Below are 72,089 nucleotides of genomic sequence, written 5' to 3' on the forward strand. Positions count from 1 at the left end.
GAAAAATATACATTGGAAAATCCTCCTTATAGGGTCCCAGGATCAAATCTGGCGTATAGGCGCTAGGAGTCGAGAATGGGATACTACGGATGCTGTCGGCACCGGATTCGGCGATCGGGATTCCTATAAATCCGATCTCCGGGTTTGGGGCGTGACAAGATTTTAGGTTGAGGATGGGAGATTCGGTTACCTAATCCGTGTTTTCTCGGTCTTGAGCAAAATTTGTGAAAATGATTTGAATTTTTTCTGAAAATTTTATGATTTTGAGTGATTTTGAGGGATATTCTTGATTTAAGAAGTATAAGATACGTAATGTTGGTGATTTATGACTCTTGGATTCGGTTACCTATTAAACTTCATAGTTAAGTTTGGATTATTACTCCATGATTAGAAGTTTTAAACATTGATTGAGTCATGATTTCACTTGTCACATCTAGCTGACACATTAAGGTTTCAGTTCGATATTGAAGAGTTAACTTGGTAATCACTAATCATGGAAGGAACCAACCTGAGGAATTTGTCCATCACGTCCAAAAAAAAGGAAAGAATATCCAGCTAAAAAAATAGTTGTCATCGAAAACAGCTACCTGTTAAAGTTCTTTAAAAAGGTTGACACGGCATGAAGCCATCGATGGGAAAATCAAAAGCTGGAAGAATAAAAAGGTTAAACTATAAGGCAAGTTTCAGTTTAAGTTTGGCTATCCGAAATGCTCTTTTTAGTTATGAATGTTATCATGAAAAATGAGAATTAGACCTTTAATTGTGATAAGTCGAGGTTGCACTATACACCCTTGGAACTTAATGTTTAGAATTGTTCTAATCGATGAATTAATAATACTTTGAACTTGTCACGCCCCAAACTCAGAAACCGGGCTCACAAAATTTTCGATCGCCAAATCGGGTGCCGACAGCCTCTGTAGTACCCCATTCTCAGTTCCCATCACCCATGTGCCATATTTTGATCCTGGGATCCTACAAAGAGGATTTTCCAATGTACATTTAACTCGTAATATGCATAACCACAAGTTTACCCAAATCACAAAGGCAACAGCATTATTACATATCCACTAATATAAACATTTGAATACAAAGCTGAAAGGGAAATACATATATCGAAAATCAAAGCTCCAGAAGATAGTTGCACACTCCATGCTCAACACTGCTGCAACCTAACGCCGCCTGCATGCATCTATCGTGCATAAGCTTATAGAAAGCTTAGAGGATGGTGTAAGTGTGTGCACAAGGTAAGTTTCAAGTATGCAATACAATGCCATAAAACATACGATATCAGAGTAAGCGAAAACATACTAGTAAGTCCATGAATCATGCAATATCAGCCGTATCAAGGCTATGCAATGCAAAAACATAATAAGCCAATATCGTATACTAAGGAAGCAATGTAGATCAGTTGATTATGTAATACGAAGACAGAGAGCCAAATATCAGATGCCGAGGATGCAATGCAATATGCAAATCCTGCTAAGTCCGTCTAGGCCATATAAGTGGAGAAATAAAGTAACCTAAAATGTCATATGTTGTGAATGTAATGCAATATGTGATGCGAATGAAATGACTAAGCTGAAGTGTAAGGTCGGGATGATAGTACGTAGTATCGCAGACTATGTGGTCCACCACAAGGGACTTTTATCCAAACCAGTCCCATACCTAAATTTAAATAGTTAGACTCAATGTGGTAAACTCCTAATCTTAGGTTAGTCACGCGCCCTAACCAAAATCCTGGCCATTGCCAAGGTACACGTAACAAATAGTTGCACACCACCAGCCCAAGTGGATAGTGAATAAATGAATGAATAAGTATGCAACTCGTGCTCAATAAGTCCACATATTAATACCGCACATCTCTAGGATCATCATCGGGGTCTAGTACACTCTACATGCAATTACCGCCCACTGGATGTGCAACCATGTAAGTGGAAGAGACCTCATTATTCACCTGGCCAATAGTCAGCCAATATCTACCCGGCACGTCGATAGCAGATCTATTTACGAGCTGGTCAAACTCAGCCTAGCTATGGCTCTTACCCTCGGGAGAGTAAGGCCACACCCATTCCTAATCGACCACGACGTAGTGGGAGACGCGACCTACTGGTATTCAGCACTCCAGCGCTCATGTATCCACTCGATTTAGACGTTGAGGCGTCTCCTGGCCACAGAGGTTTAGAAATTTTCACCCAGGGACATCTATGGTTCCCGATGCTAGTAACGGATTTTCGGTATCCCATCTAGCCATCCACGACATGCCTGTGGAGGCTACTACCCTGATGTCGCTGGGGCGTACAGTAATCACAACACACAATGCAAGATGCATGAGTTATACAAACCAGTTATGCATCAATCCTACGCATACCGTGCACTTATGTGAGACAATCTCTGCCTATCAGGGAGTCTCATATCAACCTGCCCATTGACATATGCAATGGTCAATCACAGCTCATAACAAACATGCAGATGATGCGTATGGGCATGTATCATGATGCTATGTTGTCACATACTCATAATCGGTATCACTAACCGGCATGGATAATCGGCCTAACAAAGGGCCTAAGGGAAGGTCACAATGAGAACATTTAACCATCATTGCCCATCAATGTAGACATTTAACTAACATTGCTCCCAAGGAGTGGCGCACATAGAGCCAAACATATAGTGGGACCATGGCCTCACATAATGGCTCCAATATACATCACCATGGGCCTCTTTGAAGGGCTTAATACACATCATGATGGGCCTCACTTATGGGCTACATATGCATCACATTGGGCTTTGCTCATGGACCTCATGTACATTACAATGGGCCGCAATACATAGTCCCCATATATGTCAAATGGGCCGCAATATATGGGCTGGAAAATACATCTCATTGGGCCTTACCAAATGGGTCAAAAATACATCACAATGGGCCTTACCAAATGAGCCAGATATACATCACAATGGGCCTCATCATATGGGCAAAAAATACATCACAATGGGCCTTACCAAATGGGCCAGAAATACATCATAATGGGCCTTACCAAATGGGCCAAAAATACATCACAATGGGCCTTACCAAATGGGCCGGAAACATATCACATTGGGCCTTACCAAATGGGCCAAAAATACATCCTAATGGGCCTTACCATATGATCCAGAAATACATCACAATGGGCCTCATCATATGGGCCGCAATTGCATTAAGGTGGGACTTAACGGATGGGCCACAAATACATCAAATCAGGTTGCATCATGTGGGCCTCAAATACATTAAATTGGGCCACATACAACACATCATCAAGGTAGGGCCCACCACAACGTTATTTTCCATCCAATCTGTTCATAAGGTCACATGGACCTGACTTAAGAGGAAAAACAAATTTCATATTGATACAAACTTCTATGACCCTAAAAAGGGTTTCAATGATAGACTTTCAATCCCTACTGTTCTTGGTAGTGTGGTCCACTTGATAACTAGATCTGTCTTATTTTTAGTCTCAGGCTGTAAGACGAGCTTGCCAATTGGATGGACGGTTTGGATGCAACACATGCATCAACAGGCCTATAGAGATGGATAGCATAGATAAAGCACATACCTCATGGTGGGGTCCACACGTGTGCCCACCAGACGAAATGGACGGACGGTTTAGATTTCACACATCCAGGGCAGAGGTCCCACCATCCAGAGCACATGGATGGTGAGGATATAGGTTACATACAGCAAGGCGAGTTCCCACGTGGGGCCCACCATCCCATATAGGTTTTGTATATATGTATATTATATTATTATGTATTATATTATATTCTTTTTCTTCTTTTTCTACCAATGTTCAGCATCCAAGCCTAGACGGATGACCAAGATGCAAAACACATATATCAAGGTGGCCCCCACCGTCCACACCATGGACGGTGTGGATATACATCACTTGTGTATCCTACACGGATGAACAGTCTAGATTTCATGCATAAGGCATGTGGGCCCCACTGTCACTGACCAGCATGGTAAAACACATACATCAAATGGTCCCTCCACCATCCAAGGTTTAGACGGTGGAGACGTAAGGAACATACATCAGATGGGTCCCATTGTGGGCAGCAAGGCGGGCCCCCGGATGGACAGCGGCGTGGATAAAATACACACATCATAGGTGGGGTCCATAGCACCGTCCATCAAGGTGGACCATCACACAAGGAAAAAAAAAAGAGAAAGAGAGAGATAGAGAGACGTGAGAAGGGGAGGGACCCCGCCACTATGGGCCTCCCTATACAATGCATACATCAAGATGGGTCTCACCATAAGTGGGCCCTCTAATCATCAAAATCACACAAAAATCACCCCACCTTTGATCATAGACTTCTCCTTCCACCGATGTATTCTAGAGCTCCAAGGGATACATTTCAACAGTTGAGATGATCTTCGGAGGGTGGAATTGGATGGTAGGAAGGTGGGCCACACTAGCTCTCTCCCATGGAGCTAGCTTGGACGGTTGCTCTTGGGAGCTTGGGAGGAAACTGAGAGAGAGATGAGAGAGAGATGTGATTTAAAGAGAGAGGGGGGGATGAGTGTGAGTGATGGATTAATGGGGAGTGAGTGATGGGTGTACTTAATAGGTGAGGGTTGTAAGAGAGAGAGTTGACTTTGGGGATGGTGTTGTACTTGACATTTGATGTGTGATGTGTGATGTGTACTTGATTGATGGGATATATTCTCTTGGGATTTGCAACGCATGGTGTTTTCCTCAAACTGAACATGGGGCCACATCTCTTAGCCTAGGTATCACCTCAACGCGCGAAACGCGGCGTCGAAACTGCAGTAACGGTGCGGTCACACTGGTACAAGTCTTGGGTCAATCCAACTCTAGAATATGGGATACGACTCAAGGTCGCGCGCAACTGCTATCTACACGTCATGGGTCACCGAAATTTGAGCGGGAGGACCGCGAAAGCCTATGGAATGGTACGGGTTAAGATACGGGTCTCACATACTTGACCATGAAGTTTACCTTGCGCTTGAGTTTAGGAGAAACTAATGCTCAACATTAATGCATCTTAGAATTCTAGTATCTAAATTATTTTTTCAAAAATCACTCAAGTTTATAGAATTTGTCCTATAATTCTTAAAATATTTTTTGCATACTTTGTTGGGGACTACCAAAATGCTCGTTGGGGATTGTGTTGAGGGTCAAATATTGCATATTAGAACTAATTATTACTTGGTTTTATGAACATGATAATGCTTAATGTTCTATTTCAATCATGTTTTTGTTGCAAGGTGAATTTAAGAGCTTGGCTTGAAAAAGGGTGTTAAAGGCATGGATTTGATGGTCAGGAATCACCAAGGCAAGGGACAGATCTTAGGGGACCGAAATTGAAGAATTCACATGCCAAAGATCCGAGAAAACCCAGTTATTGAAGGAGGCCTAAAAATCATCCTAAATGCAAGATCACAGGGTTCCCACTATCCGTTTGGCTCGAAACTTTATATCTGACCTGAGGATCATAAAGTAATAGTACACGTAAAATTTCAGCCATTGGATCTTTGTGGAAGTGGCACAATGGAAAGATCAGCCATAAAACAACCAATTTGGGGCTCACCTGTCTCTGGATATGTCTCAATTTTGGATTCTACCACTTAAATTAGATGGTAAAAGGAATGGGGCGGTGTGGATTTGTCAGAAATATTACAGTGGATCCCATAGGGAAGGGTGCATGTGCACAAAAGGTGCACACTATCACCGCACTGGACTGGAGAGTCCGGTCAAAGGTCATTTGACCTGACCCGTCTTCTCTCTTACGCAGAGGGACGGACGTGCATCCGCTATGGGGAGAAGTGGCACACCATGATCATTATTTCGGACGATCTGAACTGTCCAATGCATTCAGACGGTGGGGCCGACCATAACTATGGTGTCCTTCTACAACCATGCACATGCATACACGAAGGCCACGTTCAAATGCAAGATGGATGACGGGAATAAAGATACAGTGGGCTTTATCAAACTCGAGTAAAAGTGGCCATTCCCGACTGAAATTTCATTAGGAATCCAATGGACGAAGTGGATTTCTCCATTAACACTAATTTGGGGCCCACAGAACACCTCAGCCTAACTCAAGTGCGCAAGAACAACGTCCGGACACTACCGGCCAATGTGGGCCAATGTATGACCATGGACATAGTCGGATCTGTGATCCGGACCATCCATAAAATGTAGAGGGTGATCACGACCCTCACCATGGAGTCAGAATCAAGTTTCGGTACGTTAATTGGTCAAAAACTCAATCCAAACGCAAACCGGCTTGCGATTTCGCTGCGCACGCAAGACTCTTGCTGTGTAACTTGTATCACTGACTCCAGCCACCGACTTCCCCTTCTTATAAAAGGAAAGAGAGAGAGAGAGAGAGAGAGAGAGAGAGAGAGAACATGTAAAATAATCCAGGGATGTGCACGAGCAAGAGAAGAGAGAGAGAGAGAGAGCGTGGGACGGCTGCTAAGAGTTCTTCTCCTTCTTCCTTGTTTTTCTTTTCCTTTCCTTTGAAGTTTTTCTGAGATTTTAGTTCAATCATGTCTGTGACTGGCTAAACCTCTTAGCTAGGGCTAAGAGTTGAAGCTTATAGCATGATGGGATCTCTTCTATGGCTTTGATTCATGTTAAGTTGAACTGCCTTTCAATTTAGTTTGATTATAAGAAATAATTTTAATTTTTAATGGCTTGTTGTGACTTAAATTACAATAGATATGCGATAGCTTAGAGTATGTTCTTTTCATTATAGGGATTGTGAACTTGGGAACCCTGTTTTTCGCCATTGTCTCATGGGCATGGTTTTGCGATGGAATCAATTCTAGTTCTAATACCTCTCATCTCTTGAGAGCTAGATCTTCATAGTTGAGTTTTAATGAGATATCTTCCAATTGGATGAAGATGGGACTCTAATTCTAGTTGTGTTTATGAATCAAGCACAAATCTCCCTGATCTCTACAAGTGTATCCTTGGAAACCCTAGTTTTCCCACCTTTGAATTTTACTAGTTTTAGTTTAATTATTCATCATTATTCTCTTACATTCTCCTAATTTAGATTACATCTTCTTCTAGTTCTAGTTCTAGTTACTTACAGAATGCATACAAGGTTCAGTCCCTGTGGATTCAACCTCAGTCTTACCGAGATTATTACTACATCACAACCCTACACTTGGGGTTGTGAACACAAGGAGACGAGGCAAACAAAAGGATTTACCAATCCCATAACCAATCACAAGAAAATCATGAAGATTAGAAGGATTCCATCACCCAACCATGCCCATGGGACGATGGTGAACAATGAGATTTCCTAATTTCACAATCTTAATACATGCTAATACCGGTAAAGGTGTTTTTCTCGACGGACATCAACCATCGGCAAAAATCCAATTCAATGTTATTACCGACAAAAACCACTTCCGTCGATAAAAGTGTTTTTCACAAAGGACATGAAGCGTCAGCAAAAATTCTATACTGTTAGTACCGACGAAATATATTTTCGTTCATATGTGTTTTTCCCGATGGACATGAAGCGTTGGTAAAAATCTGGTAGGATGTTAATACCGACGAACACCATCTTCATCGGTAAAAGTGTTTTTGCTGATGGATATCAACCGTCGGCATAAATCCCATACAATGTTATTACCGACGACTAGTTTCGTCGGCAAAAGTGTTTTTTTCAATTGACATAAATCGTCGGCACAAATCTGGTACAATGTTTTTACCGACGAAATACATTTTCATTAGTAAAGGTATTTTTCCAGACGGACGTCCACCGTTGGCAAAAAATTTGATATAATGTTATTGGCGATGAACACCACGTTCATCAATAAGTGTTTTTCCCAATGAACATAAACCATCGGTGTAAATCCTGTACAATGTTATTACCGACGACTAGTTTCGTCGGCAAAAGTGTTTTTTTCAATTGACATAAATCGTCGGCACAAATCTGGTACAATGTTTTTACCGACGAAATACATTTTCATTAGTAAAGGTATTTTTCCAGACGGACGTCCACCGTTGGCAAAAAATTTGATATAATGTTATTGGCGATGAACACCACGTTCATCAATAAGTGTTTTTCCCAATGAACATAAACCATCGGTGTAAATCCTGTACAATGTTATTACCGACGACTAGTTTCATCGGTAAAAGTGTTTTTTCCGACAAACATGAATTGTCAACACAAATACGGTACAATGTTAATACCGATGAAATATATTTTCTTCGGTTAGTGTTTTTCCCGACGGACATGAACCGTCGGCAAAAATCTGGTACGATGTTATTACTGACGCAGATGTTTCGGTAATATTACTTATTACCGATGAACTAAAACCGTTGGTAAAAGGTTCCCGCTAAGGACCAACAATTCCCACCACGACCGAAAGCATGACACTTTTGCCAATGAACTAAAACCGTCGGGAAAAGGTTCTCGCCACGAACCAAAAATTCCCACTACGACCAAAACCACACTTTTACCGACGAAATGGGTTTTCATCGAGAAAAGTATTTTAACCGACGATTATGTTCGTCACTAAAAATAAATATTAAAATTTTTTACCAACGGCTGATAACCGTCGCTAATGGTTTTTACCGACAAACAAAAGCCGTCGGTAATAATCATCTATTTTTCTATATATATAGTCTTTATATCATATGAGTGGAAATTTTTTTGTTTTCTAATTAAAAAGTAATATTTAAATGATTTGTAATATTACATGAAAAGAATATTGAGAAGTTTAAAATTTTTAACAATGTTTGAGAAAAATTGAGAAAACAAAATGATGCTTTTGGTGAAAAAAAAAATCGACATTTTAAAATTATTGAGAAAAAATTTTAAATATGAGAATTTTTGAAAATTTGAAAATAAAAATTTAGAATTTGTATTATTTTTTTTTTGAAATAATTTATAATAAAAATGTTGTTTCGTTAAAATGTTTCTAAAAATATACATTTTTAAAAAGTGTTATTTTTAAATGGAAATTGAAATTTATGTTTGAAAAAAAATTACTAAATTATTAGGTACATCCACTAATCGTACCTTTCACCATTTTTGGACAATCTAATCAGTCCATATTGAAGAGTAAATAACTTCAGATGTTTAAATCAACTTTCACTAAAATTGTTGATCAATCTTGTATGCTCAATATCTTTTTCATATGTAACCTGATAGGGACGAGTAACTAGTGAAATTGAGTATTGATCAAAAAAATAGAGTGAATGGACCAGACATGTAAAATGGGGCAAATATTTTGGTCAAAATTGTGACCCAACTTTTTTGACCTCGTGAGAACCTGAGTGTTGATGTTAGTAAGTTTTGTAGGCCCCATCATAATGTGTGTCGAACATCAACACCGTGAATTTAATGTGTCCCCTTCAGGTTATGAGATTTGTAAAAAATCATTCGTATACGAAACTCAGGTGGGTCATGCCATCTAAAACCATGTGAAGACATCCTAAAAAATATAAAAGAACTTGGTGGGGCCCATGTGAGTTTTGGATACGGCTGAAACTTGGTCTGACCCCTCATTCAAGTGGGACACACATAATGAGTGGGTTGGATATCTTTATCACATTTAGGCAGGCCTAATATATAATTATGAATGTTTTAAGGAAACCTCTCTCTCCACTACATTTAGGGCTTGTTTGATTTTCTAATTCAGAGGTAAATGCAGTGTAATTGCATAATGATCATTTGCTTGTGTATTTACGGCACTCTTCCCTGTATTTGATTTGACTGCTTACTTTTTGTACACAAAAATCGAAAAGGTTGCAAAATGATTGTGGGCCCCACCGTGATGCATGTCGCTTATCCACACTGTTCATCCATTATGACAGATGAATTTATGGCATGAGCCAAAAAATGAGGCATATCCAAAGCTCTAGTGGACCACACCATAACAAAAAAGTGAATCAAATACTTGTCGTTAAAAACTTCTTAGGGCCATTGTTTCTTTTGGTGTGGGCCACTTGAGTGTTGGATCTACATAATTTTTCAGCTCGTCTCAAAATGTTGTGGTAAAACGGATGGATGGAACAGATATGTCATATATGTCACAGTGAGGTCCAAAAATTTCAACTAGCACTTTTGAACAGTTTCCAAGGCAGGAATTTCTAAAATTTTCCAAACAGGTGAAAGGGTCATAATTACCCATTCACCTGGTATTTACACTTGCAATGAGAAATCAAACAGGCTCTTAGGTGAGTTACTCATTACCCTTACTAGAGTAAACTCTGTGGGGTCCACCATTTTTTATTTATTTTATCCACTCCATTAATCTATGTTAATAGATAATTTGAGGTATAAAGAAGAAATAGAAAGCATATCAAAAGCCCAAGTGGACCACACCACAGGAAATAATGTAATTGAACATCTACCATTGAAAAATTCTTAGAGGCCATAGAAGTTTTAGATCAAGCTGATGTGTTTGTGTTTTCTCTTCATTCATATCTTTTTTTATATTTTAAACATGTTGGATGTCAAATAAAATTACTGTGGACCCATGGAAGGTATCAACAGTTGAAATCATTATTCCACACTGTTTCAAGTGGCATGGTCCACTTGACTTTTGGATTTACCAAAAATTCGGGATCAACCCATGCCGTTCATCCATTTTTTTAGATCATTTTAGAAAATTTTCCAAAAAATGAATCATATCCAAAGATTAAATGGACCACACCACAAATAAGGGGAACAGATTAGCTACTCCCCCTTACACCATCCAATGACTGGTGGTTGGTTCGCTGCGGGCCCCACCATGATGTATGTGTTTAATCCATGTCATCCATCTATTTTTAAAGATCATCTTATGGCATGAGACAAAAAATGAGGCATATCCCAATATGAAATGGACCACATTATAGGAAACAGTGTTGAATGAGCGTAAACCATTTAAAACATTTTGGGGGCCATAAAATTTTTGGATTGAGATGATTTTTGTTTTTCCCCTTCATCTAGGCCTGTATGACCTGATAAACAAACTGGATGTCAAATAAACAGTACAGTTGGCCTTACGACAATATTAATGATGGATAACCAATCACTATTGTTTTCATTTGGTGTGGTCCAGCTGAGATTTATATACCTCTAATTCCACCATAATTTATGTTTTATATCCACACTTTCCATCCACTTGGAGAGATCATTTTAAGGCAATGTCGAAAGAACAATTTCAATCCAAAGCTCCAGTGGACCCCAGCATAAAAAATAGTGAGACAGTGACGCCCACCATTAAAAACTTTTAAAGGCCACAAAAGTTTTATATGAAGATGGTATCTGTGTTTTCCCTTGTTTCATGCATTTTCTAACTTTTGAACAGGTTGGATTTCAAATAAACATTACGATGGGCCTTAAGATAGGTTCAACGGTGGGAATCACTCTTCCCTCTATTTTCTTTGGTGGCACTACCAAAAAAAGGGGCAAAGGATACAGACCATGTTAGTTTTTTACTACTATTTTAATCTATAGCTAAAATGTTGCTACACCATTAATAATTAATGATGGTGTAAGCGGCCCTATAAGACCTAAACAAATATATATGTTATATCTAATCCATCCATCTATTTTGAAATATTATTTTAGGATAGGAAATAAAAACTCAGCTAGATCAAAGCCTCAAGTGGACCACACAGTAGGAAACATGGAGATTAAATCACATTTGCTTCCAATGGTGTGGTCCACTTGGGCATTCAATCTACTTTAAGTTCGAGATCATAAATTAAAATAATTTATTAAAATTAATGATCAGAATGGATAAACCAAATACATCATGGTGGGCCCCACAGGGCTCTTGATAGGACCATTTAGGTCTATCTCACGAAAGGATGCCCAAAATTGAGCGCATGCTAAAAAACAGAGCCACGCCCAATACTTCTATCTCTCTCTCTCTCTCTCTCTCTCTCTCTCTCTCTCTCTCTCTCTCTCTGTTCCCTAATCCTTTGTCCCTTCGTTCCCCAATCCTCTCTCCCCCTCCCAATCTCTGCTCCATCTTCTCATTCTCCTCCCTCTCTCTCCAATGCATCTCCGCCCTCTCTATCTCTCTCCATTGCAGCAGTTGTGAAGCTCCTACCCGAAGAAACATAAGCCATTCAAAACCCTTCTCATATCTTTGAGGTATCTTTTAAAACTGAAGGAATCTGAGGCTCCTCTCCATAGGTTTGATATCTTCCCCTCTTTGTGTCTCTTTTTCTGTCTTTCAGATTTCATGCATGCTAACTGTTTGATGAAATGGCATGCTATCTGTTTGATGAAATGGCATGCTATCTGTTTGATGAAATGGCAAGATTTCATGCATTCTATCTATTTGATGAAATGACATGCTAACTTTTTGATGAATAGCAAAAATGCATCCACCTGCACTTATCTCTCAGGCCTTGAACAAGAGGTTGGAGATGAACAACAAAAATTCATGTAGTGATTCTATGAACAACGGAAGTAGGGATGAGTCTGCATCCACTTGCACTGATCTCTCCCTAAATTCACCATCAAACAGGATGGTTGTTAGGGGTTTTACCAAATTAAACCCATCCCAACAACATTAACCCTTTCAATTTCTCACGGGCACCAATGAAAAGGTGGTACCTTTCAGCCATGGATGTTATGAGAAGTTTGGTGATTCAAGCAATGGTTTCTATCATGGTGGTCCAGTGATGATGATGATGGGTGGTGTTGATCAATTAGGCCATTCAGATTCTAATTCTAGAGTATTAGTTTCTTCAGCTGAATCAATGATGGCCCACAACAGAAACAAGCTCTATTTGCATGGGGAGAGTGATCATGAGAGAGAGAAGATCAACATGCCTTTCATTGATTTCCTTAGTGTTGGAGCCACATAGAGAAAGAGAGGGTTGGAGTGAGAAAAGGGGAGATTTCCATTGTAGCTTTTTTATATGGTGAGAAGGAAGAAAAAGGGGTTGTTTATAGTGTATGTACAAGTAGTTTTCAAAAAGGAAAAAGAAAAGAAAGGTAGTAGAGAAAAAGAAAAGGAAAAAAAAAAAAGGAAAAGCAAAAGAAGTCAGTAGCAGATTGGAGAGAATTTTTGTTTCATCAGCAAGAAAACAGCAATGCAACATGAAAATATATATGTATTTTTGCTGCAATAATCTGAAAATCTCTTTTGTAAAAAAAATGCTAACTTTTTGATGAAATGGCATGCTATTTGTTTGATGAAATGGCATGATAAAAAGTTTGTTTGAATGGCTACAAAACTATGCCATTTGTGCATTTAAAGAGCCACCATCATTTTTTAGTTCGAAGAACTTTTTTTTTTAAGGTTGGGAATAAGCGAACCCCAAAAATAAAAATGGAGGAATCGCTATTTAGGAATGCTACTTCAAAGGTCTGCCATGCATGTGTTTAAGTTTCTTGGTTTTGCCATGTTGAGTTTTTTTTTTTTTTTCAAGAGAGATTACTTGTTTGTATGGTACCTGCTCAAAGCTGGTTTTTGTTGTCTGAAAAATGATTTGTTTCTCTTTCTATTTTGTGTCATTAGACAGCTTCAATTATTGAAAAGATTTCATTTGTGTACGTACCTTCCCCTGGTAATCTTTAAAACTCATACATCTCTTTCTTCTATTAGGAGGAGTACATGAACATGGAAACATTGGAGCATCGGTTGCAAACTTCATTAAGATCTGAAAGTTAGTCTTATCAAACCGGTACATGAACAACCTCAAGTTTATTGATGATTTTGTTCTCATCTTAATCAATTTATAGTCTCGGAACTTTACTAAGAAAATCTAAATGCAAATATGTTCTTTGAGATCTGAAAGTTATGGCTTTCATACCATGTTTATGTCGGTTTCTGGTGTGGTAGGCAACCTGCTGAGGACAGTGATGGCGACTATTACAGGGATTCAAGTAGTGATAAAAGCAGTGATTATGAGCTTGAAGGAGGGTTCAAATATATAAGGGAGCGGTCGAACCGTCATCATCCTGCAAGTGAGGTTGCGTGTAGAATGGACACAGTGTCTTGGCGAGAGAAGCATGTTGCTATCCAAGAAGGCTTTTCGATCTGGTGCAGGTTGTGAAGCGATGTCTAGATTTTGTTCAACAACAAGGCTTGAAGAATGTGAGTGCTCTTCTTTTAAGCATGGTTAATCTGGATCTTTTTACTAGATGTAACATATACTTCTCTATTACTTCTCTATGTTTTCTTTCTACTCTGGTACATTGTACTTTCATAAAAGATGCATGTTGAGATTGAACTCTAATCCAGTGTCAATGATAAAAAAAAAAAAAGATTTCTGGATTGGTAAGCATTTTTTAGCATTGGGAATAGAGAATCCTGATGTCTATTTCTCTGAAAGGGTATTTTTCTCATCATTTATGCTTCTTTAGAATTGATTCTTAATTACCATTGTATGTATTTCATTTTTAACTACCCCAGTCAATGTCCACCAATTCATTGGTCAGATAATCAAAATAATCTTTTTTTTTTCTGGTTAATGATACATCTGAGCTAGAATATTTTATTTGGATAGTTTAATTTAAATTTCTTGTATGCTAGGTATTCAATTTTTAAGAAATTTGAAAGTGCTTACATACCATCCATCACACTCTGTCAGAGTATTGAAGTTCTTCTCTTGTACAATTTTTATGTAGCTAAAAAAAGACTTAATGATGTAAGTGACAAGCAGTCCATGCAACAAAGACTTTTGGTCTATGATGGGATTCTTGAAGTAATCATTGATTTGCTTTGACTGAGGTGACCTTCTAGAAAATCTCTCTGAGCTTTGACTGAGGTGACCTTTTCTAACTCCACTAAAAATCCACCAACATCTATAACATGTACTTCTCGTTAGTGTATACATGTTCATTTCTTTGATACAAATAGTCCAATCCACCAACATCTATAACATGTTGAGTTTTTTTTTTTTTTTCAAGATAGATTACTTGTTTGTATGGTACCAGCTCAAAGCTGGTTTTTGTTGTCTGAAAAATGATTTGTTTCTCTTTCTATTTTGTGTCATTAGACAGCTTCAATTATTGAAAAGATTTCATTTGTGTACGTACCTTCCCCTGGTAATCTTTAAAACTCATACATCTCTTTCTTCTATTAGGAGGAGTACATGAACATGGAAACATTGGAGCATCGGTTGCAAACTTCATTAAGATCTGAAAGTTAGTCTTATCAAACCGGTACATGAACAACCTCAAGTTTATTGATGATTTTGTTCTCATCTTAATCAATTTATAGTCTCGGAACTTTACTAAGAAAATCTAAATGCAAATATGTTCTTTGAGATCTGAAAGTTATGGCTTTCATACCATGTTTATGTCGGTTTCTGGTGTGGTAGGCAACCTGCTGAGGACAGTGATGGCGACTATTACAGGGATTCAAGTAGTGATAAAAGCAGTGATTATGAGCTTGAAGGAGGGTTCAAATATATAAGGGAGCGGTCGAACCGTCATCATCCTGCAAGTGAGGTTGCGTGTAGAATGGACACAGTGTCTTGGCGAGAGAAGCATGTTGCTATCCAAGAAGGCTTTTCGATCTGGTGCAGGTTGTGAAGCGATGTCTAGATTTTGTTCAACAACAAGGCTTGAAGAATGTGAGTGCTCTTCTTTTAAGCATGGTTAATCTGGATCTTTTTACTAGATGTAACATATACTTCTCTATTACTTCTCTATGTTTTCTTTCTACTCTGGTACATTGTACTTTCATAAAAGATGCATGTTGAGATTGAACTCTAATCCAGTGTCAATGATAAAAAAAAAAAAAGATTTCTGGATTGGTAAGCATTTTTTAGCATTGGGAATAGAGAATCCTGATGTCTATTTCTCTGAAAGGGTATTTTTCTCATCATTTATGCTTCTTTAGAATTGATTCTTAATTACCATTGTATGTATTTCATTTTTAACTACCCCAGTCAATGTCCACCAATTCATTGGTCAGATAATCAAAATAATCTTTTTTTTTTCTGGTTAATGATACATCTGAGCTAGAATATTTTATTTGGATAGTTTAATTTAAATTTCTTGTATGCTAGGTATTCAATTTTTAAGAAATTTGAAAGTGCTTACATACCATCCATCACACTCTGTCAGAGTATTGAAGTTCTTCTCTTGTACAATTTTTATGTAGCTAAAAAAAGACTTAATGATGTAAGTGACAAGCAGTCCATGCAACAAAGACTTTTGGTCTATGATGGGATTCTTGAAGTAATCATTGATTTGCTTTGACTGAGGTGACCTTCTAGAAAATCTCTCTGAGCTTTGACTGAGGTGACCTTTTCTAACTCCACTAAAAATCCACCAACATCTATAACATGTACTTCTCGTTAGTGTATACATGTTCATTTCTTTGATACAAATAGTCCAATCCACCAACATCTATAACATGTTGAGTTTTTTTTTTTTTTTCAAGATAGATTACTTGTTTGTATGGTACTAGCTCAAAGCTGGTTTTTGTTGTCTGAAAAATGATTTGTTTCTCTTTCTATTTTGTGTCATTAGACAGCTTCAATTATTGAAAAGATTTCATTTGTGTACGTACCTTCCCCTGGTAATCTTTAAAACTCATACATCTCTTTCTTCTATTAGGAGGAGTACATGAACATGGAAACATTGGAGCATCGGTTGCAAACTTCATTAAGATCTGAAAGTTAGTCTTATCAAACCGGTACATGAACAACCTCAAGTTTATTGATGATTTTGTTCTCATCTTAATCAATTTATAGTCTCGGAACTTTACTAAGAAAATCTAAATGCAAATATGTTCTTTGAGATCTGAAAGTTATGGCTTTCATACCATGTTTATGTCGGTTTCTGGTGTGGTAGGCAACCTGCTGAGGACAGTGATGGCGACTATTACAGGGATTCAAGTAGTGATAAAAGCAGTGATTATGAGCTTGAAGGAGGGTTCAAGTATATAAGGGAGCGGTCGAACCGTCATCATCCTGCAAGTGAGGTTGCGTGTAGAATGGACACAGTGTCTTGGCGAGAGAAGCATGTTGCTATCCAAGAAGGCTTTTCGATCTGGTGCAGGTTGTGAAGCGATGTCTAGATTTTGTTCAACAACAAGGCTTGAAGAATGTGAGTGCTCTTCTTTTAAGCATGGTTAATCTGGATCTTTTTACTAGATGTAACATATACTTCTCTATTACTTCTCTATGTTTTCTTTCTACTCTGGTACATTGTACTTTCATAAAAGATGCATGTTGAGATTGAACTCTAATCCAGTGTCAATGATAAAAAAAAAAAAAGATTTCTGGATTGGTAAGCATTTTTTAGCATTGGGAATAGAGAATCCTGATGTCTATTTCTCTGAAAGGGTATTTTTCTCATCATTTATGCTTCTTTAGAATTGATTCTTAATTACCATTGTATGTATTTCATTTTTAACTACCCCAGTCAATGTCCACCAATTCATTGGTCAGATAATCAAAATAATCTTTTTTTTTTCTGGTTAATGATACATCTGAGCTAGAATATTTTATTTGGATAGTTTAATTTAAATTTCTTGTATGCTAGGTATTCAATTTTTAAGAAATTTGAAAGTGCTTACATACCATCCATCACACTCTGTCAGAGTATTGAAGTTCTTCTCTTGTACAATTTTTATGTAGCTAAAAAAAGACTTAATGATGTAAGTGACAAGCAGTCCATGCAACAAAGACTTTTGGTCTATGATGGGATTCTTGAAGTAATCATTGATTTGCTTTGACTGAGGTGACCTTCTAGAAAATCTCTCTGAGCTTTGACTGAGGTGACCTTTTCTAACTCCACTAAAAATCCACCAACATCTATAACATGTACTTCTCGTTAGTGTATACATGTTCATTTCTTTGATACAAATAGTCCAATCCACCAACATCTATAACATGTTGAGTTTTTTTTTTTTTTTCAAGAGAGATTACTTGTTTGTATGGTACCTGCTCAAAGCTGGTTTTTGTTGTCTGAAAAATGATTTGTTTCTCTTTCTATTTTGTGTCATTAGACAGCTTCAATTATTGAAAAGATTTCATTTGTGTACGTACCTTCCCCTGGTAATCTTTAAAACTCATACATCTCTTTCTTCTATTAGGAGGAGTACATGAACATGGAAACATTGGAGCATCGGTTGCAAACTTCATTAAGATCTGAAAGTTAGTCTTATCAAACCGGTACATGAACAACCTCAAGTTTATTGATGATTTTGTTCTCATCTTAATCAATTTATAGTCTCGGAACTTTACTAAGAAAATCTAAATGCAAATACGTTCTTTGAGATCTGAAAGTTATGGCTTTCATACCATGTTTATGTCGGTTTCTGGTGTGGTAGGCAACCTGCTGAGGACAGTGATGGCGACTATTACAGGGATTCAAGTAGTGATAAAAGCAGTGATTATGAGCTTGAAGGAGGGTTCAAATATATAAGGGAGCGGTCGAACCGTCATCATCCTGCAAGTGAGGTTGCGTGTAGAATGGACACAGTGTCTTGGCGAGAGAAGCATGTTGCTATCCAAGAAGGCTTTTCGATCTGGTGCAGGTTGTGAAGCGATGTCTAGATTTTGTTCAACAACAAGGCTTGAAGAATGTGAGTGCTCTTCTTTTAAGCATGGTTAATCTGGATCTTTTTACTAGATGTAACATATACTTCTCTATTACTTCTCTATGTTTTCTTTCTACTCTGGTACATTGTACTTTCATAAAAGATGCATGTTGAGATTGAACTCTAATCCAGTGTCAATGATAAAAAAAAAAAAAGATTTCTGGATTGGTAAGCATTTTTTAGCATTGGGAATAGAGAATCCTGATGTCTATTTCTCTGAAAGGGTATTTTTCTCATCATTTATGCTTCTTTAGAATTGATTCTTAATTACCATTGTATGTATTTCATTTTTAACTACCCCAGTCAATGTCCACCAATTCATTGGTCAGATAATCAAAATAATCTTTTTTTTTTCTGGTTAATGATACATCTGAGCTAGAATATTTTATTTGGATAGTTTAATTTAAATTTCTTGTATGCTAGGTATTCAATTTTTAAGAAATTTGAAAGTGCTTACATACCATCCATCACACTCTGTCAGAGTATTGAAGTTCTTCTCTTGTACAATTTTTATGTAGCTAAAAAAAGACTTAATGATGTAAGTCACAAGCAGTCCATGCAACAAAGACTTTTGGTCTATGATGGGATTCTTGAAGTAATCATTGATTTGCTTTGACTGAGGTGACCTTCTAGAAAATCTCTCTGAGCTTTGACTAAGGTGACCTTTTCTAACTCCACTAAAAATCCACCAACATCTATAACATGTACTTCTCGTTAGTGTATACATGTTCATTTCTTTGATACAAATAGTCCAATCTACTTGAGGTGGCCCACCAGGTCAATAATACCAATCACAATATGTGTTTTCCATGTGAAATGAAGGGAGTGAGCTGCAGAGAAGAGTGTCATACTAACGTTCCTCTTAAACTAAAGATCAATTCATTATGGAGCAGAGAATTTTACGATGAGAGTAGGCCTATGAATCCATTTAGGCAGACGGGTGTGTGTTATATCAAAGCCGCTCATTAAGACATCTCATAATTTAAATGGCATGTCTTAGAAATCAGTTCGTATGTATACATGATAAATGCATTGTTAATAGGATCAATGGCCCACATTAAACACACAATGGTCAACTTGGCTCGATCCTTAGTAGACAAGAATATTCCTAGTGGGGATGGCCTAACATCTTCACATTGGAGCTAGCATGTCTCGTGTCACATCTTATTTCCATGGAATTTTTTGTGGTAACATAAGGAAATTTTGGGAACCAAACCTGGCATCCCGCTAATAATTCTACTCCAAGGTGAACACCATTTTCTAGCGATTACATTCCTACCTTTTCAACATGGAATTTAATTTTGTATTCGCCGAAGCTGCTTGTAGGCATTCTCATCTTGTGTAAAGTCATCTTGGAGAACATGCTACAAATGTAGGCAATGTCGTTATTGGTTGTAAATGTTATGTCTTTCAATGCCATTTTTTTCTGGGCTAACAAAACATCTGTTGTTATGATGCAGGAACTCGGAGTAGCTGAATCTGAGTTTGCTATGATTGATATGTGAACACTCATTAAGAAATTTCTTATTCTTTGCAATTCGGGTCCTCTAATTGTTTCTAAAGGAGCTCTTGCAAAATCGCCTCCTGAACCAATTACCTTGCCTCCATGGTTGTGTGAAGAGGATATTGATTATTATATCAGTAAATTCAGCAAGTCAGGCTTTACTGGAGGACTGAACTACTACCGAAATATAGATCCATATGTTTTCTACCAACTTCTTTTTAATTGTTATAAGTAGCTGATTTGAAATATGTCTCTTATTAGAATGACTACTTATCTATGTTTTCCATGTGAATAAAATGCCTTTTCCCCCTATTTTGATGCAAGCAGTTCTGACCCCATAGTTCAAAAACCCGAAAACTTGACTTGACTAAATGTCCCATCGGGTCGGGTTGACTCGATGTCTTAAGATGACTCGACTCAATATTGTAATATATAAATTAAAAGTGTTTGGAGTGTTATAAATACTTGAAAACATTTGACAGGGATAAAGACTTCTTTTATTTTGTTTAGTTTTCGTTGCTGAATTTGATTCATGGTGAATGGACTTGTAAACCAGAGAAACATGGATCAGATCTTCTGCACATTTGACACATTGGTGGGAAAGAAATGGTTGTAATGAAAGTTCACATGGAGACATTTTTTTAAATGAAAAAATCTGATGTTTCCCTTTTTTGTTGATCTTTACCACTAACTAGAGGACAAGACCGCCTTTCTTATCTGCCTTTTGTTTTATATATATACATACATTCATATATATATATATATATATATATATATATATATATATGTATTGTTTATTCTTTAAGATTTGTAGCTTCGCCCCAAATTCTATGATGTGTGGTCAAATTTAGCTAGTGCATATATGAGGAAAGGAAGACTTAATGAGGTAGCCTAGTGTTGTCGCCAGGCTCTTGCATTGAACCCTCACTTGGTCAATCCTTGTTCTGTTTTTTCATTTAGTTTCCTTCTTTTCTTGTAGATGCATTGAAATTACTATTTGCATATCTTCCCCTTATTGGCAGGTTGATGCTCATAGCAACCTTGGTAATCTAATGAAGGCACAAGGCTTAGTACAAGAAGTAAGTCACAGTGGATTTGATACATTATTTTCATTGGATGTTCTTTAAGACTCAAAGTAGAATTTGAGAACCATGATCCATGACTGGACTACACTGGGTTGAGCAGTTGTTCTAGTAATGGTGTGTCTTAATTGTTCTAATAAGCTGTTTTGAAACTATTTCATGATTTCCTTTGATTGAATGAAGGACTGTAATTGTAATTGTAATTGATTCATTATTGAATGAATGAATGATTGTAATTGAATGAATGATGGTAATTGAATGAATGAATGATTATGCAGGTGGTAATTGAATAAATGAATGATTATAATTTTTTTTTAAATGTAAGCAATAGCTACGGATATTGACCATAGCTAAAGGTTCATTCACATTTTTCTACCTACGAATCATTTCATAGGTACAAGTTTCGTCAACAGTTTTTACCTACATCAGATTTCATAGGTAAAGAGTCTTACAAGTGCTGACGAACAATATATAGTTTTTACCTATGAAAAGTTTCGTCAACATTTGTCACTACAAGAATTTTCACTTTTACCTACGAAAACTTTCGTAGGTAAATGATATTATTTTGTAGGCAAAGATTTTTACCTATGAAATATTTCATTAGTAATTTCGTTGGTAAATCACCGTGGCCAAAGATTCGTTGACAATGGTAAGACTTTTACTTATGAACTTTTTCTTAGTTAAAAACTATGTTAAGACTTTTACCTACAAACATTTTCATAGCTAAAAACTTTGTGTGAGAACTCTTCTAAGACTTTTACCTACGATAGTTTTCGTAGCTAATAGCTACATACTGTGTTAAGACTTCTTACCTACAAAATGATTCGTATGAAAAAAAATGTGAATGAACCTTTTACCTACGAACAATTTTGTAGGTTAAAATGTCGATGAAACTTTTACCTACGAAAATTTGCATGGTAAAAGTCTCTTTTTTCCCCCCCAAATTCAGGCAAAATTTCCTATTGTACACTTGTTACAATATATTTCATTATATTCACATTCCCATTTTTCCAAACAAACACAAACTACATCCATCCTTGACCTGAGGCATTCTGGTTTTCTACAAAACTAATCTGATCTAATGCTGGTTGGGACAACACCACCATCTTTTTTTTTCTTTTTTCTTTTTTGCTTTTTCTTTTTCAAGAGCAGAACTAAAGAAAACAGAGAGAAACAGAGGATTCTGGATATGTCGTTGGGACAACCTATCAATGCTTTCCTAGAGTAAAGCATCCATGTTCAACAATAGCTCTTACGTATGTGTCGTTGAGTGCAAATATAAAATAAGCAACGATTTCTTTATATTTAAGTTGAACATGAAAAAATAGTGAACTATGGGAATCTAATCACATAAAAGCATCACGATGCTCCAATCATCAACAGTAGCATCAATTGAAATTATAAGCAAAACATAAACATCTTAGAAAACACAATAGGCAGCTGGATCCTATGACCTTACATCGTACCATCTCAAAGTTGACGCCAAGAACCAGGAGACTTCATAAGTGCTCCATGTTGCTGCAAATGAACTGTAACTCAGAAAAAAAAGTAAAATGTTGCACATGGCAACAGTGATGAATTCTCCACATAAAACATAAAAGCATGAAATTATTGTGTCATGTTTTCATGTTTGGATTAATATTTTCTGTTATATCAATTTTTAAGACTTAGTTGGACATTTAGAAAGCATTAAGACTCGTAATTTTTTAATACTCAAATTATGTCTTAATATCACAAAGTCTAGCCAGCTCCAGCCCCTCCCTCCATGCCAATAAAGCAAGGAGAAAACTCTAATATATTGTATATTCCACCAAATAGTAGTTTCTTCCCCCTTTTTTCTATGGGTAGGTAAATTGGGATCACACTTGAGACTAAAATGTTGCGTCAAAGTGCACCACCATGGAGCAACATGATCGAACCAACTCATAGTTACTACTTACTACATTCATCCAATTGTTAAGCGAATTTAGTGGACCCACATATCTTACTCTACTACCTGAAAATACACATCGCAAACGATTATGTAAGAATACAAGTGATACAAATAGAATACATCAAAAAAATAAAAAAGAAGAAAAGAAAAAGAAGACTGAGGGAATTTCACCTTTGCCTGGCTGTAGGCTGTAGCAAGTTGTTGCAGGAATAAATGAGTTGCTATCTATAGAACTGCAGGCCCTTAACGATGGTGATTGGTTTTCAGCCTTTCATAGATGAGTTGGAGATGTAGTCCTGCTTGTATTTTCTTGGGATGGATATACATTGTTGAGCTCGTTAGTGGAAGTTAAGTGGGTTTTTATTAATAGTTAGTTTCTTTCCTTGTTATTCTTGCATTGTTTAGTAGGCTTTCGTTGCTGCCAATAGTCCAATCTTAAGTAGGTGTTACCATTTTTTTGGTTTAACACCAAAAGAAAAGACATCTTTTACCTTTAATCCACTCTGGCAATCTCCATGAACTGAGGGGGTAATTCTGGCCATACCTCCTCATTTTCTCTAAATTTAAAATTTTGAAGGTGTGTAAGGAATGATAGAATATGGGATTAAAAATAAAAAATAAAAATAAAAAAATCCAAGTTTTTCAGATTTGTCACAGGAAAGGGGATTCAAATATGAGACAGTGCACACATCTTAAATACTTTCAGGGATGGAAGCTGGAAGCTGGCAGAATCCAGCAGTTCTCCTACTAATTTTCTTTCATCTCCCCACTTGAAACGAATGGATGGAGCTAATTCTAATCCTATTCAACTGATCTGCAGTTCAACACCAGTTGTGTGCAAACAGGCTCTTAAACATATCGAATTTCATTTTATGATTTTAATAGATACAAGTTCGAGTGATTCTATGACCAGTTGCTCCCACTGAGGAAAGCTGATTGTTCCACACTAATGGGTCCACAATATCAAAGGCTCACCTAAGTAGGGGCATCGGGATTATTTGGTTGGCAAGCAATGCAGAGGCTACCCTAATTAGAGATAGAAACGTAACACATCCAAACAAGATCCATGCCACTCATCAGGTGGGGACCAATGTGTCATTACCTGCAAATCAGGCTGGTACTATCATCAGCAAGGCCAAATGTGTACAATAAATAAATAAATAATTGATAGTTGAAGAGAATTAACCAACATGGATTTTGGACTACAGCAGATGCACTACCATGTGAATAGCTTTTTATTTTATTAAATGAAGCCCACCCATGAGTTAGTCGCTCAAATGGGAGTTTTTTCTCAAATGAAAGTAATTCATCTGGTAGCTAAATTTCAGCAGCAACATCTGAGTTAGTCGCTCAAATGGGTGTTTTTTCTTAAATGAAAGCAATTCATCTGGTAGCTAAATTTCAGCAGCAACATCTGAGGACACCCTTAGAGTAGCTTTCTCAAGTGTACCACTCATTCAGTATAATCAAACTCCTAGATGCATTACTGGTAAACCTCCTACTTCTACTATTTGATCATCAGGCTGAGGGAATTTCATTGGTATCCCTGCAATGGGTTAGCTGTTTTCCCAAATCTTGCATCTGTCCATGCTTTTGCAATCGTCCACTTCATGTCATCATCTCCATCCTCATACATGTTCTGCAACAGGTCATTTTCTCAGCTTAATCCAGAATGTGCAACCCCTTGATATCCATGGTGGTTGACAAAAGGAGGTAATGTATGATGCTCAACCTATAGAAAAAAAGGGCAATTTTCAGTTGTGTCAGCACGCCTGACACTTGAGGCCTGCTTTTCAGTGATCCAGACAATTCATTTCATGCTAGCATAACTGCTTTTCGGTTTTTAATCATCCATTTGTAGGAAAGCAATTATAGATGGCGAGGATCTTCTCCCTAATCTGGTTTCCACAGTATTTACCCAATCAACATTGGGGCACAACAAAAGCTAGGACTCATATGCACAGAATGTTGGCTCAAACAAAAACTGCTAGTTTAGGCCGAGGCATAGGACATTTCCTAAGAAAAGAATGGATACAGGACTTACCTTCATCAAATCCATAATTCCAGCCATTGGATCCTTTTATTTATCCATATTTGGCTTCAACTGCAAAATAATAAAACAAACCTTATAACCATTTCCGAGACAAAACCACACAAGTTAGAATGTATAGAGCTGTTCAAAGATGATAATCTCCAAGGTACCCAAGTACCCATGTGGACATATACATTCAACTATAATTCACGAAACAATATCAATTTTGGTTTTCATCATCCAAAGACAGGCTAACTTCTTAGATAGCAGTAATGTAGATTGCCATATAATATAACATTGCCTTTTTTTACCATGCCATGCATATGTTCTTTCATCATCCAAAGACAGAGGAAATGAAAAATTGGCATTTACCTTATCTTCTTTGAAGTGCAAATCAAGCCAATTCCCTTTTAAAGCTTGAGACAGTGTGACAATGACTCGGTTGGGCTTAACAACCACCTTTATTGCTCAAGCACAATCTCCTTGTTCAACTTCAGTATGGCACAACGGTAATTCTTCCCTTGAACGTCATGGAATTTAATATCAACAGACAGGCTTGAAAACAGTTTCCACCTTCTCTTGCTCCACACCCTCTAAGGACACGTAAATCTTAAAGGAAAACAAATAATGAAAAATAAAAATCAACTTTTACATTTAATTTCTATCAACCACAAACACTAGAGACACATGAGAATATGTTTCCAGCTGTCTTTAAAAATTGAAGTACAACATTTATGAAAATAAGATTTAAGAAGGAAAAAAAAACCCATGTTTGTATGTACAATTAAGCTAATGGTGTTCCCTAATGATTTTAATGAAGAAGTTAGCCTCAAACTGGAACCATATTCCTTTCCAATCTGACTTGAAAGTGGCATAGTTGCAACTGGAAGCCAAGTCCTTGAATATGATTGCCAGGTACTTTTGCTTATTTCCACTTTAGTATATTTTAATTGCAACAATATTCGATAGCATCCATACACACCCAATTCAAAGTAGGTGAGGCTCCTACTAGTGCAACTCATCTCATACCTATTTAATAAATACAACCAAAAAAAAAAAAAAAAAAAAACCCTGCACAACTTTCTGAGTATAGTATTCTTAGTAGTAACAGAAATTTGTAAGATTTAACAAGGAGCTGAGTTAAGAAATCTGACAATACCATATGCAAAAATATGCCACATGTGATGATTAAAAGTTCTCTTAACTTTTGAACAATACCATATGCAGAAATATGCCACAACAGTTCAAATTCGGAAGTTGAACCCGAGTTTTGTCTAGTTTTGTCCATACGTACTGCAATAAAGGTTCCAGACCTAACCCAATTTGACCCCCACTTCAGCAACAAGAAGGATACATTTTGTGCTTTGTATAAAGGCAAAAGAAGTTTCTTATGGTACCTCATAAGGAAAAAGAGATCTTCCTCCTCAAGCAAATAACCGATAAAGCAGAACCCAGCATCCAAGAAAGTCCATTTACACCACAAATCAAAATTTTATTAATGCAACAAACAAACCTAAAAAAAGAACCTAAAAAAATGACAAGGTTAATAGGTACTTGCATAGAAATTGTCTCAGCTAATAGGCTCTAATAATTTCAAATTGTCTATTAGGTGATTTAAGTTATGGAGCGGAGGAAACTGAGAACTAAGAGAAAAATGCTCCAGCTGTACAAGAAGCATAACATGTAGTTACCAATGCACAATGACGAAAGGCGAGAGCTAAAATCCTCCAAAAGTGGTGACTCAGATGGTGTTGTTCCCACCAAGTGGAGAATAATCCATTGAGTAAGTATTTCCTGAATCATGGGAATCAATTCAAGCTATACATGGGAGATGTCTTCATGAACCATAAGGACCTACAAATAAGTAAGAAATTCTGAAAAGGCCAAGCTATATGTCCTAGAGGGGGGGTGAATAGGACAATGCCAAATAAAAACTTATAACAGCAGAATAATAAAGAAAATGATAGCCAAATTAAATAATAATGCAGGAAAGAAAAACAACCTCAAAATTCAGATCTTGAGAGGTTGATGCAAACGTTATTCTAAGGACAACCTTACACCAAAAACAGAGTTTATGGTAGGACAACCTTATTTCTAGAAAGGTCTTTGTATCAAGTCTCAAATCGAAGAGGAATACAAAAACAAATATGAACTGAATTGAAATAACTTGTAATTAAAGATGTATTGTTCTAGGGACAGCCATACACCATAAAAATGGCAGGGCAACCTTGCTGGAACAACTTTCAAAATGAAATTGAAAAACAAACTTATAAAGGAATAGCAGAAAGTAAATTCTAAGCTATTACAACATTCTCACAAAGCTTGAAATAATTACAACATTCACCACCATACATACATCCCACAAAAAGAATAAAAACAATTAAAAGAATAAATCAATCAACCACAACTCAAAGGATTTATAGTGGTTCGCCTGTGTGTTCACCAACTGTTATCCAACAGCCACACAAAAAGCTACTCCACTCCTAATATCCTCACACAAGGGATATTAGCGTTCACTAAAGATAGGTTTTCCCAGGTTCACCCAAAACCCTTACAATTGTGTCTTTGTATGTGGGCTTACACAATTAAAAAACCCCCACTTCTGAGTTTTCCTGGCTTTCCTCAGATAACCAATATAACAAGATTTTTTTGGCAAATCTTGAAAGAAACCAAAATAATAGAAAGGAATTTACAATATGTAAAATACCTGAATATCTCCTTCGTTGTAGCAGCCGGTAGAACCAAATCAAAGTAGATGATTGAATGTCCAAGTTCAATGTCCACTCGATTACAATGGTTCTAGTTCTAATTGATTTTAAATTAAACCAAATAGGGCTTGCCTTAATTGATTTTGATTCCAAAGAAAGGGAATAACAATTCCTCTTTTCAAATCAGATTGGAATATACGAAACAAAATCAATTAAAATAAAGCTAAGGAAAGAAGATATTAAATAAGCACACTTAGCTTAGATGGAGCACAAAATTATCTCTCGGAAGTTCGACGAAGATTGGCTTGAATACTATAATTAAATCGATGATTTCTTGAGATTCGTGCTCTATTTATAAGTGAAAAGATCGTCTTCGACTGGTCTAGAGTGCTCTACGACTAGTCGAAGCTCTAAGATATTTGAAAAATCCGGCGGGATATGCTTTGACCGTTCTACGATAGTCGTAGCCCTCCTACGAGGTCGTAGGTCACCTGACGATCGTAGGTTTCCTTCGCCAGTCGTAGGTCCTGCAAAGACCATTTGGACTTGAGTCGTAGATTCTACGATGTCGAAGATGCGTAAACACTTGTTCCTTGGTCGAGCAGTTCAGGGACTAGTCGAAGGCTAATGATTTTATCCGAATTTGTAACAAACTTACGATTGATCGAGGATCTTAGACTGGTTGAAGCAAGTCTAGGACTAGTCGAAAAAGACCTAGACTAGTCGAAACAGACCAATCACATGTAAAATAACATTCGACTTATGTATCCGAAATGACCTACTTTCTAAGGTCATCCTATGGTCAAACAAACCTCAATCAAGAAGTATGGACATTGAAACAAGAGACCATGAAGAATGAGCCTTGAAGTCTTGATGTAGACTAAACCTTGAGGTAGCTCAATCATGAAAGTGGCTTGAGTTTCAACTTGAGTCTTGAGTTCAGCTTGAGTCTTGCCTTGTACTTTCTTTTTCTTTTCAGCTTGAGTCTTGTGAGCAGTTCTTGCATTCAAGATCTTGAGTCATTCAAGATCTTGAGACTTGTACTTGAGAGCTTTGCTTGATGTGAGCTTAGCTTGTTCATGTATGTTGATCCTTGAGAGAGCTTCACTTATGCAAGTTATATATAACAGAGTATAATAGTGATTTTGGCACTACAAATTTGACAACAAACAAGGATATAAAGTATAGCACTTACAATCTCCCCCTTTGTCAAATTAGTGACAAAACACATAACCAAACAAAAGTAAAACAACTGGTTAATACATGCAAATCAACATTTAACATTCAACCAGTTTCAACATTCAACAAGAAACAAGATCAAACATATATTCTTCTTGACACCCCACTCCCCCTGAGTAACATAACCAATGCTACTCCTCTCACAATCACATTAACAACAAACTCACAATCACATTAACAACAAACCATTCTCCCCCTTTTTGTCACAAGATGACAAAGGAGAACTAAATAAAGGAATGAGAGTAAACATGAGGAGGAAATAGAGTATAGCAAAAGAGTCATAGAGATACTCAAGATAGCATCACAGATATCCAGCATAAATATTACATTAAGAACAAACATCCAGCATAGAATCCAACTCAAACTCAAGCAAACAAGAGCAAAGAAATAAAGTTATTACAACCCAAAAGTCTCATAGAAACTAGTCAGAATTAGAACTTGAAGATGGAGCAGGAATAGAAGGATCAAGTTGGTGCATGCCTTTGTTCAAGCGCCTTAGGTATTTGCGCATGTATTTGAATTACAAATCATGAGCAACAGACATGTTTTCCAACTTAACATTTATATCCTCAACTCTACCTTCTAATGTCCAAATCTCTTGATTAGATTCAGACGTGCATCAACATCAGATGGTACAAAATCTGGATCATTAGCAAAGTCAGAATCCAGTTCCTCAAAAATATCATCCATATTAATATCAACACCAGCTTCTTCAGGACCACCATCAACACCACCACCTTGTTCAGGAAGCAGATCCAACTTCATCTTATTAATATTTGTATTGTTGAAGATCAGATGATGGATTGGTGCTTCATCAACAGGCATATCGACTAACATATGAGTAGCCAATACAGTCATAAAGTATGCAAATGGAATGTCACTATGACCAGGATGGAGGCGAAACTAAAGAATGAAATGACAGATTAAGGAAGGCAAACAAATCTGAGTACCATTTGAGATAGCATAGATACCATTTGAAGTGAAACCCGTGCTCCACGACTGGTCGTGGGTATCTACGACCGGTCGTAGTACGACTGGTCGTGTATACTCACGACTGGTCGTACAAACCCCAAAAATTCAATATCTTGCAATATACACAAAAATTGAAATTTAATCTAGCAAATATATACAATAATATACAAGAAGGCATAAATTATCAGTTTAAAATGCACATGCCAAGATCAAATTTCATCTTTTTGAACCTGCTTTTATCAAGAGGTTTTGTGAAAATATCAGCACGTTGATCTTCAGTAGGAATATATTCTAGAGATATAACTTTTTCTTCTACTAATTCCCTTATATAATGAAATCTAATGTCAATGTGCTTAGTACGAGAATGCTGAATAGGATTTTTTGAAATATTTATCGCACTGGAATTATCACAATGTAATAACATAGAATCCTGTTTAATTCCATAATCACTTAGCATTCGTTGCATCCAAACAAACTATGTACATGCATTACCAGCAATATACTCAGCTTCAGCTGTTGAAAGTGATATAGAATTTTGTTTCTTACTAAACCAGGAAACTAGACAATTTCCAATGAAAAAACAACCACCACTGGTTGATTTTCTATCATCTAGATTACCAGCCCAGTCAGCATCCGAGTACCCAGCTAATTGAACATTGGTTTCATGAGGATACCAGAGACTGAGATTTACAGTACTTGCGACATATCTAATAATTCGCTTGACAGCAATCAAGTGAGATTCTTTTGGATCAGATTGATATCTTGCGCAAATACCAACACTTAGAGAAATATCAGGTCTACTAGCAGTTAAATATAACAAACTACCAATCATACTCCGATAAAGTTTTGAGTCAACATTTTTACCATTCGAGTCTTTTGATAGTTTCAGGGTAGTACTCATAGGAGTATCGAAATTCTTGCCATTCTCAAATCTAAATTTCTTAATTAGATTCAAGGCATACTTAGATTGAGAAATGAATATTCCTTCAGATTGTTGCTTTACTTGCAATCCAAGGAAATAAGTCAATTCCCCAACCATGCTCATTTCAAACTGTGATTTCATCAAATCTGCAAACTCAGTAGTCAAGTTAGTACAAGTTGATCCATAAATGATATCATCAACATAAATCTGTACCATTAAGATATGATCATTTTGTTTTTTAACAAACAGAGTTTTATCAACAGATCCCATTTGAAAATTATGAGTTAAAAGAAATTTCGTTAGTTTCTCATACCATGCCCTAGGTGCTTGTTTTAATCCATAAAGTGCCTTTTAAGCCGATACACATAATCAGTATTTTTGGAATCTTCAAATCCCATTGGCTGCTCAACATAGACTTCTTCATGTAAATCGCCATTTAGAAAAGCACTTTTCACATCCATCGATAGATCTTTATCTTTTTAAAACATGCAATGGATATAAATAGTCCGATAGATTCAAGACGTGCTACTTGTGCAAAGGTTTCATCGAAATCAATTCCCTTCAATTTGAGTATAACCTTGTACCACCAGTCTAGCCTTGTTTCTATTATATTTCCCATCATGAGACTTATTTTTGAAAATCCATTTTGTTCCAATGATGTGTTTATCTTTAGGTCTTGATGAGATACCAAACATCATTTCTTATGAATTGGTTAAGTTCATCTTGCATCGCAACAATCCAGTTTTCTCATCCGTAAGCGCTTCTTTTACGTTAGATGGTTCAATTTGGGATGTAAAACATACATAATTACATATATCCTCAAGTTGTCTATGGGTGCAAACACCGGTGAGAGGGTTTCCAAGAATTTGTGTAGTTGGATGATCTTTAACAGTCCTCAACTCAGAATCAGTTTGATTCGATGAAGTATCAGGTTTATTAATGATTAGTATTTCATCATTATCTAAATTAGAAGTTGGTGTGTTTAAATGATCATCAATGACAACATTGATGGATTCTTGAATCACACCAGTCCTTTTGTTCAGGACCCTATAAGCTCGACTGTTTAAAGAGTATCCTAGAAAAATACCTTCATCACTCTTCGTATCGAACTTTCCCAAATTTTCACGATCACGTAAAATATAGCACTTCCTGCCAAAAAACTCGAAAGTATTTAACAGGAGGCTTTTTATTGAACCACAATTCGTAAGCCGTCTTATTATTATCTTTTTTTGTGTAGACTCGGTTAATATAGCAAGCTGTGTTGACTGCTTAAGCCCAAAGATTTTTAGAGAGCTTCATGCTATTCAACATGACATTAGCCATTTCTTGAAGCACCCTATTCTTCCTTTCTACAATTCCATTTTGTTGAGGAGTTTTGGGAGTAGAGAATTCATGTAATATTCCTTGAGTCGGTATAGAACTTCTCAAAATTGCTATTCTCAAATTCGGATCCATGATCACTACGAATCTTACTTGATTTGAGAGGATTTTTCAGTTTGAATCCTTTTGAGAACTTTTCTTACTTCTTCAGGTTTTCGATTTATCCCTTAAGAAGACTACCCAAGTGAATCGGTAAAGTCATCAACTATTACCAAGATGTACTTTTTCCCACCTCGACTTTCTGTTGTTCTGGTAGGTCCTATCGGATCCATGTGGAGAAGTTCGAGTGGTCTTGATGTGGTATTTGAATTCACCTTTTTGTGTGAGTTCTTTGTTTGTTTGCCTATCGGGCACTCACCACATATATCTAATTTCTGAAGTTTGGGTAAACCTCTTACAAGTTCTCGTTTGCTCAATCGATATAATTTTCGAGAATGTACATGTCGAAGACGTTTGTGCGATAAGTCAGTCTCGGCTGTATGGACCATGTAACAGGTTTGATTAGATGAGCTCGATTCACTCTTAGTATAGCACTTGTCAGACGTTCTACGTCCAGTTCAAGTTACAGAACCCTTATTATTTAATATCTCACAACTTTGATTAGAAAACCGAACATTATGGTTATTATCACATATTTGTGATATACTAAGCAAGTTGTGCTTAGGCCTTCAACATATAAAACATTTTTAAACACGGGAAGATTAAAAAGTTGAATAACCGTACCTTGGCCTAAAATCTTGCATTGCTTCCATCACCAAATGTGCGTGACCCATCACCCATATCTTTCAGGGACGGTGAATAAGGCTTTGTCACCCGTCATATGCCCGGAGCATCCACTGCTGCCTAGGTACCACTTTGAATGACTTGTTGCTTTGAAAGCAATGTGAGCAACCAAGCTGGTGACTTTAGGAACCCATTTCATAAATGGTTGGGTTTAGGAACATAGTTGGTCTTCTTTTTGTGTATACTTGTAGGAATGACCTATAGAGTTAGATTTTAATAGCTCCTTGAGTAAATCAACTATCTTTTCAGCTAGTGGATTTCGATTCGATTAAAGTTGACATGGCTATTTCTAGGTTTTGAAAAGTTTTTGAATTTTAGAAAATCTTGATAAGTACTTTTCCTTTTTAAGTTTGAGGACTCCTTTAACAAACATAGGAGTATACTTTTAGGGTAGATTGTAGCCCAACCGGATCGAGGCAGAACTCATCTTCAGCACTATACTTCATTTTATTCATCAGATATTTTTCCATTAGACTAAAATGTGAATTTAGGTTTCATAAGAGCTAGAGTAGTTTGTGACATGCTCCTTATATAGTGAGATGGCCTAAAATTATCATAATTTGGCTAAGCTCATCAGTTTAGAGTCGTAGCTCGGTTTGGGTTTGTCCCTTTTACCTTCAAGTGCCCATATTAGATAAGAGTTGTAACTTGACTTGTAACTTGTAACATCGATTTTCGTTTGAATCGTCATTTGATCGTCATGATTGAAATCGCCCCAAGAGCCATATCATTTAATTAATTCCCTTCTGACAACAATTTTAGCGATGCGAAAATCAACCCTAGGAGAGCCATACATCTTCTCGAATCAGAATTTTCTTGAGGATTTTAGTTTTAGTACTCGTAGGTTTGTAGAGAACCAACTAGTTCTTCAACCCTCATATTATCCATATCCGAAGTTTCTGGATTGCGGTTACTTTAGAATTGAACCGTTCTCCGGAAGTGAGCGTAATATTTTGCACACACTTTACTTACTTTTCGGGATTTTATCACCAAGACCCCACATTGAGTTTACAATGTCATTCAATCTAGTGTAAAAGTCCATAAACATCTCTCATTTTCCTCCATATGAATTTCTTCAAATCTGGTGATGAGGAGGATTTTTTGTCAATTGTAGTACCCTCGTGTGTCATTTGTAATATATCTCAGGCTTGCTTTGCATTTGAACTCATCAGGTGATAGTGCGCAAGTAATTGCATCGATTTAGCATTTGCACTACTCTCACTTTTCTCATGAAGGGTGGTCCATTGGTAATATGGTGTGGTTTTCATAGACTTTGAACCATCAACCCCAGGAACTTCCATGATAGGAGGATTCCATTCAGTCACTGTGGCTTGCCACACATTTTCATCCATTGATTTGAGGAAGATCCTCATTCTGGCTTTCCAATAACATAGTTGGTCTTCTTTTGTGTATACTTGTAGGAATGACCTATAGAGTTAGATTTTAATAATCATCGAAGAATTAAATCCAAGAATTAAAAGGAGCTATTAGGCTTTGATACCACTTGAAAAGGCCAAGCTATATGTCCTAGAGGGGGTGAATAGGACAATGCCAAATAAAAACTTATAACAGCGGAATAATAAAGAAAATGATAGCCAAATTAAATAATAATGCAGGAAAGAAAAACAACCTCAAAATTCAGATCTTGAGAGGTTGATACAAACGTTATTCTAAGGACAACCTTACACCGTTTATGGTAGGACAACCTTATTTCTAGACAGGTCTTTGTATCAAGTCTCCAATCGAAGAGGAAGACAAAAACCAAGATGAAGAACTAACTGGTAATTAAAGCTGTATTGTTCTACCGACAGCCATACACCATAAAAATGGCAGGGCAACCTTGCGGGAACAACTTTCAAAATGAAATTGAAAAACAAACTTATAAAGGAATAGCAGAGAGTAAATTCTAAGCTATTACAACATTCTCACAAAGCTTGAAATAATTACAACATTCACCACCATACATACATCCCACAAAAAGAATAAAAACAATTAAAAGAATAAATCAATCAACCACAACTCAAAGGATTTATAGTGGTTAGCTTTGTGTGTTCACCAAGCCTGTTATCCAACAAACCACACAAAAACGCCACCTGGCTACTCACTCTAATATCCTCACACGGGATATTAGCGTTCACTAAAGATAGGTTTTCCCGGTTCACCCAAACCCTTACAATTGTGTCTTTGTATGTGGGCTTACACAATTAAAAACCCCCTCTTCCTTCTGAGTTTTCTGGCTTTCCTCGGATAACCAATATAACAAGATTTTAAGGCAAATCTTGAAAGAAACCAAAATAATAGAAAGGAATTTACAATATGTAAAATACGAATATCTTCTTCGTTGTAGCAGCCCGGTAGAACCAAATCAAAGTAGATGATTGAATGTCCAAGTTCAATGTCGACTCGATTACAATGGTTCTAGTTCTAATTGATTTTAAATTAAACCAAACAGGGCTTGCCTTAATTGATTTTGATTCCAAAGAAAGGGAATAACAATTCCTCTTTTCAAATCAGATTGGAATAACAGAAACAAAATCAATTAAAATAAAGCTAAGGAAAGAAGATATTAAATAAGCACACTTAGCTTAGATGGAGCACAAAATTATCTCTCAGAAGTTCGACGAAGATTGGCTTGAATACTATAATTAAATCGATGATTTCTTCTGAGATTCGTGCACTATTTATAGGTGAAAAGATCTTGTCTTCGACTGGTCTAGAGTGCTCTACGACTAGTCGAAGCTCTAACAGATATTTGAAAAATCCGGCGGGATATGCTTTGACCGTTCTACGACTGGTCGTAGCCCTCCTACGACTGGTCGTAGGTCACCTACGACTGGTCGTAGGTTTCCTTCGACTGGTCGTAGGTCCTGTAAACCTTCGCTGGACTTCGAGTCGTAGATTCTACGACTAGTCGATGTCGAAACTGTTCCTACGATCGGTCGAGCAGTCTCTGGACTAGTCGAAGGCGATCAGATTTTATCCGGAATTTGTAACAAACTTACGACTGGTCGAGGATTTTCTTAGACTGGTCGAAGCAAGTCTAGGACTAGTCGAAGCAGACCTAAGACTGGTCGAAGAACAGACCAATCACATGTAAAATAACATTTGACTTATGTATCCGAAATGACCTACTTTCTAAGGTCATCCTATGGTCAAACAAACCTCAATCAAGAAGTATGGACATTGAAACAAGAGACCATGAAGAATGAGCCTTGAAGTCTTGATGTAGACTAAACCTTGAAGTAGCTCAATCATGAAAGTGGCTTGAGTTTCAACTTGAGTCTTGAGTTCAGCTTGAGTCTTGCCTTGTACTTTCTTTTTCTTTTCAGCTTGAGTCTTGTGAGCAGTTCTTGCATTCAAGATCTTGAGTCATTCAAGATCTTGAGTCTTGTACTTGAGAGCTTTGCTTGATGTGAGCTTAGCTTGTTCATGTATGTTGATCCTTGAGAGAGCTTCACTTATGCAAGTTATATATAACAGAGTATAATAGTGATTTTGGCACTACAAATTTGACAACAAACAGGGATATAAAGTATAGCACTTACAAATTCAATAGAGAAAAGAGAGATTTAGGTGAGATTCTCAAAGCATGGTTGTAATTGTAGAAAGGTTTGCATTTTAACACAATTACATAAAAGTTTCACTAGAAAATGCATAATGACAGATGAGACTGCTTGGAAGAACTTAGAAGAAAACAAACTCAGTGCAGCCCAAAGTTAACAAACAGCGAACAAATTCAAGGCAAAGATGGAACTTCTTTAAAAACATCTGAAAGATGAACCTGTAAAAGTTTGGTTTTCAGGGGAACTATAAGACTTGCTACATCTAGAAATTTGCTAGTACTTACAATGAGGAGGTGGGACCTCAAACAGAGAAAGTTACAATGAGGAGGTGCCTATACAACCTGCATTCCAATAGCAGATGAAAGGACATTCTCCCAAACATCAGTGATGATTTTATTTTAAAGAAAGAGAAACATAAATACAGAGAGGGCTGACAAGGGCTCAGATACAACAGAGGCATTGCATCGGAGATGACTAGCTCCAATCCAGTCACCCGCTGCAAGTCTGTTCACATGACCGTCTGCCTCCTAAATACATCTTTAAAACCAAATTCTCTTTCCTACTCCTAGCAATCATATTTCTATTTAAAAAAACAAATACAAGACCGATCTCTGCATTAACTATATAGTTTATTTAATACCATTGTTTCTCCTTCATTTGAATTTAGTCTAGAATGAATGAAGCTTGGTAGATGAATGTGAGCTGGTTGACTCGAAGACAACTAAGATTTTTTTTTTCTTTTTTTTCCCCCTTTCCAAAAGTCCTGTCTTTTTGTTAAATTACTATTGGTTTTTAGATAAATTATTGAGCATCAGATAAAAAGGGAATCATATGCATGTGTAGTAAATAAATTATTTATTAACTAGCAATGGTCTTTGAAAAGCTGAGACAGAACCTTGGGAAGTACAAAAAGGCGAACAACACTGCTATATTGAATTACAAAAGAAAAGGAATAACAAGATTATGAATATCTAAGATTTTCGAGAGCTTCTAAAAGTATGGAAGGATTTCAATGGTTCCATCAACTATAGTGAAACTATAAATAAAACGGTCATTCGATTCTTAAAAGAAAATATCTACTCCGAATCTATTTCTTGAAATTTAACTCAAGGAAAGACATGATGAGGTTGATCATTGTCTTCCTTAGGATAACTACTCCAAATCTATGAAGCTCTTTGAATTCTTCATCGTCGACATTGGCAACATTGCTACATTAAATGTAGTCTGTGATAATGTGGTTTAATCACATTACAATAAATAAGAAATTTTTTTATTTGTGACAAGCAACTTTATTGAATTGCATATGTGATCATGTGCAATTGCATATGCGACAACATATTTGTTGTTTTGTTTTTTTTGAAAATAAAAAAAAAATTGAAAAATATGAAAAAATAAAAATAAATTAAAATTTGTAAAAAAAAAAAAAACAAAAAAAGAAGAACAAATTAAGGATAACTTTCCTAAGTTAACAAATGGGGATGTTTTGTGTTGTATTAGGAAAAAACAAAACAGTTCTTTCAAATCCACATGAATATCATTTAACTGTTTTTGGATTTTCTACTAATAGTGTAAGAGTAGAAATCCAAAATCACGTATTAATGCACAAGTAAAAAAGAATGTAGTGTTGTTGTCGACTTCGAGTTCTGCTGCATTATGTTTTTAAGGATGTTGTATATCTAAAGGCACTCAAAGATGGATTTGTTGTATTAACAAGGTGTAGTTAAGTTTGCTTATTTTTGGCTTTTTGTTTATAAACTGAGGTATATATAATGCTTGGCTTGAGGCTTTCTATGGCATGTTTGGGTTTTCAACTTGTACAAGTGGGGCCCATGTTCAGCGAGATCTCAGTCGATGGTAGGATGGGCCTTGGTTTAGACAAACAATTCCTCAGATTGAATGCTTCTAGCTACCAAACATCTAGCTTTCTTTGGTTAAATATGATGTTGCTTCTTTTTCTTTCTTAAATGTCTATTTGCTGGATGACAAACCAGACATGATTAACTCATATGGTATATTTGTGTTGCATCATCCAAAGCGGGTCCAATCATATTAGTGGTTTGGATCATGGAACCATTGGGACCCACTTGTACAAACTAAAAACTTGAGCATACTGTACTCACTGTCGCACCGTGCATTGTATACTATGTCGTCCAGAACACATCTAGCTGCTAAAACTATAGGAATGCTAATAAGCAGATTGCTGAATAAAAGTTCAATGCAGCTCTCCTTGCAACACTTATGGCAAACGTTTATGCTGATTGGGGGTATTGATCTTAGTGATCCACCAAGTGGATAAGCTATGGTTGAAACAGTGATAGGACAACTCTTTCTTTTCTTTTCTTTTTTCCTTGGTGAATTTGGACTGTTGCTCTAACTGTTCTTTTTGCAGGCAACTGATACAATGAACCAGAGTTCAATCCCCCTGCTTTGTGAGATATGGCCTGTCCATGTGGTGGCCCACAATAACAAGAGATCTGATCACTGTGAGGAGGGAGCTGAATATAAAATTAATAGGCAGCGTCCTGCATAGTATATTCCTCTAAAAACATACACATGAACATAAACACTCCAAGTTTTCAACAAACAACCAACTTTCCATGTAGAGAATTATGCATTTTGATCAGACATGCCTGTGACGATTAAAATATAAGAGGTTGTATGGATTTCTTGAATCTTAGGAGTCATGAATATGTGTCTAGAATTTCCAAATGAAAGGGATTCTGCTTACATGTTTTGGTACTAAAAAAGTTCTTAGAAATCCAGTTCTTTTGTTTGGATACTGGGAAAGAGTTATTAGGAGAGCAGAGGCTTTTTTATTCTTTTCAACAATATAATGGTTGGAAGAGAATGTAGTTCCAAAAATCTTCCAACCCATCTTAAATATGAGAATCGTAAAATGGGCAAATTTTTAGAACGGGAATCCCCAAATCCCCAAACCCCTAAATCCCTAAATCTCCAAATCCCCAAATCCCTAAATCGGTATTAAGATTGAGAAAGATTGAGAGTGAGAGAGAGAGACAGAGATATACCTCACGGTCCCCAAATTCCTACCCCTCACGGCGTGGGTAGGGCGTTCAGCAATGGTCTGCCCGAGAGAGTTCCGAGAGAGAGGAAGAGAGATATAGAGAGACAAAGGAGGGAGAGGATGCGTGAGAGAGAGGGCCGAGAGAGATAGAGAGAGAGAGAAAGGATGCGTGAGAGAGATAGGACTGAGAGATATAGAGAGGATGTGAGGAGTCGCTGACGAAGACGGACGGACGCGGATTTCCTGCGAAGTCTTTCGCAGGAAGTTCTGCGCAAGATTATGTGTGGGTCCTACTTATTTGTTTGTGTGAAGTCTAACCCCTCTATCTATTTTTTAAGCTTATTTTATGACATAGGACCAAAATCGAGGAGGATCAGAAAATCAAATGGGCCACACGAGAGGAAACAGTGGAGATTTAGTGATCACCGTTGAAATATTTATGTCCATAAAAGTTTTTGACGATATAATTTTTTTTTGGTTTTTTCACTTTATCTAAGTGAGAATGACCTTATAAACGGTTTAGATGGCATATAAACAGCAAGGTAGAGCCTAGGAAGGTTTCAAAGGTAGGCATTCCTTTCTCCACTGTTTCATCTCTTATGGTCCACTTGAGTTTCAGATCCTACTCATTTTTGGTAGAATATCTTAAAATGAGGTCGAAAAATAGATGGACGGCTTTGATTTCTCACAAACATCACAACGGGCCACACCTAGAATCCTTGCGCTGGAACTTCCTGCGAAAGGCTTTCGCAGGAAATCTGCGTCCGAGACGAATTGGTTACTCCCCCGACACTAACCCTGTGGCTGGTGGTTGGTGCTCTGTGGGCCCCACCATGATGTATGTGTTTCATCCATTCTGTTCATCCATTTTTACAGAGAATTTTAGGGCTTTATACAAAAAATGATAGGGATACAAATCTTAGGTGGACCACACCACAGGAAAAAAAAATAATGATTGGATATCCACCATTAATATATTCCTAAGGCCCACTGTACTGTTTATTTGACATCCAATATGTTGATTAGGTATTACAGACACAGATGAAGGGAAACAATAAATATCGGCTTGATCCAAAACTTTTATCGCCCCCAAAACATTTTTAATGTTCAACATTCATTCAACACTGTTTCCTGTAACGTGGTCCACTTGAGATTGAGATATACCTCATTTTTTCTTTCATACTATAAAATGATTTGTAAAAGTAGATGGATGGAATGGATGAAATACATAAATCATGGTGAGGCCCACAGAGCACCGACCACCACCCAATTGCTGGTGGCAAGAGGAGTAGCCAATCCATTTCCGTCGCTGACATAGGGCGTCTCTTTGACGCCCTATGGTCAGTGACGTCACCAAGTTTTGTGGGCCCCACTATGATATATTTGTTATATTCACACCGTCCATCCATTTTGAGATATCATTTTAAGTCATGAGCCAAAGAATGAGGCAGATAAAAATTTGTAGTGGACCTCACCATAGAAAACATCGGGGATAGTGATTTCCACCGTTGAAACAATCTTAAGGCCCATCGTAATGTTTATTTGAAATCTAACTTGTTCAAAAGTTAAAAAATACATGAAATATGAGAAAACACAAATATCATCTTCATATAAAACTTTTGTTGCCTTTAGAAGTTTTTTATGGTGGGCGTCATTGTCCCACTGTTTTCTGTGCTGGGGTCCACTAGAGCTTTGGATTTAACTCGTTCTTGGATATTGCCCTAAAATGATCTCTCCAAATGGATGGAAGGTGTGGATATAAAACATACATCATGGTGGGCTGAAAAATGACAGGTATAAAAATATCAGGTGGACCACACCACATGAAAACTATAATGATTGGATATCCATCATTAAAATCCTTGTAAGGTCTACTGTACCGTTTATTTGGCATCCAATCTGTTTATTAGGTCATACAGGCCTAGATGAAGGGGGAAAACAAAAATCATCTCAATTCATAACTTTTATGGCCCCTGAAATGTTTTTAATAGTTGATGCTCATTCAACACTATTTCTTGTAATGTGGTCCATTTCAGATTGGGATATACCTCATTTTTGGTCTCATGTCGTAAAATGATCTTTAAAAATAGATGGACGGCATGGATTAAACACATACATCATGGTGGGGCCCATAAGCACCAACCACTAGCCATTGGCTAGTGTCAGGAGAAGTAGCCAATCTGTTCCCCTTATTTATGGTGCGGTCCATTTAATCTTTGGATATGATTAATTTTTTGGATAATTCTCTAAAATGATCTCGAAAAATGGATGAACGGTGTGGGTTGATCCCAAATTTTTGGTAAATCCAAAACTCAAGTGGACCATGCCACACGAAACAATGTGAAATAATGATTTCCACCGTTGATACCTTCCTTGGGCCCACAGTAATGTTTATTTGTCATCCAACCTGTTCATAATATCAAAAAGATATGAATGAAAGAAAACAAAAACATCGGCTTGATCCAAAACTTCTATGGCCTCCAAGAATTTTTCAATGGTAGAGGTTCATTCACACTATTTCTTGTAGTGTGGTCCACTTAAGTTTTGGACATGATTCCTTTTTGTTCTTTAGACCCCAAATCATCCATTAACATGGATGAACGGAGTGGATAAAATAAATAATTAATGGTAGACCCACACAAAGTTAACTCAGGGTAATTAGTAAATCACCTAAATGGAGTGGAGAAGGGTTTCCTTTCATAATCATATATTAGGTTTGCCTAAATGTGATTCAGATATCCAACCCACTCATTATGTGTGTCCCACTTGGATGAGGGGTCAGACCAAGTTTTATCTGCATCCAAAACTCACGTGGGCCCCACCACGTTCTTTTATATTTTTTAGAATGTCTTCACATGCTTTTAGATGGCATAGCCCACCTGAGTTTCGTATGCGGATGATTTTTTACATATCTCATAACCTGAAGGGGACACATTAAATTCACGGTGTTGATGTTCGACACACATTATGATGGGGCCCACAAAACTTACATCAACACTTAGGTTCTCACGAGGTAAATAAAATTGGGTCACAACTTTGACCAAAATATTTGCCTCATTTTACTTGTCTAGTCCATTCACTCTATATTTCTGATCAATACTCAATTTCACTAGTTATTCGTCCCGATCAGGTTACATATGAAAAAGATATTGGGCATACAAGATTGATCAACAATTTTAGTGAAATATGATTTAAACATTTGAAGTTATTTACTCTTTAATCTAGACTGATTAGATTGTCCAAAAACGGTTAAAGCTACAATTAGTGAATGTGCCTAATAATTTAGTAATTTTTTTCAAACATAAATTTCAATTTCCATTTAAAAATAGCATTCTTTTATAAAATGTATATTTTTGAAAACATTTTAACAAAATAACATTTTTATTATAAATTATTTCTTTAAAAAAAAATTAAATACAAATTCTGAATTTTTATTTTCAAATTTTCAAAATATTCTCTCATATTTTAAATTTTTTTCTCAATAATTCCAAAATGCCGATTTTCTTTTCTTTAAAAGCATCATTTTATATTAAAAAATTTTCTCAAATATCGTTAAAATTTTAAACTTCTCAATATTTTTTTCATGTGATATTACAAATCATTTAAATATTACTTTTTAAATATCAAAAACAAAACAATTTCCATCATATGATATAAAAACCATATACAAGTACAGAAAAACAGAGGATTATTACCGATGGCTTCTGTTTGTCGGAAAAAACAATTAGCGACGGTTATCTATTGTTGGGAAAAAATTTAATATTTATTTTTACCTAAGAAATTCATCGTTAGTAAAAGCACTTTTCGCTTCGTGTTTTTGGTTCATGGTGGGAACCTTTTACCGAAGGTTTTAGTGCGTTGGAAAAACTATCATGCTATTGGTCAAGGCGGTAATCTTTGGTCCTTGGCGGGAACCTTTTCTCGATGGTTTTAGTTCATCAGCAAAACTAACATGCTTTGGCAGGAACCTTTTCTCGACGGTTCTAATTTGTCGGTAAAACTGACATGCTTTCAGTCGAGGCGGGAATCCGTGGGAACCTTTTCCCGACAGTTTTAGTTCATCGATAAAACTGACATGCTCTGGCGGGAACCTTTTTCCGACGGTTTTAGTTCGTCGGTAAAACTGACAAGCTTTGGCGGGAACCTTTACCCAACGGCTTTAGTTCGTCGGTAAAACTGTCATGCTTTTAGTAGTGGTAGGAATCTTTGGTCATCGGCGGGAACCTTTTCCCGACTGTTTTAGTTCATCGGTGAAAAGAAATATTACCAACACCTGAGGAAAGTAGTACGGGAGTTATGCCGACGGTTGATGTCTGTCGGGAAAAACAATTTTACCTACGACAACGGTGTTCGTCGGTATTAACAGCCTATCAGATTTTTTTCGACGCATCAAGTCCATTGGCTAAAACACTATTACCGACGACAAGTGGTTTTTGTTGGTCATAACAATGTATCGGATTTTTGCCGACAGTTGATGTCCGTCGGTAAAAAACACATTTACCAACAAAACTGTATTTCATCGGTACTAACATTGTATCAGATTTGTGCCAATGTGTCATGTCCATCGGGAAAAACACTTTTACCAACGAAGATAGATTTAGTTGGTAATTACTTCTTACCAGATTTTTGCCGACGGTTCATGTCCGTCAGGAAAAACACTTACCTACGAAAATCAAATTTCGTTGGTAAAAGTAAATTTTTCGAATTTCTTTTTTTCAAAAAAAAAAAAAACCATTTCCAATGAAAATTTACATTGGTAAAAGTTTTCTTTTACCTACGAAATTACAATTTTCGTCGGTAAAAGTAGACTTTTACCTACGAAATTAAAAGTTCGTCGGTAAAAGTTTCGTCAGTAAAAATCTTGTTTCTTGTAGTGTGTACCTATGAACAATTTCATAGGTAAAAGTTTTAACACAGTTTGTGCCTACCAAAAAATTTCGTAGGTAAAAGAGTATTAACACAGGTATTAGCTACGAAAACTTTCATAGGGAAAAGTCTTAACACAGTTTTCACTTATGAATAGATTTGTAAATAAAAGTCTTAACACAGTTTTTACCTACTAATAATTTTGTAGGTAAAAGTCTTAACAAAGTTTTTAGCTACGAAAGCTTTCATAGGTAAAAGTCTTAACACAGTTTTTACCTATAAAAAATGTCGTAGGTAAGAGTCTTAACAAAGTTTTTACCTCCGAAAAATTTCGTACGTAAAAGTCTTACCCATTAACGACGATGAAATTTTTCGTCGGTAAAAACATTTACCCACGGTCTTTTACCTACGAATTTACCGATGCATTTTTTCGTAGGTAAAACTTTTTGCCTTCGAAATTATATCATTTGCCTATGAAGTTTTTCGTAGGTAATAGTAGAATTCTTGTAGTGTCTCCAGCTACTCTTTGATATCGTCGACGACGACCCGTAGCTATTGAACCTCTCTTTCTACCATATCAGCTCAGCGTAGGGCACTCTCCCTAGCGACGGATCAACTGGAGGTAGCTCTAGCAGGTGTCATGATCTTGGCACCATGGCCAAGCCCACGCACGTATCCAGAACGGGTGCCAAGTACCTTGCTCAGGATATCTGGCTCACTCCGCTGACTACCATTGGGAGTGGGCTGACTGCATATGGTGTCCATCGTTGCTTGTAATGAAAACATGAATTTTCATAATGAATGACATTATTATAAATCAATGTAATTAAAATTTACAATATAAGGATTTTTACACAATTCTCGCTGGCTCTAAGATGAACCCAAGATCCTGTCGCCTGCTGACAGTGAGTCCCTCTGTAGAGGTTTACTGGTCCAAGCTCCTGGCTGGTGATAGAATCTTGATGCACAATTGAAAGGACAATAGAGTTCATATATATGCATGGAAAGAATATATTAACTTAATAATCACCAGTAATCTATTACCATGTCGTAACGATGTTGTACAAATGAGTTTTAACCAACTACATGGTTCACTTATAACCTTTCCCTGTTCGTATTATTTTGCTCCTCTTCTGAACAAATTATTCATAATACATTATTATTAATTGCGAATTTAAGTGTTACGTTGATATATCATAAATATGTAAATATTACCTAAAAAGCCTCAGATGAAAATCTCTCGTAGAGTATCCGCCAATAGTCCATAGTCACGTGCAGTGGTGTGGACAGTATGGCCTCATTGTGGGTCCTGCACTGCTTGTACCGCTGGTATAACTCTCCCGGTACTCCTTGAACAGCTCCCTAACCATGTCATTGACGGCATGGGAAATGTATGGAACACTCAAATCTAAGACAAATTTATCATGCAGTTTCGTAAATAATAGATTAAGGCAATAAACTTATTAAGAAAATAACTTAATCGTAAATGAACTTTCACAAAAGAAAATTTAATTTACTAAAATTTACCGTAAGGCATTGACGGGTGAGCTGCTGCACATCATCTATCACATCTACCCAATGGGTGATGGTGGCGGGGATCAAAGATTGGTATAGGACACCGACCTCCGATGTAAACAACCTGACATTGTCCCTAACAGGTCTAAGGCAATCTTGTGGGAACTCTACCGTCACCCTACCCTCATGCGTAAGTCGCTCTAAAACTAACCCACGTGTGGGTCCACGTCCTCGTCTGCTGGTCGACGATGCTATCGCAAAAGAAATATGGAAGTCTAAACATAAACAGAAGTCACTAAAGGAAATATATATCAAAACTTACATGCAGTGCCTAGTGTATGTGCAACCGATAGATCAGACGCCTGTGATACAGCATGTGATGTTGATGCTGTCTCCATCGCATCATGGGTGGAAGGGGTAGATCCAGTGCGCGAGCGACCTGATCTCCCACCTGGTGTCATGACTGAATATGTATGAACTACGAACTTATAAATTTAAAAAATGTTAGTACAAGTGTATGAACATCAATTAATAAACACAATAAACTTTACAGTGTAAGTGGAATATATTAAAATATTATACAAGTAGTTTTGATGGTAGAATGAATTTGTGTTAATGCTTAAAGAGATGATTAAAATATGATTTGACCATTACACTATAATGCAAGCAGAATATAATAAAACCGTAAATATTTTAGTAAAATTTGAAAATTTCATTACACATTGTCATTCTATATTAGATCATATATTTCATTGTAATATGAAACAACTTCGGATTAACTATCCGAAGTACTCCCTATGTAAGTTATCGTACGTTGCAGAAGTATATGTCAAGTTGTGTGAAGTACTCGACATTGTTACAGCTAACATGTCAGTCACAATAGGAGAAATCTGGTCTCTCGGGACTCCATTCAGATATGTAAGTGACAAAACTGCATATTCCATATGAAGTTTCCTGCGGTTATGTTCCTCCCTCAGGTCTGAAATTTCTTTGAGATTATATAATCTTTCATCTGAGTCATCATTGATATATTCCCCCTACACTCATCGACTAGACCGGGTATCTCTTTGGACCTACCAGAAGAAGATAGGGCCGAAAAGTTCATCCACAACAGCTGATGAAGTATGTTGCGTGCTTTCGCTATGCTCTGGTTTGAGATAAGGAGACCCCTTGTCCCCTCTCTTGTTTGTGGTGGTGGTTGGGGCTTTGAGTAAAATATTGGATTGTGGTCAACATATGGGTCTTTTATCTAGTTTTACTACTAGCAAATCAAGCTCCCCGGTTTCTCACCTTCAATTTGTAGATGGCACACTACTATTTTGTGATGCTGTCGATATCGTGGAGAATCTGAGAATGATTATAATGTGTTTCAAAGTTGTCTCGAGGTTGAAAGTTAATGTCTTAAAGAGTGTAATGCTAGGAATACGGGTGGCCAAGGAGGAGCTTGCGCTGCTTACATTGAGGTTTGGTTGCAAGGTGGGTGAATTCCCACCTACATATCTCGGTCTTCCCTTGTGTATAGGAAAATTGCCCAAGCATTTATGGGATGTTGTGTTAGAAAGGATGGAAAGAATGCTAGCTAAATGGAGAGTTAAATATTTATCATTGGGGGGACACATTACAATGATCAAAGTCGTGCTATCAAGTCTCCCGATGTACTTTAGGTCATTATACCGATGCCCAAAATCAATTTTGGAGAAGATTGTTAGGATGAGGGAAGACTTCTTATGGAAAGGGGTGGAACATAAAAGAAAGTTTCACTTACTCAAGTGGGATGAGGTATGTAAACCCTGCAAGGTGGGAGGGGCACGCATAAAACTTGGGTGATATGAATATGGCTCTCCTGGGAAAGTGGCTATGGAGGTTTCCTTTGGAGAAGGATATAATCACTACTAAGTATGGATTGGTGGAAGGAGGGTAGTTTATGAAAGACACCTTAATGTATAGGGCCTCGCATGTGTGGAAAGGAATTGCTTTGGTTAGAGGAAGCTTTGGTAATGGTGTGCATTTCGTGCTTGGGAATGGGGAAAATATCCATATTGGGATAGATTTATGGATTGGAGATGAAACTTGGAGGTACGCTTCCCGCAGATTGGAAGGCTATCGATGGACCATAAAGTGCTTGTGGGTCATTTCTTCTCCAAGAGTGGGAATATGTTGTTTGGACCCCTTGCCGACTCTTTATGTTCGAAGAAGAGGTGGAAGATTTTAGTTCCCTATTGGATCATATCAAAATTTGCTACCCGACTGTTGATGAAAAAGACAAGATGTGTTGGCTATCAGAAAAATCAGGTTACTTCTCGGTTCAATTATAGGTTGATCCAAGCCCATAGTATGGGTAACACCTATAATGGTGTGGTTGGTATTAGTCTTATTCGGTCCTACGGTGCCCTGCTGAAAGTTGTTGCATTTGCCTGGTTGGTAGGCCAGGTAAAGTGTTGATAATAGATAACCTAAAAAAAGGGGGGGGGGGGGGCGTGGGGGGATGATGGCTCTCCCAAACATTTGCCTCGTGTGTATGGCTGATTTGGAATCGATTTGCCATCTCTTTATGCATTGTTTGACAACCTCCACTTTATGGAATGACATCTTATGTATATTCCAGATCCAATGGGTCTCCGAACTCTATTGACCTATTCTTTTTTATCTTGGCATGAAGGAGGCATTGGCATTAGAGGAAAAAAGATATGGCATCTTAGCCTTTTGGGGGCTGTAGGTCATCTGGGAAGAAAGGAATGGGAGATGCTTTAGGAACTTGAGTCACACTATGGGGAGGGTTATATTGAAAGCAAAGGGCCTAGTTATTGAATGTGCCTTGAGCTTGAAAGGGGATATTGATTATTCTTTTATGATGTAACTGGTTTGGGTGGTGTTCACCCTATTTTTATACAGTTTTTTGCCGCTTTGCTGTTTACTTATAATATACTGTGTTACATTTCAAAAAAGAAGAAGAAGAAGAAGAAGAAGAAGAAGAACAATAATAATAGCAACAACAATAATAAATAAATAATTAAGTAAATATCATTTACTCTCACTCTCTTGTGCTTTTATACTGGTGCAATCGTTAAGGAGGTTGATGTGAAGGTGGATGGAAAAGGAGATATGTGCTACGCATGACAACATGGCAAGATGACATGTGTCCATGAATCCTGAGATTCATCCTAATGAGAAGGTGGGAACAGAGATTCATGCTGTTGAGAAGGTGGGAACATGCCCTGATCTTTCCACTCATCAAGTGGGCCATATGTGTATATTGAATGTGGGCATTGGTTATTTATGTTCCCAATCATCCATTTTTCTAATAAATGTTTAGCCTATTGTTTAATAGATTTTTTTTCTTTTGGCCAAGGCATGTTCAAATTGCCCCATCTGAAGAATGACCAAGATCTCACACACACATGCCAGCCTTGATTCTCCTCTTCCATCCTGCCTACTCTCAAATCCCCTTAGCATTCTCTTTCAAAGACCATTTGAGTCCTTCGGTCTTGCAACTCTGGATTGACATAGGATGACAGTCTTTTGATGGTCACTATCAACCCACAATCTCCATCTCAATACTTAGAGAATCTATAGAAGCAACTTTAGATATAAACTACTAGATTCGTTCTTACTAGACAAGTTGAATGGCATTACAACATCACACCATAAGATAAAACATCTTACCTTTGAATGAGCATAGCATACTTTATGCTTGAATTGGACATCAACGATCAAACCCAACAAGTTTTGAGGAATCACTCCACACAACAAGAGAATTTCTCCATGCATAAAGGCTTCAAATTTTTATTTATTTATTTATTTTTTCACTCTAATTATATGATAATGCTTAATGAAGTATTTTAATTGTATTTTTGTTACAGGATGAAGTCAGGAGCGTTAATTGAAAATTGATGTTAAAGGCATGGATTTCATGATCCAAAGTTTCCAGAGCACGGGATGGACTCCAGAGAACCAATAATGAATATTTTACACGCCTGGGATTGAGGAAAGCAAGGCAAAGGGGCTCGAAAAGGGTCCAGAATGCAAGATCACATGTTTCCCGCCATCCGATCAACTCGAAACTTCATACACGGGATGAGGGCCATAAATTAACCGTAAATATTAAATTTCAGCCATTGACGATCTCGGGAAGTGGCCTAACGGCCAGATCAGCCCCTTAATTCATTAAGTGGGGCCCGCTGGATATCTGGATATACATCCATTTTGGTCCTGACGGTGGAAATAATATGAGAAAAAGGATGGACGGTGCAGATTTCTCAAAAACATTACAGTGGACCCCATATGTATAAGGTATGTACATAGTGCACATGTGCACTATCGGAGTACCGAACCCACCTAAGTCGGTCAGCAGCGCTGACCCGACTCCCTTTTCAAAAACGGAAGGTTCCGTTTTCAGCGCCGCGCGTAACGGACGGAGATCCGTTTTTACGGACCGCTGTGGGCCCCACCGGTAGCACGTACGGTTGATCCAAGCCGTTCATCATGTAGAGGGCTTTGACAACTACAAAACCATGTTTTCATCTTGTGCCCATGCGTGCACACGTGTGAGCTACAGAGGTCACAAAAGGGCTACCCGGCGACGTTCAAAACTGATCTTTTTGTATTTTCTTCTCTGGGCCGTGTCAATGGACGTTCAAAACCATCCATCTTTGAACGAAATCTCGTCCTCTATCTAATGGACGGGGTGGATTTCCCCGAAAATGCTTATGTGGCGAGCATCGCAGCGCCGGACGTGCGAAGGCTTACGCACGTCCGCGAAGAGCTGACTTCCGGGCGGTTGTGGCCCACCATCTTCGATCAGATGGAAGATCTGATCCGTCCATCGTGTAGAGGGCGTCGAGAGCTTCAAAACCATGTTGATATTCCTCGCCCATGTGTACACACGTGTGCGGTGCAGAGGCCAAAAGTAGACTGCCCCGACGTTCAAAATTGATCTTTTTGTATTTTCTTCTCTGGGCCGCACTAATGGACCTTCAAAACCACCTATTCTTGACTGAAATTTCGTCTGAATCCAATGGACGGGGTAGATTTTCCAGAAAATGCCTCTGTGGGGCCCACCGATCACGGCTGTGAAAAATTGCACTTCGAGTCCTTCTACGACTCTCCCCAGCCATCCAGCAGCTATAGAAGGGGAGTTTTGGACGTGGGAAAGTCATTGAGAACCAGGGCAGATCTGGAGCAAGGGAGAGAAGAAAGAGAAGAAAGAGAAGAAAGAAGAGAGAAAGAGATTGTTTGGTTTGACGTTTCTTTTATGAATTTTATTTAATATTTTTTATGGATTTTATGGGTCACTAATCTCTCAGCTAGGGCTGAGATGAAGCCCCTAATTTGATTAGTTCTTGTATTGGTTGATTTACTTTGAATTTCAATTAATTTGTTTCTTTCTTTAAGTGGGCTTTATGGGTTTAAATTCTATACTTCTCCATCTATGAACTTGATTAAAGTATATATATGGATGTTGTTTGGATGCTTATTATAGGTACTTGTGTCTGATCAAGAACAAGTTTCCTATAGAGGAAGAAACAGGGTGCTTTAATGAATGTACATTCCATGTACCTGACCAAGGATATGGGATATGTCATTCATGGCATTGCTTAAAGGAATTAGACAGTTTGTATGCCCGATTAAGGACACAGATTGTGCTTTCTCTGTATAAGTGGTATCAATCTAGATCAAGGTGAATCAACAGACAAAACAAGGTTAGGATAATTAGGGGTGGATTCGAAAGTCCTAGTGCTCTCTCTCTCTGATTAAATTTTCTTCCCTGTTCTTAATTAATTATTTTTTCATAAAATTGTGCTTAGTAATTCATTCCATTATTTGTTGGATTAGTTAAGGAGAATCATAGATCTGAATTGTGACGACCAGTCCTCGTGGGAACGATCTCGTAATACGTACCGTATCTACATCTGATTCGTATACTTGCGAGTTTAAAAATCATTTAAATCATGTTGGTTTAAATAAAACATCAAAAGGTTTCAATTTATTTATTTATTTATTTTTCACTCTCAACTATTCATAAAAGAGTCTTTAACATGTTTTATTTATTTATTTATTTATTTAAATATTTTTCTCAAAACAAAAGAAAAAGTAATATAATCCTAAACATCCATTACTTCTAATCTATGTTGAGGGCCGTTGCACAAAACCTTAGGATCAAGCCTCCTAAAAACACCAGAATTATGGGATAATAAAGCAATGAAATAAATTAAAGCATAAACCACATGGCACAAGAGATTTTTACGTGGAAAACCCTCAAAGAGGTAAAAACTACGGGACCTATTCTAGAACAATCCACTATGAAGTAGAACGTTACAATCGATCACAAGCACACCTCGCTTAGATCAAACCTTCTTCACTCATGCAAGAGCAGATGAACAATAAGAGAATAAAAGAAAAATGGAAAGATCTCACCGATCACGAGGACGTAGAAGCGCTGAGACGTCAACTGCGAATTCTCCCTTCCACGAGCTTCCTCTCTCTCTCTCTCTCTCTTTCTCTCTCACCTTGGTCATGAAAACCCTTAGAATACCCTTCTCAATACCCTAAAAGAGCCCTAGGGACCCCTATTTATAGTTTAGGCAACTTGCTTGCGCACCTCTTTGAAAACTGCCTCAAATTTACGCAGTCCGCACAAAATCCGGACATGAATCTGCATAACCTCGACTGGTTGAGTAGAGTCCTCGACCGGTCGAGCGGCACATTCGACTAGTCGAGCACCTCCCTCGACCGGTCGAGCACCATAGAAAAATTCAAACTAAACTCGTTGGAGTTTGAGTTGAGCCAGTCCTCGACTAGTCAACCAGCATCCTCGATCAGTCAAGTGAAGCTCTCGACCGGTCGAGCCGTGAGGAGAAATCCCCATCAATCCGAACCATCTATTTAAATAAAAGATTAAAAATGACTAAAATATCCTTAAATCCTATCACGACCTCTATAAATCAGTCATAGCTCACATAAAGGATATCAGAATTACACGATTATGTCTTGTTTGAAAGCTTACTCAATAGCTTTTCAAATGAGACCAATTTCGTGTCATTCCGACATCGTTTGAAACCTAAAAATTTGCCCATACAATAAGTGACGAAAATTCTAAATAGAAACTTTTTCAACCAGTCATTTCTAACTCTACCTTAATCAACTAATTAAATACAAAAACCTATGGATCTTGTGAACCATGGTTTAACTGCATCGCGTGTGGGGTATTGATTGGCCAGTCATGTGGGGCCCACAGATTGATCGAATCATTGTTAGGGCCCAGGTATCTAAATCAGTATCAACCACCTCTGGACAGAAGTTCTTTGTTCCTTTGGGTGCAATAGAGTAAAAGGTTCATTTAAAAAAAAAAAAAAAAAAAAAAAAAAAAAAAAAAAAAAAAAAAAAAAAAGAAGAAAAAAGAAGAAGCAATAGTGCAAAAATGTTCCATGGATGTGCTGCATTGGATCTGTTTTTTTCTTTGTACTTTCTAATTTTAATTTTTTATGCTGGATAATTTTCATACAACTGTGAACTACTTTATCAGTTGCCCATTCATGCATTTTGCGTCATATTGTACTATTTAACAATTCTCATTTACATTTTTAGGGGGTTATGTTTTTTGGGGTGGAGACTCTCTTATTGGAGTGTGAGGATTGGTTCCATTGCAGCATCTCTGCAAGAGGGACCTGTTCCATCCAAATGTCATTAGAAGCTCTAATTGATATCTGGAACTTTCGTTCAAAGCACGGTGAGGATCTTGTATGATTTTCAGATCATTCCCAGGATAACACCATAAGAGAAAGCATGAAATGTTTACTTTTCTTGTAATATCAACCAAGGCTTCTATTCTAATAGCTGGAGTTGGAACATGGTTGCAGCAATTTGGCTTTATTCCAGAAGTATGCATGAGCTATCTTGCACGGAACTTCGTGGGTACATAACTTCTATTTTTCTTCTATTTCAGCAGTCACCAAATTCACTAATTTTTCATTTACATGGTAAAGTTTCATGGGTGCTTCTGCTTAACCTGAGATGCTTAGAAAGTGTGCAGTTCGCTTGGGATTGTGTCATTAATAGTTAGTAGGTTAGATGCTGCAGTTGGGAGGGATTAGATTAGCTGAAAATGGAAACCTTGAGGCTGCAGTCCATTAAGTGATTTAGCATTGATAGTGCCAGTCTAGTAGGCATGTCTAATTTACATAATAATAAGTTTAAGACGTGTCAGGTTACATTGAGACAAGTTCTGAAGGCTTTATGGGTCTACCACTGTTCTTTACCAGCACAATCATTTTATGCTCATTCTGCTGATTTAAATAAATACACATTTGATTACTAGTCCTATGGGCCATTATATGTATGGGCACTATTGTTCTCTAGCACCCTTAGCTTTCCTTTCTAATCAAATACACCATCTGCAACAAATAAAATACTGGCTCAGTGTAAAAGTGGGTTCTAAAATTTTCTTATAGACTTGTGAAGAAGGTCCATAATAGTTGTTGTTTCCGTCACTGCTTCAAGGTATAAATATGATGATTGTGCAGCTCCAAAAATTAGATTTTGCATCTACTAAATGTCTAAAATGTAGAGAACCGTTTCTGTTCTTTTCACTGTTTGTGATATATTCATAGAATGGGTATGAATCCATGCTTATTGGAGGAGGATGATTCGCTGAATGTAATCAAACTATGTAATTGACTATTAGATAGTGCTTGATAGTAATCAACGTATGTAATAGTCCATTACACGCACCTGTGGGAGTTTTGTTCTCTCGTTACCAGTCCCAAGCTCAGATAAAGGAGGAGGTTTGTGTTGGGTTGGCAACTCATGCCATAACTTCTGTCATGAAATAGCTGACATCAATTAATTGGGATAAGGTTTAGATGATGATGATGATGGTGATTAGAGGAGGATATACTGATGGATAGGCTGGATATATTCTTGTTCAGTGGAACTTGGGACTTGGGGGAGTCTTTTCCTAGAGGCATCACCGCGAGCACTCTCCTAGGGTGTTTCTGACCATAGGCCATTTGGTTAGCTTCGTCTTTGGAATCATGAAGCCCAAGGCTGTTCCACCTTGAATGTATGTGGTTCAATCCTGCTGATTTTCTGAGGGTGGTTAAGGATAGTTGGATGATACCATTAGTGGGAAGGAATGCAGTTTCTTGCTTCCGTGTGAAACTCAAAGCCTTAAAGAGCAAGCTTAAGGCCTATGATTCCGAAGTCTTTTGGGAATGTTTATGACTCCAACAAGTCTTGCTTGACCAGTTAATGGATCTAGGTATCCTCGAAGAGGCTAATTTTGGGTAGCAGAGCCGAGTTGCATAGGAGGGTGGTAGCGGCTGTGTCCCATTCTGATCTCTTGAGAAGGAAGGAGATATATTGGAAGTAAAGATCAAGAGAAAAGTGGCTATCAGAGGGGGGATAGCAACACAATTCCATTTCCATAGCCTGGCGAATGCTCACAAAAAAACCAATAAAATTGAATCAATCAAGGTGGGAAACTCAATTCTTAACTCCAAGAGGTGGTAAGTATGAATTTTGTAAATTTCTTCCAATCTGCATTCAAAGAAGACATTCCTCTCTATCTGCACGTTACCAGGTTGGAATTTAGCACTATATCTCCAATCAAGCTTAACAATTGAAAAAAATGATTTGAAGTCCAATAAGGTAAAGCTGTTGTGTTTGATGCGACAGGTGACGTAGCACTACCAAAAAAGGAGTAAAGGCTACAGATAAAAACCGTAGCTAAAGGCCTATTGCTACGGATCTAATCCATAGCACGTCCGTAGCTATTGGTGGTGTAGCTAAAGGTTAAAAAATCGATGGCTACGGATTAAATCCGTAGCCATAGAGATCAGTAGCTACAAATAACAACCATAGCTATAATTTCTGTAGCAAAATGTACCTATGCCTACAGATTAAATTTGTAGCAATAGATATCACAAGCTACGAATAAAGGCCGTAGCTATAATTTCTATAGCGAAATATACCTACGGCTACAGATTACATCCATAGCAATAGATATCACTAGCTATGAAAAAAAGCAGTAGCTATAATTTTTGTAGCGAAATGTACCTACGGCTATGGATAATACAGTAGCTAAAAGTGGAATGAAATCCATAGCAATATGCTGAAGTTAGCAATAGCTACGGTTTCCCAAACAATAGCTACGGCTAAAATCCGTAGCTATTTTTAAAAGAATTTAAAAAAAATTATAATAATGGTGCCTATTTCCATTGTAAGAACCTGTTATGATTGATAACTCATCTAAGCTTAATGCTGATAGGAATAGTACATAAAATGCAATCAGGAAAAAAAATGATGCATTTATTACAAATCTAAATAAACAATACTTCACTTTGCTCAACCTATTATAAGAATTACAAAAAAGGAATCTATTTGAACTTTAGCTTCGACTCCATCTCCAAATACTTCCTACGAAGTTCTTCTATATCCCACTGCACATGAATGAGATGGGAAATAAGAATTATGACAAGAAATTAAGAGTAAACCTGTCTTTCATAATTGCTCTAGCTAGTACGCCAGTGTAGATGCTCCTTTTCAAGATCTTCCTTCAAAGAAGAGATCTGAATTTCTAATTCCACTATCTGAGACCTACAACAAGAAGAGTGTTGCATACAACTAAGGCATGCTCTCATGTGCAAGAAATAAATACACTCCAACACAGTAAACACCCTCCATATAATGCAATAATGCTCACATTTTTACAGAATTTTCTTCCTTCAGACGGTCAATTCAGTAAATGCAGAAGATAGAGCTTCTTCTTTCCCTGAAACTGCAGATGTAACTTCTGTGGACTTTGACACAAGATCACTTTCAAGTTCTGAAACCCTTCCCTTGATAAAATGAATTTCATCCTCCAGTGACTTCTTTAGCCCGTCAACCTGTATAAAACAGCATTTGTAGACACAATCTGTAACGACCTTGGAATTTTTGTGCTAATCTTTCCTTAAGTAGTTGTTTTTGGGGTAATTAGTGCTTTACTCGATTGCTTGTGAAATTCGCATCAATCACTTTAAATTGTATCTGCATGGCTCTAAAGGTGTAGATTAGTGAGCGCTACGTTACTCTGAAATCTGGGATCCATCGCTAAATCCAGTTGTTCTGGAGAATTTTTGAAAGATCTGGATCGGACCTGGACCGCGCGTCGAAAGTCCGATAGCGATGATCTTAGGCTATTGCGGTCACCGAGTTGGGCTTGACTATCATCTCGAAAATCAAGTCCATGTGATGTTCTGGGTCGATTTGCTTGTGTTCGAAGTGAAGAGTGTGAGAACGGTTGAAATTTATTTAGCTTTTATGAAATCTGAGTCGTGTCGATTGCATGACGATTTTAAGCTATCTGACCGTTGGATTCTGACCCAATTTCACCCTCTGATCAGGATGGTTGGCCCAGGCATATCCTAGTGCTTGTGGACCTGATCGAGTTTCCGTGACCGTTGAATTAAGTGTGGTCCGCCACGGCTGATCTGAAGAGCCGGTCGGTATGAAAACTCTGCTTGACCTAGATCCATGGTCAAGGAGCTTAAGTCCGACCTTTCGTGGTTATAGGCCCACCAGAAGTGCTTCGTTGGATCGAGAAAGGCTTACTTTGGTTATAACCTAAGTATACCTTGTCCCTAGGGTTATTTTCATCAAGAATAGGCCTATTTATAGTCCTTAAACCCTAGTCCTCTTTTCCATACGATTTTCTCTAACCCTAGCTTGGAACGAGAGTGGAAAAGAGAGAGAAAGTGAGAGAGATAAGTTGGTGAATCACCTTGGATTCCTCCTTGTTCTTCTTTATCTTTGAACCTTCACTTTGAATCGTTCTTCTGACGGTTCTGAGTTCTTTTGGGGTAAGTTAACCTAATCCTAACCTGTGTTAGAGCTTAGATTAGTTTTGGAGTTGTTGTATCTCATTTCTATCCTTGTTTTAGGGTATTCTAACGCCGTTGACGAAGACAACTCATCTAAATCAGTTCGGTGGTTCTTTCTTCGCTTAAGGTGAGGACTTTAAGTGTATAGGTTATGGTTTTTAAGGCTTTCAACACCAGTTAGTGATTTATTCTTGTTATGGATTTCACATGCCAAATGTTGAGTTTACATTGCTTTCTTGATATGCATGTGCTATATTGAGATTTGTGTATTCTATGTGTATTTATAAAGTACCATATACGTATAAAATATGTACTTATGTTTGCCACGATTATTTGTCATGTATGTATGCTAGATACATGTATGACAACTCCTTGGTAAAAGGAATTGTCTAAGTGCATGTATTCCAACATACGTCATGTATGTTGTTCCATGTATGCTAAGTGGTTGTAGAAATGCATGAATGATCTAAAGTGTAACTTATTACACTAGTAGTGGGCGTTGAGAAGTGATTCTCAACACTCCTATTGATGCGCATGATTTCCTTTATGCAGTTACATTCCAAGTTATTTAAATTCAAGCATCTCCTATGCTTACATTTATGTTAAGTTGAGATTCTTCAGATGCGTATGTACCATGGTTTAAGTTGTTGTTCCATTACTGTTTTACATTCCATATGAATATCTGTAGTAGTGTAAAGTGTTTGGGACTATGCCTTAGTCCAGGAAATCGGTAATTGACCCTATATGCGTGGTTGAGATTGCTTTCGCCACGTAGGACGTATTAGACGAACCCGAGCTGTATTAGAGTTAGCGGCAGTGGTTTGGCCACGTGGAGCATTTGCGTACTCTATGTCGTTCAATTCAACGTGCACTCGTGCTAGTCGAGTTCGTCAAGTAACTCGATTGTCTGATGTATGTTTACCATGTATGGACGCTACTGCTTGAATCTAGGGTACCGAACTTACCAGTGAAATCCTATTAACTATAGTACTTGATCCGCTAAGACTCATGAGCCGGACATGGTGGTATGGGACACCGTGGTCGAGCTGTCGGCCTACGCTGGGGTGACGAGCCTCCCTATAGTGACCAATGAGTAATTAAACTCGTGAGCCGATTATGGTGGTATGGGACACTATATTCGTGCTGTCGGCCTACATTGATTGGTGATGAGCCCTTTGTAGTGACCTCGAGCATACCTGGATACCGCAAGGAGGTGACGAGCCGATCTGTGGTAGTAAGGGCATGAAAGGCGTGCATTGATTGGTGACGAGCCCTTTGCTACGACCTCAAATATATGATCGTATGAGATGTCTAGGATTGACGACCCTAGTATGGATCACTGTTTGGATGGTGATATGAGGAAGGTATCTTAGCTTCCCAGTCCTGTTGTGTGAAACGGACTAATAACAACTTGGTAATCATATCCATGCACCGCATTTGCATGTGCTTTGTAGATGTGGCGCACTTTGAGGCGATGTCATGCGTAACGTAAGATGAAGACGTTGAGGGTGTACGCGTGAGGGCACGCATCATACTGCATTCATACTTGCATTAACAAGAGTACTTAGGATTTATTTAATTGTCCTACTTTATCATTACTGTTTGATTGAACTGATAACATGTTAACCAGTGCCTTATTGTTCCACTGAGTTGATCACTCACTCCCACGTTTCTGGGGCGGTGTTAAACACCCACCAGACTCTGTCTCAGGCCCTGCTGTTGTAGATGTGGATGCGACGTTTGAGGCAGAGCGGGAGCTGGATGACGACGAGGCTGCCTTCTCCTATATGCAGTTTTCAGACGGGTTCTAGCGAGCCTCGGTCTGATGCGCGGGATCTTTAGGATTATTTTTTGGGAAATTAAATGATGTAATTTGATACTGATAATTTTGTTAAATAACACTTTCATACGATCTGGCTGTATATGTAATTTAGGGATTTGCACTTGTACACATATTTTGCTATAAGTCTTCCGCTTGCTTTATTCACTTATCCCTGAATCATATTTGTGTTTTGGCTTAATCTATTCCATGTCTTATGCACTAATATAGTCAACATACATTCATCATTAAATATGTTACATAAGTGATGTTTTGGAACTTGGGAGCTGAGTTATGCTCGACCCCCGAATTTCAGGGCATTACACAATCAAACAAGCATGCCTTTATACACATCTCAAAAGAAAGAAAGACAAAAAAAAACACCAAAAATAGGGTTGCAACTTTCAAACGAATGAGGTTCAAGATACAGGGCTGCACATCAGCCTTGAATTTTTCATGAGCAGATTCAATTTGCTTCAATGCAACTTCATTCACTTGTGATATTTCTATTATCTGTTTGAATATCAAGAATCTAGGCTATGGAAATGAATAATTGAAATGAATAACTTAAAAAAAAAGTATCTTTTTGGGTAGTAAGCTAAAATTCCAACTTCATTACACAATGGGTGTATTGTATCTTACAAGAACTACCACTGTGAATGTGGATTACTTAATGGAATTCATAGTTTTCTTTACAATCCAAATAGCAAGAAATGTCAAATCAAGGAAAAATATATTTTTCATTTTTTAGTGGCAACCAAATAGGGCCTAAACTGTTCACAAGATCACAAGATACTCAAGTGATGAAGGGAAAAAATAAATATCTCAAGTGCTGACTTGCGGTAAGGTTAAAAGCATCCTCCACATCATTCTAAGTACCACCCACCTAGGCAGGAATCTATGTTTGCTGAAATTCACTAAGGTGCTGTTTGAGGGATTTGTGAAATTTATAGATTTCAAATTTGTGAGTACTTGCAAGATTTGGAAAATCCACAAAATAATACTCTCCTAAAAGCAATACAACTTATTCTCTTGTAGCAAATACTATAAATTCTTTGTCATCGCCATAAATGCTCTCCATGGACTCCAAATCCATGGATTTGTAGCTTAGCTTCCAAACTATGAAGTAGTTTTACCAAATCCAAATCTAGTGCAAATCCATGAATTTGATTAGTTCATGGATTTACCAAATTTATATTCTCATTTCCTGATCCCAAATGGGGCCTAAGCACCCATTTTAGAGTTTTATCTTTATAACCTCTTTCTTTCCCCCAAAGAACTAAGCACACAAATGATTTGGGTCAACTGATTAGGTTAATGGATCCCATCCAATGATAAATGGTTTTGGATGTGAAATTGGATCCACCAGGTCGAGTATAGGAATAAAACACCACCCCAAATCCAATTATCAAATGGAACCTCCCAAGCTGACCCAACCCACCCCTGATCAGAGCAGTCCAATCTCTGTCATTTTTGGCTCATTGCTCACTAATGTAGTGACAACCGGTGCATAGTCCCAATCACTATAAATAAATAGAAAACGAGAAGCGAAAATCTTATTTAAGGCATGCATTTGTAAAACTAAAGATTTTACATATATTCCAACCATCCAAATTCAAAAGAAAAGAAAAAAAATTGCTATTTTTATGAAGTGACACTATTCATTACAGAGATTATCTGAAAATAAATAATTTAAATAAATAGAACATTAGATGTGAATATCTGAGCTAAGGCATGCATGTGTAGATCTAATGATTCTATATGTACTCCAACCATCCACACTCAAAAGAAAAGAAAAGAAAAGACAAGAAAATTCTTTTTTTTTTTGCCAAATTTTCTGAAATAGCACCATTCATTTGAAAAATTAACTGAAAATAAAATATAAAAACAATAGAAAATGAGATGCAAAAATCTGATCTAAGGCATGCATTTGTACATTTAATGATTCTACATGTATTCCAACTATCCACACTCAAAAGAAGAAGAAGAAGAAGAAAAAACTAATTTTGCTGAATTTTATGAATTGACACCATCCACAAACTCTACCTATTCTATTTGGAGAATTTCCATGCCCTGCATGGCGTACTGGAGAACAAATATGAGTTCTGAATCTGGGCCACACAATCTAAAAGCACCTTTTCTTAAATTTGGGGTCAATTTTAAGCATCACACCGCTTAACAACTTGCTAATGTTACTAGTGCACAACTTGTAATTGCAACTGGAAGCACTTAAATGAAGGTAATAAATGCATAACATTGAGATAGAGAAGAAAAATCTATTATGTCAAACCTTAATATTGTAATCATCCTTTTCAGTGACCTGGTGGAGAAAATGTTGGTTCTGCGTCTGCATATCTTCATATGCTTGACCAATTGTCTGGATGTACAAAGATTGAAATGATGAGTAGCTAATTCGGCTTCATAATGAACAACATGTAGGACTTTAAGGACCATCCAGACCTCAATTTCAGAAATATAGGCGTCTGCTTCCCCATCTTTTATTTTTATGGCCTCCTTAAGCTCTAACACTTGTTTGCAACAACAAATGCTAATTAATAGAAAAAAAATGCAGCATAGACTTCTAAAACATCTATTGTAAACAACATGATTTAAGACGAACAGAAATCACTCAAACATGTATTCTCAAAAGAGTGAAGACATTATCTGTTGCATATTCATCAGCGCAAATATAAACAATTTTTTTTTTTTTTTGTAAAACCATGCAATTTAAGCTACGAGCACAAGAATAAATTGGTAACAGCCCATTTGGATGCCCTCGCCAATCCAGATCTGTTTCTCTATTTTGGCAGACTGTTCCACTACTTTAGTAGAAGCAATCTGCTCGCATGTTGGGGTGCTTGGGAAATGGAAAATGCAGCAACTAGATTCCTGTTTCCCCACTTCATATGCCATTTTTTTTGAGTTAGCTTGTTATTACACACCCTTGTCAATACACACACTCCATGTTAGCCACCCCCACTAGGGATCGATACCAAGACCTCAAGTGTTGAAATGAGGTATCTCCACTCAGTTTGTCAGTTGAGCTATGGATCTAGGTGTACACTTCATATGCCATAAATCACAAGTAAGATGAGTTGTTTCTTATCTCAATTATGATTTGGATGGATGGAATCATGATCATTTGCATTCTCCCAAATGCAGCCTAAAGCAACAGGATACATGCGAGACAATTGGATACAATATTCTTGAAGAACTAATATAAAAAAATTCCAGGGAAAATCAGCTTAGTGTAGTGATGATATGGTCATAAAGAATGATCATAGTTCTGTAGTATCTGATAGGATCAAGACTCCATTGTAAAAAGTCAGAAATAATTACACATAACAGTAAATTTACCTTATTTCACATATTCCATATAACCTGCTTATGAAACGATGTAAAAGTAACCTCCATATACACATACAAGTACTAAGTAAATACATATACAAAGCTAACCTCTCAGAAGCTTCTAATTTTTCCCTTAAATCAACAACTTCAGCTTCAACGGCAGAAAGTCTTTGTTGGCAAGCTGCCTCAGCCTCATTCGCAACCTTCACTCGCAACTCTAGACTATGTTCATCCAAAACACTTTTCAAGATTTCAATTTGCACTTGAGCTCTATGTTCTGATTCCTTGATTTCTATCACATCTTTGGAATTCATAGTAGAAAGCCTATAACAATAGAATGCATTATATAAGCATACACAATATCAAGAAAATTGTACAACTTAAAAACATATCTATAATGAAACCAATCATGCAAAAAGAGGTGCAAAGAAAAATGCATTTTCAGTCCAATGAACTTATCAAATTTTGAATTCTGAAAGTTTACACTCCTGTTCCTTCTTAATTTGCCAATTCAGACAATAACAAAAGGGTAGAGGCTGAAAGTTTCACAACTTCATAGCATACATCTTTTCAAAGCAATCTTGTCCATACATATCCAAAAAGATTCGGAGCTCCTGCTTTTACTTTTGCAAGTTTTCAATCTGCAAATTTCATTTCCTACAGTTGTAAATACCTTCTCATTCAGAGATAGTAATCCCTAAAAGTATTCTTGAAAGATCTGTAGCTCAATCTAATTCCAAGGAAAATGTTAAGATAAATGACAATGAAATTAGATGATAAGCAAAAGTAAATGCAGAATGAAGATTGTCCCAAATCATGAACATACCAGTGCTTTAAGAGACTTGATCTCTACCATTTGTTCAACACACCTATTTGATAGGCTCTTGTGTTCACTCATCTACCAGCAATGAAAAAAAAATTACATGTCTCTAAAGATATAAGTTACGAAGTAAAGAAATAAGAATACCATACATGTATTTTGAAGTTTACAACAAAATAAAAGGCAATAAGAAAAAAGAAGAAGGCTAAACTATGTACTCACCTTCATTTCCTAGGCAAAGGACCTTGAGCCATTTCATCAAATAGTTAGCATGCATGAAATCTGAAAGAGGGAAAAAGAGACACAAACATTTAGTAAGCATCTTTTCAGATATTAGAAATCCTATGTAATGTGTTATTATATGCATATTAAAATGAATTGAAATAATTTGTTGAATAAAGTGATAACCAAATTGCAAGCAACTTTCTTAGCATTCGTATTGAGGAATTGAGCTACAAATTGCTACCACATTATTTCATATCTGACTTCAATGAAACACAACTACTAGTTGAGGCTGCTTCTTATTATGAATACTAAAAAGCATAAACAACATAATTTAGACATAAAAAAACATTTAAAAAAAATCACTCCATCTGGCAATCATATTTTCTATGGAAACATAGATTGGATTACCTGCATACGATGAAACCATCATGGAAACCTGCAGCTTACTCAAAGTTCTGATGCATATATCCACATCATTCTCACAATCAAACTACTCTGCCACTCCATCACCATGCTTGCCACAAATTAGTGTCCCAATGGCCTGAAGAAACTCCAAGTAAATACCAGTGCATCAAATCAATCATTGTTTTGTATGACACAATCATGTAGCTCTAATTGGAATTAGAAGCCACACTTACATCATCAATGACCAATAAAAATTCATGCTTCTTCCGAAGCTCCACAAGTTCAATCACAGGTGCAAAATCTCCATCCATACTAAACAAGCTACAAAAGAAGATAAACCATAGTTGCTTATGTAACAAAAATACAATATACCCCTTCAAAGATGTATTTTATGTGCTAGGAACTTCCATACCATCCTCAGGTCCTTCATACAAATGCAGCCCATGTTTTGGTCATCCAGACCATAGATCCTATGGCCCAGTGGATGGACCATGGCTCAAAATCTCCCTTATAATACAATTCCATTTGTCACCTACGAAGACAATTAAGAAAACAAGTGTAGTAATAGTACACATTCAACTAAGAAAATGTTAATGATTGAAAAGCCAGCTTCTTGTTGCCGCTCAGTAAGATGAATACCACCAATGATTGATGCATGTTTCAGAGCATCTAAAAATATGGCTACCTTCCAATAGCTAAAAGAGAGCTAACACTTCCAAGTATTACCATTAAAGCCATATTAGTAAGTTTTTTTAGCAATAGTCCATTCTCCATCAAGATTCAAGATCATGGTCCACTTGAGAAACCATCTCCCTAGTTTTAGAACACTTCTTAGGGAAATTATGCATAAACAAAAATTATACAGAACTCAATATGCGTGGAACAATAAATTATAATAATGGTGTCTCTGAAAAAAATAAAAATAAGAAACTATTAACCTTCAACCACAAGGTGATAAGGCAAATGTTGGCGCTGATCGGTGGAGGTGGCAACGCTGGTGGAGTACAGGGGTTACAACAGCGAATTACAGGGGTGGTGGCTGCGGACGAAGGTTGTGGTCACAGGGGCTAAAGCCAATGAAAAATCCTCTGTACCGAACCAACTTGACCCAAATACATTCCTGAAAGAAACCTGATTTCAAGTTGGGTCTGCATTTTCTAACCCTAAATGTGAGCCAAGGGCCTTGGCACCTGTCCTAAACTTGATTTGGGTCAATCAGTTTTTTGGTTGACCAAACCCAAGTAGGAGCCATAACAGGGATGATTGATATACGATTACAATAACCACAACACAATGTAGTTGCTTACCTCTACAAACTTACTGCTGACACTCGAATCGCCCCATTGATGAAATCACCGTCAACACCAATGCTTTCCCTCTTGCGTAGAAGAAAGAGGGAAAGATCGGAAATGGGAAATGGTAAATAAAAATCCTAACCCTAGAATAAGAAAAGGGGATGATCAGAAATTTAGAAGGAGAGAAAAGGGGGAAAGAAATGGGAACGAGGGAGGGCACTTGAAAGCAGAAAATTTGAAAAAATCAGAGAGAGAGAGAGAGAGGTGGAGGTGCGGCTAGGTCATGGGGGTGAGGTGGAGGCGTGAGAGGGATGTTTGAGAGAGAGGGAATGAAAAAGAAAAAAAAAAGACCCGCGTAAATGAAATAGAAAGGACCCGCATGGCTTTTTTTGGGTGGATTTAGCTACGGTTATATGTATTTTAGCTACGGATTAAACCCGTAGCTATACAGCTACAGCTTTAAACTGTAGCTAAAATCCGCCATATGTTGTATCCTTTGCCCAATTTTTTGGTAGTGTAGGGATGTACGTGATGAGGTCTATCACCGTCTTCCTCAAGCTGTTGTGTTTTAGTTTTAGGTTTAGGGTGTAGGTCTTGGAGACTTAACCAACTCACAGATAGCTCTGACACACATCTGGGTCTGCTACACACAAACACGGGCCTGTCCAAATGGCCAAGCCACCCAAATTGTTGTCCATAATAAATGGACAGCTTCATCATGGCTGGGATCGAGTTTAGGTTTAAGTTTAGGGATTTGAGAATAGGTGTAGGTTTACATTAATTAGTATGCAATGGAAGCATTTATATTAACTAGGAAGAAAGTTTTCATTAAATGCACAACTAGTTGGACGAAAATGTAATGTCCAACTAGTTGTGTGTGAGCATTACTCATACACACACACACACACACACACACACACACAGGCCCAAAATCTGGTCCATGAGATGTGGCACCCATGAAACTCCTGAGAGACCTAACTTTCAACTTAATTCAAAACTTTAGTAGGCCATTGCAGAAAGAGAGGCAAATTAAGGGAGGAAATTGTTTCCTTTAGCCATTCATCCACGCACAAATACATATAGGTTTAGGTTAAGGTAATCGGTTTGGGTTTAGGTGTAGGTTTAAGTTAAGTGAATTAAGTTTAGGTTTAGGTTTAGGTTGAGGTTATAGGTTTAGGTTTAGGTGTAGGTTTAGGTGTAGGGATTTGAGAATAGGTTTAGGTTTAGGGTTTAGGGATTCAGATTCGGGTTCGGGTTTGAGATCGGGTTTCAGCTTAGGTTTTCGAGTTTAGGTTTAGGTTTAGGTTAGGTTTATAGGTTTAGGTTTAGGTTTAGGGATTTGAGAATAAGTTTAGGTGTAGGTTTAGGTTTAGGGTTATACTAGGGTCTACTCCATCAATTTCGAGCTAATACATAAACATAGGCCTATTTAAATGGTCAGGCTACCCATATTGCTATCCATAGGAAATGGACAGCTTCATCAGGGTCATAACAATAGTTCCCACCTTCCAGGGACCCCTGCTCAACATTCGAATAGCTCCAACATACATCCAGGTCTACTCCATCAATTCTGAGCTAATACATAAACATGGGCCTATCCAAATGGCCAAGCCACCCATATTGTTGTCCATAGGAAATTGACAGCTTCATCATGGTTGAGATCGGGTTTAGGCTTAGGTGTAGGTTTAGGTTTAGGAATTTGAAAATAGGTTTAGGTTTACATTAATTAGCATGCAATGGAAGCATTTACATTAATTAGGAAGAAAGTTTTCATTAAATGGATAGCTAGTTGGACGAAAATGTAATGTCCAACTAGTTATGTGTGAGTCATATATGTGTGTGTGTGTGTGTGTGTGTGTGTGTGTCATAGGCCCAAAATCTGGTCCATGTGATATGGCACCCATGAAACCCCTGAGACCCAACTTTCAACTTGATTCAAAACTTTAGTGGGCCATTGTAGAAAGAGAGGCAAATTAAGGGAGGAAATTGTTTCCTTTAGCCATTCATCCACGCACAAATACATATAGGTTTAGGGTAGGGTTATCGTTTTATGTTTAGGTGTAGGTTTAAGTTAAGTGAATTAAGTTTAGGTTTACGTTTAGGTTTAGGTTAAGGTTTTAGGTTTAGGTTTAAGTGTAGGTTTAGGTTTAGGGATTTGAGAATAGGTTTAGGTTTAGGGTTTAGGGATTCGGATTCGGGTTCAGGTTTAGGATGGGGTTTCGGCTTAGGTTTTCGAGTTTAGGTTTAGGTTTAGGTTAGGGTTATAGGTTTAGGTTTAGGTGTAGGTTTAGGTTTAGGGATTTGAGAATAGGTTTAGGTGTAGGTTTAGGTTTTGGGTTATACTAAGGTCTGTTCCATCAATTTCAAGCTAATACATAAACACGTGCCTGTCTAAGTGGCTAGGCCACCCATATTGCTGTCCATAGGAAATGGACAGCTTCATCATGGTCATAATAGCAGTTCCCACCTTCCAGGGACCCTCGCTCAGCATCCAGATAGCTCCAACGTACATCCAGGTCTACTCCATCAATTCTGACCTAATACATAAACACGGGCCTGTCCAAATGGCCAGGCCACCCATATTGTTGTCCATAGGAAATGGACAGCTTTATCATGGTGATAACAGCGGTTCCCACCTTCCAAGGACCCCCACTCAACATCCGGATAGCTCTGATGCACATCTGGGTATGCTCCATCAGGTGGGTCATGCTCTTTCAAAATTCAGGTGGGCTAAAGCATATAGAACAAATGGATGGATAGAAAGCATCCATTTGATTATCAGTTCACTTTCCATATTGTGGACCACTAAGGAGTAAAACTGCCTAACTTTTGAGAAAAAATTGCCTCACAAGTCACAGCTATAAACTAACAAGTCACAATAATAATTTAAGAAAAAAATGTAATACATATTAAGCTAACTATAAACAATGCACAATAATGAGAAAAGCGAAGAAGCAATGTAATACAATTAGTTAATTATATAATTGTTGGGATTTGGATGTCTAATTTACGGGCTTGGGGTTGGCTTCTTCATGGATTTTGAATTGTTTGAGCTGGGCCTGATGGGCCAGTCCTATTCAAAATTTTGATTTTGGCAGGCTCAAACCGCCCCATTGACAGTAATTTTATCCCTAAAGCATTTGTCAAACAGATTATTGAGAGATGCTACAGTGCTTTTAGATCACTATAAGTTTCAGTGCTCTGAGTTGCAGTGGTACACTTCAATTGTCTATCTGTCTAGATTTTCAAGTAGATCCAATACACTTTTCAGGTACTTAGAAATTACTTAGAATTTGCATTGGCTACATATAAGTAGTTGAAATCAAATAGTCCAGTTTAGATGGATCATTCTATCTAGGGAATTGATGTTTAATACTGAGAAATTACTTACAAATTGCACATACAACATACAAGTAGTTCAAATTAAATAGTCCAGTTTAGATGAATCATTCTACCTAGGGAATTAATGTTTGATACTGAGAAATTACTATGAAATTGCATATGCAGCATACAAGTAGTTCAAATCAAACAATGTAGCTTAGATGGATCGTTCTATCTAGGGAATTGATATTTATGCACACTCTCATTGATATATAGACACCCATTTTAAATTTACAGATTGTTACATCCAACGCAAAAAAAAAATTTAAAAATGGGTGCATGCAAATGGATTACATTAATTCCCTGACAGAAGGATCCATTTAAACTGGACTATTTAATTCAATAGCCTCTTCAATCATGTGGGTGATGGGCATGCGAAAATTGAAAGAAGAATTCAGGAAGGCCAAACAAAAGAGACATGATGCAGTAAATGCCAAGGGTTAGGATCTTCCATCATTGTTGAGCCCCACTAAATAAACAATGTCCAAATCACAGGCTTCACTTTGAATGCATGATTCAAAAAATGGTGGATCTTCAGCCCAGGAATATGCAAAGTATCCTCTGGTTTTAAGGCTGTAGGTTCTGCGATCTAGACTATTGGTTTGATGGAACCAACTTGATGGACCATGCTCCAAAACTCTCCCAGATTCGAACATCTTTTGCCATTTTCAGTTGAATGTGGACCATTGCTCTGCTTCTTTCTATAAGTGCTCTGGTTTCTAGCTCCTATAATTGTCAAATTTTGTAGTGCCAAAACCTCTTAGAATCTGTGTCTTATGTAGTGCATCAATATATTCAAGATAGTGCAACATGTTCATGTTCAACTACAACATCAAGTGTAAATTCAATTTTCAAGCTTCAAGTCAAGACAATGTTCCTATACTTGGAACCTCAAGCTCAAGCTTCAAGTCAAGACTTTGAACCTCAAGGTCAAGCGTCAATGTTAGTCAAATGCAAACTTCAAAAGGTCTCAAGTTCAAGCTTCTATATATGTCAAGATCTCAAGCTTCGTGAACTTCAAAGAACATCTATCAACTAAAGGAAAAGAAGTTTCAAAGTTCATACATTATGTACAAGGTATGAATGACCCTAGATTGACCATAGGGTAGGTCATTTTGTATACATAATTTAAATTGGAATACTTTATAAGTGCATTGATTGTTTCTCGACTAGTCTTGGACTATGTTCGACTAGTCCTAGCACTAGCTTGACTAGTCCAAGAATTCCTCGACCAGTCCTAAGTTTGTTACTAATTTTTAGGAATTTTTATTAATTCCTCGACCAATCCTAGAGACTGCTCGACCGATCATGCAGTGCTCGACCTGTGATCGACCAGTCTTGTAGCCTCGACTCAAAGTCTAGCAACTAAGAATGGTTCCACACAACCAGTCGTGGACAGGACTCGACTAGTCGTGGAGGTCACTCGACAGGTCGAGCAGAGCCTATGACCAGTCATGGAACAGCTTTATCCTATCGCACTCAAAATTTCAAAATTTTGTTGGTCCTACGACCAGTCGGGCAGAACTCAGGACTAGTTAAGAGTGCGTTTTCTTCAAGTATAAATAGAGCACGAATTTTAGATTTTTATATTCAATTCAAGCTAAATTAATATGCCACTCTGAGAGATAAGTTAGTGATATTCTTAAGCTATTTAGTGCTCATTTTATACTCTTTAATTAGCTTTCTTTGTATTTAATTTTATATTATGCATTCCAATTTTATTTGAAAGAGGAATTGAAGTATTCCCATTTCTTGGAATCAAAATCAAATCAACCTAGCCCAAGGTGATTTAATTTAAAATTATTCTAGAACCTATAACCATTTCATAAGTGAGTGTGGACATTGAACTTCTAGTCCAATTTGGTTCTTTCGGGCTACATCAAAAGGAGAATATCTAGGTATTTTATAGCTTTGTAAATTCTCTATTTTGGTTTTTGAGATTGTGCTAGGAAAATCTCTGTTTTGGATTATCTGAGGTGATCTAGAAAACTCAGAGTGTGGGTTTTTTTTGAATTGTGTAAGCCCACTTGAAAGACACAGTTGTGAGGGTTTTAGGTGAACCTTGAAATACCTATTTTCATAGTGAACGTTAATATCCACTGTGTGAAGATATTGGGAGTGGAGTAGTTGTGTAGCTGTTGTTTAATAGTTGGTGTACACACAAGCAAACCACTATAATTCTTTGTGTTTAGTGGATTTATGTTTTATTTTCTTTATCTTTTGTGATTTAAGATTATAGGATATATTTGTGGATGTGAATGTTGTAATAGATTAGTTTCTATTTCTTTCATATCCTCTTCAGTTTGAGTTTTTGATACTCGCCCATGTTCTAGTAAGGTTGTCCTACCATAAACCATTAGTGTTTGGTGTCAGGTTGTCCTTAGAAGCAAGTTTGTATCAACCTCTAAATACTAGATTTTTGAGGTTTTTTTACATTTCCGCATTGTGGATTATTTAAGTGCTATCTTTATTTAATTGTTTAAATTCCGCTATTAATTTTTAAAATTTGGCATAGTCCTATTCACCCCCCCCCCCCCCCTCTAGGACTTAATAATTTGGCCATTTCAAGTGGTATCAAAGCCTAATAGGTCACTTTTAATTATTCTTTTTGGATTTATTTCCTGAGCTAATCGATCTGAGCTATTTGAGATGTCAAATATTGATAGCCTTTCAGTCACTAGGCCTCCACCATTTGATGGCTCCAATTATGCCTATTGGAAAGCCAAAATGAGGATTTTCTTAGAATCCACGAATGAGAGTGTGTGGCAAGCCACAGTGACTGAATGGACCCCTCCTACTACTGAAGTAACTAGTATTGATGGATCTAAATCTATCAAAATCACACCTTATTTTTCTTGGACCACTCTTCAGAA

General features: G+C 37.3%; 2 long non-coding RNA genes and 1 pseudogene across 2 annotated transcripts; 1 reads left to right on the forward strand and 2 right to left on the reverse strand.

Moving 5' to 3' along the window:
• Positions 1–20,773: 20,773 nt before the first annotated feature.
• On the forward strand, positions 20,774–21,372 carry LOC131252065 (uncharacterized). Its single transcript, XR_009174141.1, has 2 exons — positions 20,774–20,976; positions 21,068–21,372. It is a non-coding gene; the product is annotated as an uncharacterized LOC131252065 (long non-coding RNA).
• A 2,905-nt stretch (positions 21,373–24,277) lies between these two features.
• Positions 24,278–46,526, reverse strand: LOC131250627 (uncharacterized; annotated as a pseudogene).
• Positions 46,527–63,039: 16,513 nt separating this feature from the next.
• On the reverse strand, positions 63,040–65,436 carry LOC131252066 (uncharacterized). The gene is made up of 7 exons (XR_009174142.1): positions 64,953–65,436; positions 64,774–64,861; positions 64,544–64,676; positions 64,133–64,192; positions 63,917–63,988; positions 63,655–63,731; positions 63,040–63,414 (listed from the first exon to the last, which is right to left on the reverse strand). It is a non-coding gene; the product is annotated as an uncharacterized LOC131252066 (long non-coding RNA).
• Between the last annotated feature and the right edge of the window lie 6,653 nt (positions 65,437–72,089).

Source organism: Magnolia sinica, chromosome 7, assembly GCF_029962835.1.
Source record: "Magnolia sinica isolate HGM2019 chromosome 7, MsV1, whole genome shotgun sequence".
Taxonomy (NCBI): Eukaryota; Viridiplantae; Streptophyta; class Magnoliopsida; order Magnoliales; family Magnoliaceae; genus Magnolia; species Magnolia sinica.